This window comes from Pseudochaenichthys georgianus, chromosome 3 (assembly GCF_902827115.2).
Source record: "Pseudochaenichthys georgianus chromosome 3, fPseGeo1.2, whole genome shotgun sequence".
Lineage (NCBI taxonomy): Eukaryota > Metazoa > Chordata > Actinopteri > Perciformes > Channichthyidae > Pseudochaenichthys > Pseudochaenichthys georgianus.
In genome coordinates this window covers 27415490-27480305 of record NC_047505.1, presented here as the reverse complement: position 1 = coordinate 27480305, position 64816 = coordinate 27415490, and the positions used below count along the sequence as shown (strand labels likewise).

Below are 64816 nucleotides of genomic sequence, written 5' to 3'. Positions count from 1 at the left end.
CAAAACAGAAGCCTAACACAAGTGTGTCGGCCTAAAGGGAGGTGAGATTTAGCTGTGAGAGGACACTAAAGCACTTCTTCAATGTATTTACAAGGTCCTGAGGTGAACACATGCAACACACAAATGTCGGCGTACTTTGCAGACTGTGTTTGCTAAGGTGTCTGTGTATTTCTGTGTATATTTGTGGAGGTGTCTGTGTTGAGGGGACTGTGGTGGTCTGTACATGGGTGCTTTCATTACGGACCTTTCCAGTTCATGAACGAGCCACCCTCTGGTTCCCACACTCGCATATTGGTTGTTTTCCTTCTGTTGATTATTCATTTCCATCAAGCCCTACCATGTGATGTTAATACATTCATTGCAGCTTGTCATGCATTTCCCAAAACAGGCTGACCTCATGTGGGATGAAGCAGGTGGGCCTCCCCCTTCTGCCCCAGGTGAGCTGGCATGTCGATGAAGTCTAGACGGGAATGAGTGAGTAATGGTGATGCTAACAGCAAGGCACACAGTTAATTATATTATTTCCCCTCACTGGTTTGGAAACTGTGTATGCATTATGAAGGCGGTAATCACATGTTTGTGTGTTTCTGGCGCTAGTGTTCGAGAGTTTCGACAAATTATTGCTGCTTTGGTTGGGCAGTTTTACCATCAGGCCTCAAGGGTTTGGCAGACAGAACAGAAAGTGTAGAGAATGACATAAACACACGGCAGAGAGAGATAGTGACACTTTGAATACATTTTTTTGTTTTACTTAGAGTCTTGTTAACTTCTTTCTGCTACCCTGCGGGGTCGTCGCAGTGAAAGTGTTTTTCACGTTGGTGATGTCATCAGGAAGTTTTAGGAGGCAGGCAGGAGAACTGTGAATGCTCTATGCTGTGTGCATGTCAGCTTACAACAATCGAGAGAAAACAGCCTATTGTCTAATAAAGTGCATAGTGAAACAGAACATAATGGAAACTAATGCTTACTAATTTGGACTGGTTGTTTAGGAACACAGCGAAACATACCACAAGTAAAACAGCGAGGAAATGGATCCAAATTGGCGCAGCATTTTTGGCATAAAAGGTATTTACTGCAAGAGGGAATTAATGCATTTACTTACCAACAAAAACAGCTTTGTTTCTCCTGTATATGATTTGCTTGACTGTGTCTTGGCTTTTTGAATCTGCATTGGCCTGTTTCACATCTCCTGAAGGCCAGCAAACCTTTTGAAAGCCCTCCTCTGTCTCCATTCCTCCAGGAGTTGTTGAGGAAGTTTGTTCAGTGAGAGGGTGACAGTGTGCAAACGCACGTCACAGACACACCTCAACAGTGTGAGTAACAAGACTGACCCAGGTCAGTTAGATTGACTTCCTTTGGAGCTTACTGTAAGTCCTTTGGAAATATGCCCTTTCTGTGTGAATATCCTCACCTTTCCACTGGCTGTCTGATCATGACTTCATTAATGTGGTGCATTCTGTCCTCTGTTTGATATGACAATCACTCTTAGCTGGAATGACAACAGGAAACGGCACAGGCATTTTCACATGGTTCCCAAATTCGATGCAAACCCGTGAAGTGCATTTTGCAACACTAACAACGTGGCAACCTTTTCATTCCAGCAGGTACACAAAATGCAAACATGTTTGCTCTATTTTTGCTATTGGTTTTATTAAAACCACTGGGACAGTCTGGGAAATTAACACCACAGGAAAAGTTTATCCTTTTTGCATTCACCATGCAGTCTGCAGGCTGAAGGAGCAAACAGAGTCCACTTTTACTATTTCTCTCTCTCCCTACCTGTCTGAAAAAACACACACAACACTGAAGAAATAGAAACACACATGTGTTACCCTGTTAAGGTCATGTTTTTGTACACCTGATGTCATGGTGTGAAAACAACTTCCTAAATGCAGATCAAAGTTTTCTAAGATGAAATATTTAGTCTGATCTTCTGCCACACCATCTCCAGGGTGTGTAAATGTCTTGTTGGACTCAACATATAATTCAGTTGATAACTCCCCGCACTCATCAAGTCAAACCCTTGCTGTCACTCTCTAACTGCTCCACCCAATTTGGTTTCCATGGTGACTGTATTGTAGCACCGTGTTGTGGAATCTGGGGAAGTGCTTCGTCAGAAAGTTTGTCTCCTCACAGCCCGGCTGCTCCTTGCGACCTCCAGCATTTGTCGTAAGCAGACCGGCGGATCATCTTCACATCCTGTGCTGAAAATTCTGACTGATTCACGGTTTGATGACGAGGAGCAGTGAGATTGCTGGCAACCTCAAATTAGGTTGCTGGCCGTTTGGAGTCCCAACTTCTGCATAACTGCAAGTTGTAGATATTTAAATGTGCCCTGTCATATTAAAACGGAGATTGGAGGCAAACAGCAGGAGAACAGCCATAAATGGGTGTGGGACACAGTCAGTCATGATCCTATTCCATCTCACCTATACCTCTCATCAACCAGCCACCTACCTCTCTTCTAAAGCTTCTCAACTGTCTTTCTTTCCACCTCTATATCAATTCACACCTCCCCCCACCCCAATTATTTCATCCAGCTGTGGCCATCTGGCTCCCACTCTCCAGACTGCCTGTCCACAGTTTGGTGAAGCCGGCGTGGAGAACCACACATTCAAAACAAGCGCTCCCAAGGCTCGACAGATGTTGAAGCTTGGCACACATTACAAAATCTTTTTTTAGATTTAGAAATCCTATAAGACTCCACAGAACAGCTGTTACCCAAACTTTATAATTGTGCATTGTCTGACAATTATAGGAATGCAATGCTAAATCAGTTAAGCATTTTAATTTGTGAATTTTAGAGGTGTATTTCGTTACCTCTTGACGGAGCCAGGCTATCTGTTTCCTGTTTTCAATTCTCAAGCAAAACTAAGCTAAACAGCTGCTGGTACGAGCTTCATATTTAATGTCCAGACATGAGAAGTTAAGCAATTGTTTTCATCCAACTCTTGGCAAGATAGCAAATGTGTTTTAAAATGACACATTCTTTATTACCATTAATGCATACTGTTGCCCCCCCCACATTATTACTGTACAGCAGACTAATCAATATTCAGAAACAGTTTGTTTATGTAAAGATTTTATTTTTGTTGAAGATACATTATTGTTGCTTAGTAATGTATTCATTTAATGCAACTTTGACAGCAATATATACAGATGTTGTGTTGATTGAAATAAATGGAAAATGACAACATAACTTATATAGGAAACCCAAACATGCATGATGATGTTTTAGAAAACGCTTCCCGGTTCCAGATGATCAGATCAGGTTTTCATGCTGCTAAACTCCCAAAAACAAATCACCCACACGTAGGGTCAACCAAAAATCACTTTGAAGGATTGGTGTTATGTATGGAAGAGGGGGACAGATAGAGAAGAAGAGGTAAATCACTCTGATATAAACCAGGCAGCTTTCCAGAAACTTGGACAGAGACAGCTCATAAATCTTAAAGTGAGCCCAAACAGCTCAGGAAATTAAGTCATACGCAAAATTCTAGCAAGAACTCAATGTTTCTTTTGTCCACAAATATTTATACGTTCTTTTACACCATGGTCCTCCCTGATATTGCATGAGGGAACAAATCAGAAGTATGATTCTGCAGCTTTAAAGTGTCCTGTGTTTTGACCCTCTGCAGTTTGGGGCTGTTTCACAACTGGAAAGTATGTGTTGGTTTTTTCCACACGGGAGAAATTGGTGACTCAGTTTTGCTTTGAAAACAAGGACAGTTATTTTGCTGTTTTCTTCCTCTGTTTCCCCAAAACCATCTGTTTTTTCATTCAGCTCTCACTTACGATACACAATGACAGGAATAATTTGCTTCACAGTCTCACACAGTAGCTGCCCGCCTAAGAACCATGAGTAACTTTAGTGGAACCAGCAGCTCCACCAGTAACATGACCGAGGCAACATGCTGTGGTCCGGATTATTATTTCCCCCCTTAAGTGCATTTTTTTATGAAAACATGTTGTGTCCTTGCAGGATAATTAACTGCACACAAATTAACCCACACATTGGTGGGTACACAACAACTAAACATGTGATGTCATATTTAAATCACAGATCTTTCTTTTCCATAAAACCCCAAGGTTTCCACACAATACAATGTGTTTGGTTTAGTTACAGGTAAAAGTTTGTAACATTTGGATTTATCCATACAAACAGTAAATATAACATCTTAAAGGAGAATGTTTCACAAACTTTAAGTTGTTAATACAATTGTGATGCACCCTCAATTACCTTGTATTTAATGTACTTTTGTTTTGGACATTGCACAGATTCTCAGTGTGCAAATAGTTAGCTATAGCTATTTTCATCTGTAGTCTCTGCACAGGAAACAGAGAAAGACTATAAGGTTACTGACCCTAACTAACCCCTGTAAACAAAATGAACAGTATACAAAAAACAAATACAAGACAATAGGCTTCATATCAACTTTAAAACAACAGCAGCAACAACATAAATTTGTAATCGGCACATTAAAAAAACATTAAAGCATCAACAGGATCAACAACCAAAAGATTTCACAACATAAAGACACATCAAGTGTTTGAGTTAATGCGTGATAGTGATCAGTCTTCAAATGCATGACGTCATTTAAGCAGAGATTTTGTCTGTTTTTTCTTTTATCTTGTCGAAGTTCAGAAATTACTTTGGTGAGGCCTTCGCTGCACAACACCTCATCCTGCAGGGAGCCAGTCAGGAGTTTATTTCAGAGTGCACATTGCTGTTATTATAAATTACTCACAATGAAACTGACAACAACATTTATTTAGTTTTAGAATGTTGAATACGAGGCAGTCTGAGTATGATTTAAGAAAAAGCATAGATGACATGCGTGTGTTTGATTATGCAGTGGAAGGTGAATAGGATTTAAGTAAAAACGTTCTGAGGTGTTCAGTAATACTGATTACAATAGAACATCATCTTAAAAGCAGGTAACTGTAGACATTAAAGGTCAATGTAGTGGTATCCTAAACTGTTTCAAGTGATTTAAATATGCAAATTGGTGATTTTGCAACATTGACAGAAACCTTAAATTGAACTCAGACATGATGCAGAACATTTCAAAGAGTGCCGGAGTCTGATTTAATCTCTGAAAAGATATTTTAATTTTAAATGCTTATTCATCTTTATACCCTAATGTTATTTTTGCCTGCTGGTTTTTTGTCTTGAGGGTCAGTATTGCTCAGACTCGGGCGGGTCGTCCGGAGCTCCGGTTAAAGCCCTCCCCTCTTGCGGGCTGCAGCGGTGTGCCCGGGTATAAAAGCAGCGCGCTTCCTCTGCTCGGCCTGGTGCACCAGCTGTGAGCAGGCAGCTAGGAGCAGAGAGTAAAACAAATCAGATCTCTCCAAGTTAAACTTTAGTTCTGCACGCGCTTCTTTTGCAAAACTTGCTTCGTTAACTTGCTTCGTTTTTTTCCTTCTTAACCTTGAAGTTCTTACTTTTCCACAAAATGACCGGTGGCCCGCTGACAGGGTTGCTGGTTGCGCTGTGCGTCAGCAGCGCAGTCCACGGATTGCAAAAAAAGAGCAAAAGACAATCCGGCCAATATCAGGTGTATCCAGAGTTCCGGGAAGAAGCCGCCGTTACTACAGGTTGGTACAAGGACTTCCATCATAAATATCAAACATTTTTTAGTTTAATATCCTAAATGTAAATTTAAAAAAGTGTTTCTTTCACTTTTGTCATTCTTTGTGATTTAATTAATCCAATTTAATGTTGGCTGTTTTTTTGTTTACGATTAGCCATCATGCACATATTTAATGGAAGGTTTGGGGTTTTGAATGCTTAATAATCTTTGACATAATCGATGTATTTGATTTTCTAGTCGGCTGTGAGGAGAATGGTCGCTCATACAGACTGGACGAGCAGTGGGACAAACCCTACCTCGGCAGTACACTGGTGTGCACCTGCAATGGAGCAGGAGGCATCAAGTGTAAATCTAAACCTGAAGGTCAGTGAGAAACCGACCCATACAGAAATGTCTTAACACTTTCCACATCTGGAAAAAGTGATAGAACTATTAACAAAGCACTTATATACTAATGAAGGACTGGCTTACCGAAAGCCAGCTGAGTAGCACTTGAAATGTTTTTTCTCTATGAAACCTGATGTACTTATATGATTCTGTTTTTTTCAAGTTTGTATTTTGTTGTTCGAACGCACTTCTTGTAAGTCGCTTTGGATAAAAGCGTCAGCTAAATGCAATGTAATGTAATGTAAAAAAAGATTGACAAGAGTTATTGGCTCCTTGCCACTTGTTTCAGAATGTTGTGTCAATATCAACACCTGACTAAAACACCAGAACTGACTTAGTAAAAAACACTTGGGATCACTCAGCGCTATCAACACACTCTTAACATTATTCCTCTGTTGTTCTCTCAGTGGAGGAGTCCTGTTATGATAAGTACAATGTCCAGTCATACCGGGTGGGTGAAACCTACGAGAGGTCAAAGGATGCGATGATATGGGACTGTACCTGTATCGGTTCTGGACGTGGAAAGATCAGCTGTACCATTGCAAGTGAGTAACCAGAATAATGAAATACCTGGACTTCAAAAAACAATTGTAAAATATTGTTCTAAATCAATTAAATATTGTAATTCAAATCAATTTAAGTGTGTTGTATTTAATTCAAATAAAAAACGTTTTAGATTAATCAAGGTATTTTCTTGACAAAACAAGAGGTAGGTATTTCCTGCTCCTTACATGTATTAGAAAGACATTACATCATGATTTTTTTATTAAATGTTTTACGCAAATTGTATTGATGACTGCATATCAAATTTGAATGATGGATATGTGAATACTGAAAGGCCAACACTCTTGAATCCATCCAAAAAACTCTCAAAACTCACTTATTCACTCTAGCTTTCAATACCCCCCTCACACTATACTCGCACTTGGATTAGGACTACTGCTTTTGTTGGTACTGTTTCTGTTTCTGATTGTATGTAAAGTGTCTTTGAGCATTAGGAAAGGCGCTATACAAATCCAATGTATTATTATAGTGCAATCATTTCAAACAAATGCAGCTAAGTATTTATTTTTCTCCACAGATCGATGCCATGAAGGTGGGAGCTCTTATAAAATCGGGGACACTTGGAAGAGGCCTCACGAGACGGCTGACTACATGCTGGAGTGTGTGTGTCTTGGAAATGGAAAAGGAGAGTGGACCTGCAAACCTGTGGGTGAGTACTTTGACCTGATTCATTTAAACGTGTGGGGTGACCAGGACGTGAACACCAAAAAAGAACTCTGAAATACAGATAACCCTAACACTAACATGCAAGCTGCCATCACACAATGACACACAATCTTACTGACAGGGTCATTTCTCAGAAGCATGACTGAGTTTGATTGTATTGTCAATATTTGACAACAGTCAAGGCAAACAAGGTGAGCAAGAGAGCATGCCCCTCCTCTTTTGCCCATTTTACGCCACAGCTATTGATTTTCACTTGGTTTGTTTTTCCCATGTGGTTTAGCAGCTGTGATTTCAAGTGATTTCTTACAGTGTCTTGTAAACTACTGCAGATGCAATACATATTCTGTTTTTTGTGCAGCCGAGCGTTGCTACGACAACAACGTGGCATTATCATACGTCGTGGGGGAGACCTGGGAGAAGCCGTACCAAGGCTGGATGATGCTCGACTGCACCTGTCTAGGAGAGGGAAATGGACGCATCACATGCACCTCAAGGAGTAAGAAGAGTGTAGACACACACATGGACACACTTTTACATTCTTCAGTATTGGCTGTTGACCATTGTTGTCCTCTCACCAGACCGTTGCAACGACCAGGAACCCAAGATGTCCTACCGTATCGGAGACTCGTGGACAAAAGCGGACGCAGGTGGACACACCCTGCAGTGTCAGTGCTTAGGAAATGGTCGCGGAGAGTGGAAGTGTGAGAGACACAACGCAGTCCGAAGTGAGACTCAAAAACTCTTTGCTCAAGGTTACATTTGCTAAAAGTTTTTAAAAACTTTTCTGTGATCTTTTCTGACATTCATCCTTCTTTCATTCTGTTTGTTGGCATACAGCCTCAGGTGCTGTCGTGTTGACCCCCGAACATTCGTTGACTCTGCAGCAGCCTGAGCCCTCCATTGAGGGGACGTGCCGCACCGACTCTGGAGCCGCCTACTTCGATGGACAGCGCTGGTTCAGAAGCCAGGGCAGCACGCAGATGCTCTGCACCTGTCTGGGCAACGGAGTGAGCTGCCAGGAGTGGGGTGAGTGAAAGCAGGGGTCTCTGTGAAGAAAGAAGAATAATGATAACAAACTGTGGGATCCTTTATGTTTCTTGTTGGGTTTCTTTGACATGAAATGCCTTTTAGAGCGCCAGATTCAAGTCACAACACCCACCATAATCACCATTATTAGATGCATATGGTTTGTCTCCGCTGTAATTGCCTCATTCTTGACTTTCCCCTTCCGGTCTGTGCAGAGTCCAGGAAGCAGGAATACGGTGGCAACTCTGACGGCCAGCCATGTGTGTTCCCGTTTGTCTTCATGGGAAGGACCTTCTATTCCTGCACCTCAGACGGACGCACGGATGGACAGCTCTGGTGCTCGACAACCTCAGACTATGAGAAAGACCAGCAGTACTCTTTCTGTACTGAGAAGAATGGTGAGAATTAGGAACAGGGATTTCAACCTGGGCTTGACCATTGTTTTGGTTTTGTGAGATATACTGGGCTGACGTTGACCTTTTATAAAACAGCCATTGCCTTTCAATATCATCCATATTCCCTCTCAATATCTTGCCTTGAAAAAGTCTGTAGAAACTGCCATAGAATTGTATTTATCATCAATCAAAATCAATGTTTTTGTTCATTTCTGTTTGGACATAATTCCTTTTACACTTGATATTCCCACTTGGGAATTTGTGAATATTTATATATTTTGCTATAACAACAATATTGCAAGAATTGACAAATCTATCACAGTCCCCAAAATATAAAGAAGACATAACATGGCATTATGGATATATTGTAAGGTGAGATTTCCCTGTCTCTATTCCAGCCGTTGTGGGAACCCGAGGTGGAAACTCCCATGGTGCCTTGTGCCACTTCCCCTTCCTCTATAGCGGCCGCAACTACACCGACTGCACCTCTGACGGGAGACGTGATAGCATGAGGTGGTGTGGCACCACCCACGACTATGACACAGAGCAGCGCTTTGGATTCTGCCCCATGGCCGGTGAGTGTGTGTGTATGTGTTTTTAGAGACAGTATCAGAACAATAGCTTTGAAATGTCTCCAGTTTACTTTCCCAACATAAAAGGAAAATAAAAGGTGTTTAGGAATAGTTTTAGGAAATACACTTATTCACTTTCTTGCCGAGAATTATTGATGCCTCCTTTAATATATGTTGGTAAATATGGACCTATACAGCCAGTACATGAAAACACTGAAAACAGGGGGAAACGGCTAGCTTAGCTCTGTTTAAAGGTTCTATAGAACAAGAAAGTGAAAGATACAATTTGTATAAATGCTAACATGCTATGGAGATATTTCCTTTGTAGAGAATGCAATTACACTAGATGTTTTGGGGGGGCTTATAGTTATGGAAGAGTAATTACTTTTGACTTATTACATAAAGAGGGCTGATACTGGCCTAACTGAACCAAAAGTAATTACTCCCCCCCACGGTACTGTTTGTTTTTTATTCATTCTTATTTCCTGTCTTTCTTTGTGTAGCCCATGAGGAATTATGTACCACCAACGATGGAGCCATGCACCGTGTAGGCGACAAGTGGGACAAACGCCATGATGTCATGGGTCACATGATGGAGTGCACATGCCTGGGAAATGGCCGCGGGGAGTGGAGCTGTGTCGCTCACTCACAGCTGAGAGGTCAGAGAGCTAACTCCCATTTGGACTTGAAACAAAACTGTTGTCCTAAAGCTTAAGTTTAAAGTTGGGTTTCCTCCTTTATCTACGTATCCAGATCAGTGTATTGTTGATGGCCTGAACTATGATATAAACCAGGATTTCTCCAAGCGCCACGACGAGGGCTACATGATGAACTGCACCTGCTATGGACAGGGACGTGGTCGCTGGAAGTGTGATGCTCTCGGTGCGTTTATGTCTCAATAGCTCAGCTGATGATGATTTACTTTTATAGAAAAATGACCACCCAATCCTACTTTGTCTCATCCTATCTCTGCTGTCTTCCACTATTTTGAACTAATAGATCAGTGCCAGGAGCCACAAACCAGGACCTTTCACCAGATTGGAGACACATGGGAGAAATCCATCCATGGCATCAACTACCGCTGTTATTGCTATGGCAACGGGGTTGGAGAGTTGAGATGTGAACCCCAGCAGACCTACCAAGGTAAGAAAATGAATCCTCCGTACACCATTGCTTTAAAGTCACTTTCCTCTTCAACTGATCTGTTTCTGCAGAGTCCACATGGTTGGAATATGCTGGTTCAAGTTTTTATATATATCCCAGAACAACAAACATGATGGAAAAATCGCCAGAAGACTTTAAACAGTGTCCTTTTGATGGATCTTGTATACTTAGACATGATACAATTACATATCAAGAGTTTTAATGGCTTTCACTTAAATATCTCTGATGTCCATTATGGATTTACTATCATAAGTCCACTTAAAGATCATAGGAAAAAGAAACGGCAATCAGATTTCAACTTCAGCTCCATTTTAAATTCTATATTTTTGGACGATCCATTTGTTATAGTTGTGATAACCCTGGTTCGTCTGAGTCTTAATTATGGGGTGAGCGACCTAAATACTAAACCCTGGCCATCTACCAGATAACATGTATTATGAAATTGGATTATTTATTCAATTAATTTTTCCCTTATCTAATTTGGAAGTATTATTGACTTTAAAAGTGAATTAATTAGCCTCTCAGTTCTTTCCAGCAGATTGTCAGACAGCTGTTTGATATTTATTTGTGTTATCTCTACTTATTCAACCCTCCTACGTTGCCCTCATAAAGTTCAGGTTTGTGGAGAGAAGCGGGGGTTTGGTGTTTTTTCTCTACTTTGAAGTTACCAAATGGAGAAGTGCTTGCCAATCACATCACCCCTATCTCTCCCTTTTAGTCTTTGTAGTAGGAGAAGTTTTCCTCCCCCCGCCTGGTGTTGTTCTGCTGACCTGCTGAGGAGAAAGCGATGCTGGGCTGGGAAATAGGGGGGCGGGGGGGGGGGGGGGGGGGTGTTAAACAAATCCTGCCTCCAATATCTCCCTATAAAGTTGCTTAATGTGGTACTTTGTACTGAAGCACATTGTGTATCCTGAAAGAAGCATTGACCTCAAAGTTGCGACATTTATCTCACCATGATCAAAGCTGTGTGCTTCAGATAGTGAAGCTTTATGTTAGCTAGGTAAACTGTGATGAATATAGTGATCCAGTGTTAGGTGGGACTGTAATGTCAGTGGGTTTTTGAGCTGGTCTAGCAGTGTCTGGTGGTTTGGTTCTGTCTCAAAACGATGAATCCATATGACAGAGTCTCACCAAAGAGTAGCCAACTTTCACCCCCACTCGCTACAGGTCACACTGTTGCATTGTGTGCGAGTTCTTTTTTCTCTTTGCTAATAGCAGCTTTGTTCTCGGTCTCTCCAACGCTCTCCTGATGTCTTCCCCTGAATCTTCTCCTACTAATGCTGCTCTAACTCCTCAGATGGCCACAGACCTGTGCAGGTGATCATCACAGAGGCAGGAAAACAGCCAGACTCCCATCCCATTCAGTGGAACCCACCTTCTTCTGTGGAAATTACCCAGTACATCCTCAAATGGAGAATTGTGAGTCCCCCTTTTTATATATTGACTTAGTAAAAGAAAGTATGTTTTTTTTAAAAGAGAGGGTTGTTATAAATATTCACACAGGTAGTATTAGTAAAGGTGAGCAAACAGTCAATTGCTTTTGGTAATGTTGACTATACAATACAATACAACTTTATTTATAAAGCACTTTAAACCTCCAGACCAAAGTGCTGTACAGGCAAATAGATAAAACACAGCTCAGCTCACACACTATAAAACAAGTACAAGTAAAACAAAAAACAATTTAAATGCAAAAAAAGCAACACTCTTTATCATCTAAAAGATGTTGAAACGCCAAATGTTAAAACGCTAAGGAGAAGAGGTGGGACTAAACTTTTGAACATGGACAGACTAGGAGATTAGAGGTTACATGAACTCCCCTTTACAGTGTGCATGCACCAACACACAGACTCCAAGGAAAACATCTCCCTTCCTGGAATTTTGTTTTCTTACACATTTTTTCTGTCTTTGAAGACCTCGAAAACTAACAAGCTGGCTGAAATGTTTATGAATCTTAAATTGAATTCAAACTGATTTCCTCTGAAGGGGGTTGTGTATTTTAGAAATAAATGTTACTTAACGCCCTCGTCTGGCTCTCCTTCTGAGAAAGCTTTCCGACCGCTAAAGCAGGAAATGGCAGTTAACGAGTCCGAGCCAGAGTCCAGTCCAAAATATACAGACTACCATATAAAGTCCTAATTTTCAGACTTATTCCAGTAAATTCTCTGCACATAATGTTTTCTATTCAGCTTTATCATATCTGTTCTTTCATTTTAACGATTTACGCATGCCTAAAGTCTAGACATTGAAATAACCAGTTGTGAAAACATCTCACTACAGGCGTCATCTAGTAGCTGTTTTTGCATAGCATATTTCATGCCAGGCCAATTTATGCTTCAAGTAAATGAAAACCTGACCTTCATCACCTTTTATTTTTGTACCTCTTATGGCAGAAAAATACCCGTTCACCCTGGAGAGAGGTCAACGTCCCAGGCCACCTTCAATCGTACACCATCAGCGGGCTGCGTCCAGGCATCACTTACGAGGGTCAGCTGATCAGCATCCTGCGCTACGGACGCCGCGAGGTCACACGCTTTGATTTCACCACCACCCACGGTTCCTGTGAGTAAACTCAAGCAGTTAGTGACCTCTCAAGGACACAGATATAAATACATTTTCACAGGAACATTATATCCCTTTTTCTCTCAAGTGGAAACATCGGAGGGAGAGACAACCGCACCTCCTGCAGTGATGGACACTTCTGAGTCTGTGACAGAAATCACCTCCAACAGCTTCGTTGTGTCCTGGACATCTGCGTCTTCCACCATCTCTGGCTTCCGGGTGGAGTACGAGCTCAGTGAGGACGGGGCCAAGCCCAAAGTCCTTGGTGAGATCATTTGAGCATCACTGAAACCTTCATTACGTCTCATGCAAATGAGAATGGATTGATTAATTGGCATGTTCTTCAGTTGAGGTTCTTATATATCTATGGAAACCCTCTTTCAGATTATCTGTCATTTTGTATCACTGATTCATATAATAACTAACTTTGTATTGGTGTCTCCAGATGTTCCTCGCACGGCCTCCTCTCTCACCATTAGTGACCTCCTGCCAGGACGCAGATACAACGTCAACGTCTACGAGCTCCCGAATCAGGGACAGCCAAACCTCATCCTGACGACCTCCCAGACTACAGGTGGGAGAATCCATCTCCTTCTATTTGTCATGAAAACAAATGTCAGCACTATGCCAATTTTGGACATTTTCAAACATGGTGCAATTTTCATCTGCTTTCCCCTCTGCAGCTCCTGACTCCCCGGCTCAGCATGTGGTCGATGAGGTGAGAGAGTCCTCCATCCGAATCAGCTGGACGAGGCCTCAGGCTCCTATCACTGGTAAAGAGCATGTCTCTGTTAGTCTGTTTACAAGTGATTCAAATTGGTAGTTTTTGATGTAGAGATCAATGTTATTGTCTCTGTGCCTGCCAGGTTACCGTGTGGTGTACACTCCATCTCTGGAAGGCAGCAGCACTGAGCTGAACTTACCCGACTCCGAGACCTCCGTGACCCTGGCTGACCTTCTCCCCGGTCACCTCTACAATATCAGCATCTACGCCGTGGAGGAGGACCGGGAGAGTGAGCCTGTTTTCGTACAGGTCAACACCGCTGGATCCCCTCTCCCAGGTGCACATTTTTAAACAGACACATATCTTTCAGTTGATAAAAAAAATTGATATCCATAAAAATGCCTCATAACTTAAGCCAATGGAAAGATGTTTTCCTATTAAAACATTCACAGTACGTTTTGTATTTTATTTAAAATCTCAGTTATTCTTTTCTTATCTAACGTTATCTTCTGGCTGTCATATGGCAGATTAGGACTATACACAGAGAGCTAAAGATTCCTTATAGGGCCGGAGAGCTTAAGGCAGCGCTCTCCACTGTTTTGGAAATACTAAGCTTGACTAAACATTGCTATGTCACACTATGCTTTATAGCTTCAGCATAGTAATATCTTCTTATCCTTATCACGGTCTGTTATGACTTTTTTGATCTTACCTTGTCGTGGCCCCTGAATGACCTTTCATTAGTTCACGGTGGGCTCAGAAACAGACACATGAAAAGCAAACATGCATGTGCAGCTGACACAGAGACACACACACACTTTATAAATCCTCAGTTCATCTGAAATATATACATTAATCTTTTAGATATTTTTACTGTACTTTATTTTTCCCATACAGTACATATAAAGCTTAAGGTGATTGCGTTGAGGCGTTCTCCTAACACAATGAGTACAACATGATTAAAACATTGCTACATCAATAGTGGTGAATAACTCCAAAGGATACTTTAATAAAGCCTGATTCTGATTTGACCTTTTTGTCTATCAATCTACCTCTCTCACAGAGGAGGTCCCGGCTCCCACAGACCTGACGTTCTACGAGGTTTCAGACATGAAGATCAGCATCACCTGGACCGGTCCACCCAGCGAGGTGACCGGTTACAGGGTCCACTTCACCCCCGTTGCTCCCGATGGCTCTGAGACGAGGGTCCTGCAGTTGCCTCCTTCACCCAACGCATATGCCGAAATAACCCATCTCCAGCCAGGAACAGTGTACCGCTTCTACATCTACGCCATGAATGGTGGATCGGAGAGCCAGCCTCTTGTGGCAGAAAAGTCTACCAGTAAGTATTGTCATGAACAAAGGAGCTTGAGTTAGACGCAGAGGGATTACAATAAAAGATGAGAGACTTTCTTTCATACACATGTTTTTTTTTTTCTCCCCTCTCAAGAACCTGATTCGCCCACCGATGTGCGTTTTACTGACATCAGGCCCGATAGTACCGTGGTGATCTGGGAGGCTCCCCGTGCCATCGTCAGTGGTTACCGCCTCTACCTGAGCATTGAAGGATCCAGCCCCGTAGAGAAGAGGATCCCTGGCAGGGTCACCCAGTTCCCTTTGAGGAACTTACGCCCAGACACCCAGTACACTGCCACCCTGCACTCTGACCTGGACAATGACCTCAGCGAGGGCATCACTACATATTTTACCACCGGTCAGTATGAAAACAATCAAAACATCTGCAAATACATTTTTGTAATGAAATTAATTGTATTTCTGTCTTTTTCCTCCCAGCTCCCCAGATGGGAAATAACCCTGCTTTCAGCACTGAGATCACTGATACCTCTATCATCGTGACCTGGATACCTGTCCGCAGGTTTAGTTACAAGGTAGACACCTTTTCATCATGTCCAAAGAACTTACTTCATCATTACACTTAGAGATAACCTGGTCATAATCAGACTTAATGTGTGTGAAGTGAAAGGGGATACTCGAGTGACATGAGTTTTGTCAGTATTTTGTTTGCAGCTGGTCATACTTCTCCTAGAGGGCCAAACATTAACACTCAAAATGAAGATTTAGTGTCTTTTGCAGTGGTATATTTACTGGGTTTGCCTCTGCCTCCTTCTCTCCAGCTGTCTGTGCTCCCCAGTGTGGAAGGCGAGTCTCCCAGAGAAGAGACCTCTGAAACTGGAAGTGTTTATATTCCCGGGCTGATCCCTGGAACTCAGTACATCTACAGCGTGCAGCCCATCTTCAACGGACGCAACCGTGGAAACCCTATTACCCGCACCGTTGTGACTTGTGAGTATCCAATTCTGAGAATTTGCAAATGTGCTGTAGTTGTAATATTGTACATGTATGCATCTCCATGTGAATTAATTCCCACACACACACAATTTACAGTGCAATGATTCCTCCTACCAGACTCTACAACAAACGGTTCATGAGTTTGGCCATGATATGTGAATTTGTTTAGAACTCATGCACATTTGGTTACTGGCCACTGGCATTGCCACATCCCCTTTTGGCCAGTTGGCATGAACTCAGATCATCACACACATACACAATGTCTGCCTCCTAGGGCAAAAACCTTGGCCAAAGAGTGGAGAATGTTCTGTCGACCGACACGAAGAAGTTACTGCTGCAATGAAACAGCTTTCACATACTTGTGTCATAATCTGCTTCCCTTTGCTTGCAGCCCTGTCTTCCCCCACTGACCTCAGAGTACAGTCCAACTCAATCACAGGAGATCTCGTCGTCTACTGGGTCGCTTCCAAAACCCCAGGTAAATATTGACTGTGCTCCCTATGCACTGTCAGCACATTGCATATTGCCAAGTCTAGACCCTGACCTTTGGATGGTATTTCTTTCCACGAGGACAAATGATTCTTCCCAATATTCCCTTTGGGATAATTCATTTCAGGAACATCTTGAAATAATGTTTACCATATCCATTTTTTCAGGCATCACAGGATACAGAGTGACGAGCACACCTACCGACGGCCAGCGAGGAAACACCCTGGAAGAGTTACTCCGAGCTGATCAAACCTCATTTATGCTGGAGAGTCTGAATCCGGGTTCTGAGTACAACATCAGTGTCTTCAGTACCAAGGGCCATTTGGAAAGTGTGCCTATCTCCACAATTGTCACACCAGGTAGGAGCCAACAGGAAAGCCTTGAAAACATGTAGATAGTCCTCCAAAACACAACTTTGTCCACAGTAAAGACTGTGTGTGTGTCTGTGTGAGAGAAAATACAGATTTGTATTTGGGTGAAAGGGCTGAGTTGCGATCAAACAGCAGCTAACTCCACCTGTCATTACAGTTATATTTTCAGTATTCTCATCCTTAGAATGCATTCTTCTTCATCCTCACTCACTTTAGTTTGAGAGATGCGTAATAGGCTAAAGGGTCCATAGAGAAGCAGAGTTGGGCCATCATTCATTATATTTTTAAGAGCAACTCCTATGTAAAACACATCCTTTAATGCAGCTTTAATTATCATAACTTATAAGTAACATCTCATTGGTATAATGCATGGGGGGCATGTTTATTATTTGGAATGAACTTTGTTTTCTGGAGCATGCAGAGAATAGTATTATTAATCATCACTAAAATGCTTTTATTATAAGTCCACTGTTAATGTTTATGAACTTCAGTCATTTGTATTTATATTTGTTTTGCATGGCTACAACTCTGGATCTCTGACTGCTTTATTTGGGAATGAAATTAACGTGTTTGGTATAACTAATGTAATATCTCTAATTATGCTTGCACTTTGCAACTGGCCTAACCCTTTCAGACATCCCCACACTGAGACACATTGACTTTGTCGACATTACTGACACCACCATTGGCCTGCGTTGGATCCCTCAGAACTATCCAACCACTTTTTACAAGATAACCGTAGAGACCTCAGGCGAGAGCTTGCCAATTTTTCAAGATATGGCGCAAGCATCTGCTGCTTATTACACGGTTCGTGGTCTGGAGCCGGGTGTGGACTATGACATCAGTATCGTCACTGTTACAGAGGAGGGGGAAAGCGAACCAACCACATATACAAAGCAAACGCATGCTGGTGATGTATCTCTTTTACTCCATCCATGGGAAGGGCTGGGTTTTTTATGAGAAAACTGATGAAGCCACATTAACAAACCTTTCAATAACTCACATGACTAACTCAAATACTACAGTACATATCAGAAATGTATGACTTTCATAATATTTTCTTTCCAACATCCTAAATCAGATTTTATTAAAGCAACCACTTTTTTTCCCCTGTGTTGGCTTTAACTTTAACCTATCCTTTTGCAGCCATTCCAGCTCCCACCAACCTGCAATTTACAGGGGTTGGTCCTGACAACATTAGGGTGACATGGACAGTTCCCCATGCTGCCACAGCCAGCGACATCTCTCGGTTCATCATCCGTTACCACCCTGTAGCCACAGACGATGACATCAAGGAGGTTAATGTTGGCGGAGCCACCAACACCTTCCTTCTGGAGAGTAAGACTATCTGTTTAAACACATCTGACAGAAAGCTGTGTTTAAAGCCCAAATTAAGTTGGCTTCTTTGTAATGCTCCACGTCAATCCATTCTAACGGTGTACCCATCTCCATTCCCATATAGACCTGCTGCCCAACACTGAGTACAGTATCAGTGTTGTATGTGTGTACGGGGAGCGAGTGAGTGAACCAGCCACAGGAACTCAGAGGACAAGTGAGTATGCCAGTGGCTTCTAACGTGGGTGAATGATATGGGCATTTTCATTAGAGTTTAATCCCCACAAAAAGTTTCAGGCATATAAAAAAAAAAAAAGAGAACGGAAGCAATAAACATAAAAATCAGAAAATGATTGCATAATTTTTTCTTTTAATAAACAATAAAAAAAATAAAAGGCAATAAAAAACAAACCTATAATAGATAAACATGGTGTAATTTTAGCTGCGGTTCCAATGTTTGTGGGTAAACAACCCACTGATGTCGCTGTAGATCTTTTGCTTTGGTATTTTTTTAATGCAATTCATTGCTTGTTATTTAAAATGTCTCTCCGCTACCTTTCAGCTCTGGACTCCCCTACTGGCTTGGACTTCTCAAACATTGGCACCAACTCCTTCACCGTTCACTGGCTGGCTCCGACCGCTAGTATCACAGGTTACCGCATCCGCTATTCAAAAACGAGTGGTGGGCGGCCGAAAGACGAGAAGCTTCCCCCGACCAGGAACTTTTTTACTTTGACTGCATTGACACCAGAGACAGAGTATCTGGTATATGTGTATGCTGTCACCCACGATCAGGAAAGTCAGCCTCTGACTGGCACACAGGCCACCAGTGAGTTTATTTTCTGATTTCTACTAACACCTTTTATTTTTCTCGAATCTTGATCAGAACTATTCATATGTGAATTTATAGAATGTATTTATTATAAGCCTTCTTCCTTTTCTTATCCTCTCCAGTCTCAGATGCTCCAACAGAGCTGGAGGTAACATCATCCACCCCGTCCACCATCACTATCCGCTGGGAGGCCCCCTCTGTCTCTGTGAAGAACTACAAGATCAGCTATGAAGGCACAAGTCTGCACAACACTTTTAATTATTTCCTTGTTTCCTCTTAACCTCAACTGTAGTCGGAATCTAACACGTGACCCTTCTTCAATCTCTACCTAGGTGGCGAGGCTCCCCAAGAGTTTATAATCCCCGGCACTCAGACTACTGCCACCATCACCCGTCTGTCACCAGGCACTGACTACACCATCACGGTCTTTGCTGTTACAGGAAGGGGGGACAGCCCCTCCTCCAGCACCCCGGTCTCCATCATGCACAAGACTGGTACAGCAACATGAAAAAAAAAACAGTTCCTGGGGGGAAAAGAAAATGTTAATGGGTTAAACTAAATCTAAAGCTTGTTATATGTCCACCTGTCTCATAGATACCGAGCCCCCCACTGACATGAGACTGACAGAAGTGACTGACCACGCCCTCACAGTGCGCTGGTCTCCTGCTCAGGGACCAATCAAAGGCTACAGAGTCACTAGTGTCCCCAAGAATGGCCTAGGACCCTCTTATTCCGAGGTGGTGGCCCCTGGTAAGACAGGCCGGAAAAAGAAAACATTTTATAACTTCCTTTTTTTTCCAACACTGTATCATCGTCTCATTGGCTCATTTTATTCATGTCTATTACAGATCAAACTCAGATGACGTTCTCCGGTCTCATGCCCACTGTGGAGTATGTTGTGAGTGTCTATGCGCTGGGCAATGATGGACAACCCTCCTCCCCTGTGGTGGATAATGTTATGACTGGTAAGTTGGACTCAATTCAGTAAGAGCTGATCAAGTGGAAAGTGGAAATTAATTCCCACGTCTTACATTTCTCCTGCAGCCATGGACCGTCCCAAGGACTTGACCTTCTCTGAGATAGACTCCAACTCCATGCGCATCACTTGGGACAGTCCAGACGGCACGGTGACATCATACCGTGTCCTGTACTCCAGCTCAGAGGAGAGCGAGAGGGAGCTGCGTCCAGCACCCAGAGGTGACCAGGACACCGTGTTGCTGAGAAACCTTCTCCCCGGGACAGAGTACACCGTCAAAGTCATCGCCCTACATGGCCGCACCCCCAGCACACCATTGGTGGGAACCCAGGCCACAGGTAGAAATACACCAAAAACATCCACATAATCTTGACCTAATTCATTTGTTCCTTGACTTAACTTTTGTATGTATTTGTGTTGTCTTAGTGATCCCTGCTCCAACCAACCTAGTGATAACAGAGATCGGTCTCTCCACCTTCACTGTATCATGGCGTGCGCCCAATGCACGCCTCTTAGGCTACCGTGTGGTCGTCAACCCAAAGAACATCAATGGCCCCACCAAAGAGATGAACGTTGCGCCCGACACCACGCGTGTTGTTGTACCAGGCCTCATGGTAACAAGAGTTCTTATCTCAGTATTTACATGGGTTTATAGTCAGTTAGTGAGTAAATATAAACTGTATGGCTGTGTATCGTAGGTGGCCACCACATACCAGATACATGTCTACGCCCTGAAGAACTCTGTCACCAGCAGACCGCTGGAGGGCGAGGCCACCACACAGGAAGGTAACTGGCTGCACTGTAAAAATGAACACGTCAGGGTACACACACCTTCTTAATCATCAAATTCTTTCAACGACTTATCAGAACTAATTCTTCTAAATTCCCATCAAAGTGTCATTTGAGACATATATTTGGGTAAATTATTGTTACCAATAGACAATGGCATCCTTATGACATTTCCCAGGACAGCAAAACAGTATATTGTGTAAGTTGAGCAATACAATTATTTACAAGTTTGAAAGCTAAGTGAAATTCCCTTACACTTTTATTCTTGCACAAAATAAACACATCCAAGCACTATTAATGTTTTTTTCCACAAATACTCATGAATTTAAGGACCTATGAAAAGCATTACCCATCATCAGTCGTTACCCACTGCTTTTTCCCCTCAATGCAGATGTCAGTCCTCCTCGACGTGTGCGTATCTCTGATGTGAAGGATACTTCTTTCACACTGACATGGCGCTCCAAGGGGGAAACCATCACTGGTTACCTTGTTGAAGCATCGCCCAAAAGTGGCACCCACCCCACCATCAGAAAGACCATCCCAGGAGATTCGACCGATTACACTCTGACAGGTACACTACATCTGACTGCTAAACACAACGTAAAAGCTGGAAACAGTTTACACATTTGACATGTTTGGAAGTGTGATTTCACTGTTTCATGTTGTTCTTTTTTTTTTTTTTTAAAGGTCTCCAGCCCGGCACCGACTACTCTGTTAACCTGTATACTCTGAATGGCAACACACGGAGTGAACCAACTAATGTAATCTTTAAAACAGGTACTACACAAATCTGTGTGATGATCTCTCTGCTTCATTGGGAATACATTTCTTCATAATTTGAATTTATAATCTGATTTTTCCACATCCAGAAATGTTTACAGTTTAATGTGAATACAAGCAATGTTAAGGAGAGAGAGAATCCGAGAATCCATCCATCCATCCATCTTCTCCCGCTTATCCGTGGTCGGGTCGCGGGGGTAGCAGTTCCAGCAGAGAGCCGCAAACTTTATTTTCCCTGGCCACATCAACCAGCTCTGACTGGGGGATCCCAAGGTGCTCCCAGGCCAGCGAAGAGATATAATCCCTCCACCTGGTCCTAGGTCTACCCCTTGGGCTCTTCCCAGCTGGACGTGCCTGGAACACCTCCCTAGGGAGGCGCCCAGGTGGCATCCTAACTAGGTGCCCGAACCACCTCAACTGGCTCCTTTCGACGCGAAGGAGGAGCGGCTCAACTCCGAGTCCCTCCCTGATGACCGAACTTCTCACCTTATCCCTAAGGGAGACACCAGCCACCCTGCGGAGAAAACCCATCTCGGCCGCTTGTATCCGCGATCTCGTTCTTTCGGTCATGACCCATCCTTCATGACCATAGGTGAGGGTAGGAACGAAAATGGCCCGGTAGACAGAGAGCTTTGCCTTCTGGCTCAGCTCCCTTTTCGTCACAACGGTGCGGTAAAGCGACTGCAGTACCGCTCCCGCTGCTCCGATTCTCCGGCCCATCTCACGCTCCATTGTTCCCTCACTCGAGAACAAGACCCCGAGATACTTGAACTCCTTCACTTGGGGTAAGGACTCATTCCCTACTTGGAGTGGACAGTCCATCGGTTTCCTGCTGAGAACCATGGCCTCAGATTTGGAGGTGCTGATCCTCATCCCAGCCGCTTCACACTCGGTTGCGAACCGATCCAGTGAGTGCTGAAGGTCGCAGACCGATGAAGCCATCAGAACCACATCATCTGCAAAAAGCAGTGGTGCAATCCTTAGTCCACCGAACTGCAGACCCCCTCCCCCACGACTACGCCTCGAAATCCGATCCATGTATATTACAAACAGGATTGGTGACAAAGCGCAGCCCTGGCGGAGGCCAACCCTCACCGGAAATGGGTCCGACTTACTGCCGAGGACCCGGACACAGCTCTCGCTTTGGGAGTACAGAGATTGGATGGCCCTGAGTAGAGACCCCCTCACCCCATACTCCCGCAGCACCTCCCACAGTAACTCCCTGGGAACCCGGTCATACGCCTTCTCCAAGTCTACAAAACACATGTAGACCGGATAAGCGTACTCCCAGGCCCCCTCCAGGATCCTTGCGAGAGTAAAAAGCTGATCCGTCGTTCCACGACCAGGACGGAATCCGCATTGTTCCTCCTCAATCTGAGGTTCGACAATCGGCCTGACCCTCCTTTCGAGTACCTTGGAGTAAACTTTCCCGGGGAGGCTGAGTAGTGTGATGCCTCTGTAATTGGCACACACCCTCTGATCCCCCTTTTTAAAAAGGGGAACCACCACCAACCCGGTCTGCCACTCCTTCGGTACTGTTTCCGAATTCCACGCATGTCATGGCTGACACGTCTCGTCAACATTGCGTGGAAGGAGAGAGAGGAAGATGGAAAAAACGAAAGGCACACAATGCTTTAGTTAATGCAGGCACACTAGAGAGCGAGTGAGTTTACCAAGTCTTAAGCTCGGCTGTTGAGTTGCATTGTGGGTAATTAAGGAAAAAGGAAAACTTTGTTACAGAATAATGAAGACAAGGTTGTTGGAGTGCACCATTAAATTGGTAGAGTACTATTTTTAGTCATTTCTTAATCACATCAACAAGTAATCACATGATCTAACATTTTTATATAATTTCCTTCATAGCTGAACCGGTGGTCCAGGCTCCCACGGCCCTGCAGTTCACGTCTTTGACCCCCACCTCCATCTCCTTCACCTGGCTGCCTCCTGCCACACAGATCACAGGATACTACGTCACCTACGAGGTGTCAGGAGGAGCACCACGAGAGCTCATCCCAAGACCCCACCCGGGGCAGAACTACGCCACCATTTCTGGTATGCCATGTCAACTGAACAAACCAAAAAAGGTTTTAGATTGATAACAATTCAGAGAAGGATGAAACCTACTTATTCCACTTTGATACATTTGTTCTCTTTCCTCAGGCCTGAGACCATCCACAGAGTACATCATTAAGATCATTGCCATCCAGAACACACAGAGGAGCACACCTCTGGCGGGCAAAACCAGGACTCGTGAGTATTAAGACTTCTGTCTGTACAGTGACGAATGTATTGAATTTAAATCATGTCATAAGCGCCAATATAAACACATTATGGTCAAACATCCTATCAAATGTAAGGGTTTGAATGGCAGCTTTAATCTGCTTAGCTCAATCAAAATGTTTCGCAGCAACCGCTCAGAGGCCTTGAGATAAACTGTGCCGTCAATCAGCTTTAGGGTTGTAAAACAATAATACTTTTTATTTTATTTTGAATGCTTCAGAAAATGCCATTCAAAATATCATGTGTGTCCATAATACTGCATTAAGACATGCTGCCAGTGAGTAGTAACCCAGCAATGCTGCATATCTGTCGCCTCCTATTGGCTGAGATATGTTACTGCAGCTCTGCTTTACCTCCCCCTCATCTAACCTGCTTGCTTCCCTAACCCCGTCTCTCCTGCACAGAACCAGAGTCCTTGCTTTCCCTGCCTCTACCCCACCGCCCAGGAGGTTATGATGACAGGCTGGATGTGCCTGAACCTGAGTTTGACAACACAGTCCAGGTAGTGGGCAACAATGGCCAGGATGGGAATAGTGGTCAGAGCCAGACTGTGGAGTACACAGAGTACAACAACAACAACAACAACGGAGACAACAGAAATAATGGTAACGGTGGCTACCCACTGTCCCCCTATGGCCAAGCTCGTGAGCCCCTGGTCTTTGTGCCCCTTCCTGATGCAGAGGGCCGCAGACTGCCCATACTAAAGCTCAACGTGCCCATCGGCACCACGTTTGGAAACGAGACCGGAGTTCCACAGGAAGCCCAAACTCAGACCACTCTTTCCTGGAAGCCTTACAAGCAGAGCAACGCCTACATAGTGTCCTGCCATCCCCTCACTCATCTTAACGAGAAGATGTTCCAGGTAAGAGACAAGGGGAGTGGTCTCCAGTCCAGGCCCTCATGCAATCTGAGCAATATTTACTAATCATATTAGAGGAATTCTGTAATTGTATGTAGACAAACCTCATCCCTCTTTATTGTCCAGGTCCGCCTGCCAGGCACAGCCACCACTGCGACCCTGATAGGATTGTCCCCCGAAGCCAACTACAATGTGATCGTGGAGGCTCTGATGGGGGCGCTCAAACACAAGATACTGGAGCAGGTCGTCACTGCTGGAAACACAAGTAAGCATCCTACTCAGTTCAGTTTGATGACCAGTGAACTGAGGGTGGAGAATTTAGTTAGATAAAGATACGGCTTGCAAGTAAATTACTTGAATCACACACTCAGTTCCCGCACAACTGACAAAGAGCTCTACTGAAGTGAGAAATAAATGGAAATGATTCAGTGCAAAAAGAATAGTTTGCAAACAAAACAACAATAAATCCTACAGGAACTGCTGTGACTAAACTTATGCCAATAATCAAGGGTCTATCTTTACCTCAGTGATAGAAAACCAGGCCTTATTCTTATTAAACACAGGCTTTAATTCACAAGTTCCGCTGTCCCCTGGATATGAACTGTTCTCTTGCTGAAATACAATTTGTATTTACTACATAAATCAATTTTACAAAACCTTTTTTTAAAGATTTTACATTTTGTCTTTTTAGAAATATGACTATCATCTTTAAAAGTAACCAGATAAAGACCATCATGGCCCAAAATAGGTTAACATAAAGAGGGGTTGCGGTTACTCTGGCTGATCAATATTTAAATAACTAGTGGCTTACAAACACATTTTTCTTATATTTATCTCATATCTATCCTCTCCCATCTTTTATCAGTCACAGAGGGAGTGCCCTCCGATAAGGACTCCTGTTATGATGCCTTTACTTCAACCTACCATGATGTAGGCAGTGAATGGGAGCGGATGTCAGAGACAGGCTTCAAGCTGTGGTGCACCTGCCTGGGAATGGGGAGCGGCCACTTCAGATGTGATTCATCAAGTAAGTTTTCAGGATATTTGTTTTTCCTGGTAGGTACATTTTGCATAGCTGCATTAGAATATATTTCACTTGTGTTGTCAAACTATCATCTTGTTCGTCATTAGAGTGGTGCAATGACAATAACAACAACTATCGCATTGGAGAGAAGTGGGAACGCCGCAACGAAAACGGTCAATTGACAAGCTGCACTTGCTTGGGAAATGGCAAAGGAGAGTACAAGTGTGAACCACGTAAGGCCTCTTAATACCCAAAGATATATATTTTACAACCGTCTCAAAAAGATGTAAATATGAACGTGAATGTACCCTCACACAGATGAGTCGGTGTGCTACGATGATGGCAAAGCTTACCAGTTGGGAAACCAGTGGCAGAAGGAGTACCACGGGGCCATCTGCACCTGCACATGCTTTGGAGGACAGCAGGTACGACACATCAGCCTCCCATGCTTTTGGTCTGATGTTCTGCTATATGTATATTGACTTGTGTTTTATTCAGCGAGTCAATTTAAGTATGTTTAAAGGAGGCTTGTGTTTGTTTGGTCTAATCAGGGCTGGAGATGTGATAACTGCCGCAGACCAGGTGGTGATGTGGAAGCCAGTCCGCTGCAGCCTGTTAGAATGGGCAACACAGTACGCGTGAGTGGAAATCTTATTAAATCATTTAAGTGTTGTATTAATCAAGATGTAGCACATGGCATTTTGTAGCACACCATTTTTTGTCCGAAACTAAATTAAAAAAAACATTTTATTTCAAAGACCATCAAATTAATTATCCAGATTTTCTTTTTCAAAGCTTTTGTCTCATGTCTTTAATAAATAGAAACTCAATAAATGACCTCACCTGAAACTAATGAAGAGCGAAAAAAGATTTGATGAAATTACAGAATTATTTGTACCTTGACTGTACCTCTTCATCTCTTCCTGCAGCACATCCATTGCCCCATTGAGTGCCTCCAACCGGCCTTGCTGGCAGACGCACACGTTCCTCTAAATCCTCTGGAGTAAAGGACCGGACATCTGATTGGATCCCCAACCTCCCATTCTCTGCACTGTCTCACATTTTAGAAGCCATGCTGTCGGCGACTAAACTAACTGCCCAATGAGTAGCCAAAGACTGCCCTGCTTCCTGATCAGAGTGATCCGCCTCTAAAACCGTTCTCTTCACTGTTGAGTCTCTAAAGTCACTCGCTATTGGAAAATAAAGACTCGCCATTTTCTTTTTGTATTCCATTCCCCTCCATACTTCTGTCAGATTTATATACTTTTCAAATTGACATGTTTTACATTTCAATATTCAGAAACACTTCCTAATCAAAGAGCAGAAATAGTCTGAAAGTAAGCACTGTGTTAAAGAATGTCAATGTAGTTATTAACAATGTTTAAATTGTCCATGAAAATGTGCTTTTTGTAGCCCTTCTGTTACTGAGGGCTCGCACTGTGTGTGATTGACACATTCTGATTCCTAATGTCTTTTTACTAATGTTTCCTTTTAATATCAACGTGTGAGAACTCTTCTATTTTTGTACTTTGTTGTCCGTGCCTACCTTTTGACAAAAATAAGTCCCTTATTTTAATAAAGCTGGAGAGATCCTGAAACCTGAAAGTGTTCATCATTTTTTGTATTATATATATAAACAGGTTTTTGATTTAGCATTATTTACAAAAGTGCTTGCTAAAGACTTCACCCCTCCAATGTCCGCTATTGAATACAAAGGCCAACATTGCGCAGTATGAAGACCAACTAAATCAGCCAAGGGTTTTCGAGATATGTAGTAATTAGAGCAGATCAGATTCAGGGGTTAAAAAATAAATTCCCTCAATATAATTTGCCATAATTGTAACATCTTAAAGTGTCCCTGTTATGCACATTTTTAGGTTCATGTTTGTATTTTGTGCCTCCACTGGGAAATGGTCTTTATTTTTCTCATACTGCCTGGGCTGCAGCACCACTTTTCCCCCATCTGTCTGAAACCAGAGTCCACTCTGCTCTGATTGGTTAGCTGGCCAGCTCTGTTGTGATTGGTCAACCGATAGAGAAATCTCCAAAAATCATAATGGGGCCCGTTCAAACTAGCTGAAAAGTCAGGTGATCCCCAACATCATTAACCATTATTGCCTGTACAAAATATCACAGAAAGATACTTGTTTAGATATTTTAATCTGAACTAATGTGGTGGTGCTAGCATGGCTAAAAACACACAACATACTCATGAATTGCCATTAACGGTTTATTACACAGTGAAACATTATTGACCTAGAACCTGTACACTGCATCTATGTTAGAAACAAAAGTAAGGAATGTTTTTAATTTGTTACAAAACAGTGCATTGTGACTAAGGAATGCTTTTAAGTATCAGCAGTGTTAGGACAATATGTTGGCTCCAATGATGCAAACCGTTAGTTGAGTTTGGAGAGCACACTAAGAAGTGCTGAGGCGCTCAGTGGTGGAAGAGCCGCAGGTTGGTGTGCACCAGAGTGATGCCCTGCTCGTTGCAGGCATCAATCACAACCTGATCAGCAGCAGAGCCCGCTGGAGCTGCGATGAACCCAACACCACTCTACACAGACAGGGAAGTAACGTTAGTAAAGTTATATTTTCAAAGTTGAAAGTGTTCCCATAAGGTAAGACTTAAACAGGTGTCTGCAGGCCATTCCCATGCAATACAACTCATGCCTATGTGAAAGATGTTATATTTACCCGTTTGGCACGATCTATGTTATCTCTGAAGGGGAAGAAGGCGTCAGAGCTGACAGCCACAGCCTGCAGGGAGCTGATCCAGTTCTTCTTCTCAGTCTCTGACAGAGGCTCAGGCACCTCTTCAAACTTCGACTTCCAAACGTCCAAGTCTGGGCCCTGTCAACACACAATACGGGACCTTTCAGTTACTCTCAATGTCTCAAACATTACATGTGGACTGTGTGTGCTTGACGGCCACTGTGGAAGCAGTTTAAACAAAATGTATTCAAGTCAGATGTAATGCAGCCATAGCTAAGTTGCTATAGCTCTGTTTTGAGCTAAATCAAACCTGATAAGAATGACCAGTCACTGAGAAATGTGTATACTTAAAGGTAGGGTAGGTAATTCACTGTTATATTCCATGGAATGCTCTTAACATCCCGATAGCAATGAATACATTAAATGCTTTGACAATAAATATATACAAATATTTCGTCTGTGGAAGCCGTGGCTCTGTAAAAAGCAAGTCCAATGATCTGCCGCGGGCCGAGGCAGATCAGTAGACAGAGCTGGCAGTAAGAAATGATTGCAGGTATTGCTGGAATTATCTTCCTACCACAACAGTACAACTCAACTACTGCTTTATCCTCAAAGTGTTTGTTGCCTGTTGTGACCCACTACCTCTCCAATGGTGTCGCTGACATACTGGTCGATTGCGTTGGCAATCTCCACTCGCATTCACACACCGCTGCGGAACTTCATGTTCAGGACCTGAGGGTGGTGTCTCAGCCACCAGTTATCAGCTTTGTCCCCTGCCAGACGGGTGCAGTGGATACGGGACTGCTGCCCTGCTCCCAATACCAACAACCTGTAGAACAGTAGAGGATAAAGTGTAGCTCTCATCCGGATTCCTCTCTCTCCTCCCTTTATCTGCCTGTTCTTACCTGTCCGTCTTTAGCGTAGCAGACAGAGTTGGACTGAGTGTACTTGACAGCGATGGTGGCCACAGCCAGGTCCCGCACAGCTCCCTCTGAGAGCTTCAGAAAGGTAAACACTTTGATGAGATTGTGTAAACAATAAAATTGTTATTTAAAAAAAGGACACTACAGTGACTCACCGAGCCCTTGGAAACAACGTTGCTGAAGAACTCCTTATCGATCATCGCTCCATTCCTCTTCTGTTTGAGATAGAGACCAAACAGCACTCTGACCTCCGCCTCATCCGGCGCATACTCTGGATCCATCTGGGATTAAGGCACACATTGTTAAAAAGGAACATTTACCTTAACCCTCATTCTAATATCATTATTGAAACATGATGATGATGATAAAAAACTCTCACCTGAAGCACACAGTAGTTGCCATTCTTCTTCTTGCAGAGGATCTTAAGTGCCTCCTCATCATAACCAGGAGCGATGATACCATCAGACACCTGAGAGCACATTTATGAATCATCAAAGCAATGTTGCAGCAATAAAACAGATTATTTGTCTTTTCTTTCTTACATATTATTTTACCTCTCTTGATATGATCTTGGCAGTGGGAACATCGCAAACATCGGACACAGCGATGAAGTCTCCAAAAGAAGACATTCTGTCGGAGCCCCTGGCCCGGGCGTAGGCCGTGGCGAGGGGGGAGAGGTCCTTCAGCATGTCGTGCACCATGCACACCTTGGCCTCCTCCTCACTCAGAGGAACTCCCACGGCAGCGCCTTCAGAAAAAACACGAAGAGTCATTTAATATAAGGAACTACATTTCAGCTCCATATTTATACCCTGGGGAATGAATCTGCGTGTCTTTTCTCACCAGCAGGGCTGACATGTTTGAAGGAGGCGGCAGCAGCCATGCCGAGGGCGCTCTTCAGCTCTCTGACCAGCTGCCAGGCGTTCAGAGCGTCACACAGGTTGATGAAGCCGGGGGAACCGTTGACCACTAAGAGGGGGGGAAATTAATGATGTCAAGGCTAGGTTCTTTTTTGTCAGAACTTTTTTTGACAAGGTTATTTTTACTTGTTTGATCAGGACAGTGCATGTTATATTATATCAGTATAAAATACATGTAAAATGCTGGAGCTAGAAATATGTTAATTTACATCAGTAGTTTCCAGTATTTTAGGGGTCAGCGATGTTGAGAGGACACTACTTCCAAAATCACTCCCTGCTTTATATGTCATCTACACTTATTAGTTTCTTGCAAAAAGTGGCACGAAATGAGCTATAGACAACAACTGTTTTTATTTGAGGCTGTTAACATGTTGGTTTCTGCTGTAGAGTTGGGCTTTTTTTGTATGGAGACTCTTTTAAAAAGGCAGGCCTCAAGTGGCCATTCAATGAACTGCAGTTGTTGGTACTTCTAGATTCACTGCCCCACACAGGTTGGCCATTGTTAAAAGGTCTTAGTATAGTGTCCCATAAAAAAAACAGTTTAAGTTTGCCATTAAAAGTAATTGTATTGTAGCAAAGTGTAGTATCGTATCTTCTCATCTGACTCAAAGTAAGCAAAAAAGTGTATTTTCCAAAATGTTAAACTCCTACTTTAAAGCCAAACTTATAAACAATGACTGCTTCAGGTCAGATGAGACAGCTGTGATGGGATGGGGGGGGTCTTTACCTTTGAGGGGGAGGGCTGGGCGCAGGGTTGTAGAGCTGGGCCGGGGCTTGGTGGGGGTTCATGCCGTAGCGAAGAGGCAGCTGTGAAACACCACGGCTGTACTGTCCACGAAAGTAGTCAGATATGGCCTCGTCATACTGAGCTGTGTGTGTGAAGGCCTGAAGAGCAGAGAACAAACACACTGATGATGAACCAAATATATGAAAACACATCATCTTTTGTTTTGTACCAAATGCAGTTATTTCGTAAAGGCATCGAGATACAATGTATCCAAAGAATTGAAGGTCAAAATTCCTATATATTTTTTAAGACCATTTCTGCGCTGTTTATATCGGTATCCCAAAGCAAAGCAGTAAATAATTTGTGACCTTAACAAACTGATCTGTTTTTGTGTTTAGCCATAAGTTCCAGTTGGTCCTGATGTTAAATCTGTAAACAATATTTCAACACTTAAAACAGAAATCCTTCACTGGACTGGACTTTGACTGAACCTCAACATAATCAACCTAAATGAATACAGGGGAAAAACAAATACCTTATCTGAAATCAGTTATTTGACTTTTGCCTCAGAAACCTCAATGTTTAATCAGCATATTATGTCATCACTTTGAAACCTGCTCAATCATTATTGAGCCAAAAGCAGGATTCAACACAAGTCTGAACAGTAGGGATGTGCATCTCCATCACTGAGGCCGATGCGATGCGCATCTCGATACGTTGCCACGATACGATACATTAACAATACATTTGAAACACCAGGCGATACGATACGATTCACACCCCTGTTGCGATACAGTTCGATACGATTTGATTCAACATTATGCGCTACGATGCCGATTCAACACGATGCAAAATAATGATACTTCAATATGGTACGACAGAGGATTTTTGTTTTATTTCCCTATATGCAGCAATCATACATTAACAAAAAAGTGCTTTACATATTTGGTTCTCTCTACTAGTTACTGCGCATCCCATCACGGGCTGTTTCTTTTTTACCTTAAACACCTCTCCAGAGTACAGTACAATTGTATAACACATCACAGTTGAACAATTTAAGGATGCATTGCCCATGATTAACAATGCAAATAACAGCTACCATGGTGCAATGCCCATACAGCTGCCAGCCTGATGTGCTTAACACTCATCCAGAGGTGAAATGTTGGAAACCGGTTCCGGTTCGGAAACCGTTTCCAACATTTCGATTCCAACGGCATCATTTAGAAATGTGAATTTCGGTTCCGCTTTAAGATGCCTGAGGAAATGTTTCTCGCGCTCTCCGTAGCCTACTGCATGACTGCAGCGGGGCGGGAAATGTAGCGTTGTACCTACACTTCCTACAGTGTAACCTGAGACCAGGGCCAGCCCATCGCACTGGCGTTATAGATGTTCGCCTAGGGCGCCAGATCTGTGGAGGCGCTGCGCTGACAGCTCTGGGAGGGAAACAAAATGTTTTGACCGTTGGTGCTCATCCTAGTTTTCGGCCTTGATGTAACAACATTCATAATTAAGTAAATGTAACACCCTTTTCATCCCGGTTACACGTTTCATTCGCCCTGTACAATGGGCGCTGCCAGTGATTAAAATGGGGGATGTTGGCTTATCTGGCGCCCGCAGCTCACAGCCAAAGTGCGAGTGAGCGAGGGAGAAAGGGAGGGGCTCTGTTGTTATTAGCATCTGGTGCTAGCTGCTCTAACGGAAGAAGAAGATGTTTCTCCAATGCTGTGGAGAAGAGTCCTCTCCAGTCAGACTGAGGCTGATAACTTCAGCTCAGTGAGGGTAAAGGAATCTTTGAGTGTTTAGATAGTTCACTTTAGTCTAAGTTATCTCAGTGGGTCTCAAACGTTTTGATCACAATTTATGTAAACACATATTTCCAAGGCACTCTTTTATAATTATTGGGATAACAACAGGTTTGAAATCATTCCAATGTATACTATAGGACAGTAAACCAGACATATCGTTTTAAACTGGAGAGATACAAACATATGCATAATAAATAGTAAAATAAGATATGAATGAACAACAAAAATAAAATGCCTTACATGTATTTTGTTATTGGCTATGGTAGGTTACTGGTTATGCTCACACCTACTTATGTGATTATTAAAATGTAACCGATCTTTTTCATATGGGTGTTTAGAGTTGTACCCCCTAGATCTAGTCTCTAGTAATTCTGCGTGTGCACCAGATTGAAGCATTTTACTTCAAAATGTTCAAACATTTCTTCCCGGTATGCCTGAGAAGGCAGATATGCTTGTTTTTCTCAACAAGAACTGTTCTTTAAAAGTTGCACTGTTGTAGCTTCAGTGGTTCTCAGGTTACAGTTACATAGCAGTGAATATAAACTGACTGATTAATGTGAATATTACTTTAAACTAACCTGTGTAAAAGTTTCTCGAATAAATGTAATTTTTTTGGTGGAAGAAGCAATTTATAATTTGTTTACCCTGCCCCTCAAAGAATCGGAATTGAGAACCGTTAAGAACCGGAATCGAAAAGTAGAATCAGAATCGTGGAAATTCAAACGATACCCAACCCTAGTCACAGGCTGCTGTAAACTAAACACCACTCTCTCCGACAGAACACCTCACTGAGTGACTTAACTCATGTCTAACTTTCAGGTTTCTCTTTTCAGCCGCAGACCCCATGTCGCCTCTTTATGTGCGTCTCTAAGTTCCTCGTACTACTTGTGTACTTTAAAGCGGCTCGGCATCGTTAACAATTTGCGAGCGATTTTTCAAGTTGACCGTTCTTTCTTGAAAAATCCGAGTGTTTGCCAAACGTTGGATTTGTAGGTATTTTTCGGGTGCGCTGTGTTTCTCTTTCTCTTCGACCTCCATGTGTGTTGATAACTGAGACTCTCGGCCTCCGTAGTGCGAAGCAAAGATCGTCTCTGCTGAGTGCTGACAGGATATTATATGAATGAATAGTTTTTTTACCGATGCAAAGACGCTACAATCGATGCATCGCGAGTTCAACCCAAACTGTAGCCGATGTGCACTCTTTCAACCGGTGCACTCGCATCTTGAACGTTTATGCCAGTGCACCGATGCAAATCTTAACATCCCTACTGAGCAGTGATGAGCGGGATGAACAGATGTTTTACGTAGAAGTAGTTAAAGGATCAAGAAAGGCTGATAGTGAGACATTAAACAGTTTAAATAAAAAAGAGCTCTCGTCAAATATTGAAGTTTGATTGGAAACGAGGTTTATAAAATGTGCTCCAGAAGTGTATTACAATTGTGTCATTGTATTAAACATAATACAGATAATCTACCCCGAAATATCCTAGTTCGTATATATCCAAATTAAATGTTGGGAAAATAACTAAAGTGGCGTTACTTTTAGGGCCAGAGTCCTGCGGGTTTCCAGGGTTGTATCTTTGTCTCCTGAGCTCTCCATCTCCTTGGCAACCAGCAGGTAGTCAGCAGGATCACACACGATAGCGACGCGAGCGTGATTCTTTGCCGCCGCTCTTAACAGAGTTACTCCACCTGGGAAGGAAGAAACACTTGTTTATGCACAAGCTAAATAACTATGTTTTTAATGGAAAGTGATGCACTTATATTCAGGTAATTGACTACATGCACACAGTCTACTCTGCACACTCACCGATATCGATCTGCTCCACGGCATCGTCCACTGTCACACTCGGGTTAGAGACCGTCTTCACAAAGGGGTAGAGGTTGCACACCACCACTCTTTAAAAGAACAACACAGAATGAATGTCATACTCCTAATTAAACATCTATGAATTAAAGAAATAATAAAAAATTGAACTACATTGTAATCCTAGCTTTAAAAGTCTGTTTATGCTCAAGGCCTCCAGAAAGAATTCATTGAGAGCTTTACTTTTAAATACGGGGGGTATTTGAAAATAAAATGTACATACATTTTTTTTAAATTTGTTGTCTGTGTTTCTATGCTACATATTTTCTTTATTGTACTTGTGTGACTGTTGTTTAAGCAACACTGATCAAGGATCATCTTTCATCCTAATCAGATGATTGACTCAACTTCCCCCTCATTTATCAACTGGTCAAGATAAGAAGTAGATATATATGTGTGTTTATCAGATTTCTAATCAAATGTATACTACACCTCTATCATCCTATCACTCTACACTCGTCGATCAGAGCGGAGCGGAGCGCATTTTCGCGAGTGGAGCACTTTTTCTCATCCGCCTCACGGAGCGTGGAAAGTGAGGGGCAGGGCTGCCTCTCTTCCGTCGGCGTGGATAGGAGGTTACCTGTGCACCTGTGCTGTTGTGGGGAGGTTTTTTCCCGGGAAGTCGCGGGAGAGACGGAGCGGCTGCACGTTGTTGTTTGGGCCCCCCTTTTTCCACCTGCCCAGTTGTGCTGTGGCAGGGACCTGCTTCCACTTGTCTGTGCTGCTGTCCTGGCGAGATTTTACCCCGGGGGGCGTAACGGAGAGACCGGAGCGGCTTCGCGTTCGGGGCAGCGGCCTGCTTTACACCTGCTGTAGCGGAGGCCTGTATCCACCTGCTCCACCTGTCGTGCTCTACGGTGCCGAGGACGTTTTACCACGGGGATATCGCGGAGAGACCGAAGCGCCTCTACGCCTCGAGCTGGTCCTGCTTCGCCTATCCTGCTGTAGGCCTACTGAGGAGGTTCTGCACCGGGGATATCGCGAGGAGAACGGAGCGCCTCCACATTTCGGGCCTGCTTGCACGCCTATCTGGATGCTCTGCTGGTCTGGGAAAATGGCCCATATCGGGATTCTGCTGTGCCTGTTAACTGTTTTGGACTATGAGAAGATCTCTAGTCATTCTGAGAAGACTACTGGATTCAGGTCTGTTCTGCCACCTGCAGTGGGCATCCCCTGCAAAGGTTCGGATATGTTGCTCAAACAATTACCGGTTGCCTTGTCACAGTCAATCTGCTCGACAAAATATGTTTGTCTTTTTTATTTTCCTGCGATGATGGTTCTTCAGGACTGCTTCTTAAGCTCTAATCACACTCTCGCAGACTTTTCCGGTGTTTCTAAATTAGATGACAATGTATGTGTGTCATTTAAGAGGAAAATATGCCTGTTTTCTTTGTTGTTATTACTGTCAGGAAATGTACAACCTAACCCTGGTCCGCCCAGTAGTAATAGTCAGATCGCTACTCCTGCTGATTTTAAAGCTAGGTCTGGGTTGGGTTTCATCCACTTGAATGTGCGCAGTCTGTTAGGTAAACTAGATTTTGTCCGTATCTGGGCAAAATCGACTGACGCTGACGTCATTGTCTTATCTGAAACATGGCTAAATAAGTCTATTTTGGCCTCTGACATTGCCTTAAATGGTTTTAATGTGTATCGTACCGACCGGCCTAAAAAAGGTGGTGGCGTTGCAATTTATGTTAAGAATAAGTTCAATGTATCCACATTAGTTTCCAAATCGATCAGTAAGCAATTTGAATGTTTAGCCTTAAATATAGAAGTGGCAAAGGGTCAACGGGTCATGGTGGTGGGCCGCTACAGACCCATCTCAGCTCTCAAAGACTCCTTGTCTTCACTAGCAAATCTTTTATCACAACTAGACTACAAGGAAATAGTCCTACTTGGAGATTTTAACTGGGACTGGTTAACTGCAGTGTCAGAGGATTTTAAAAACCTTTGTATCTCATTGAATGTTACTCAGATTGTGGACAGTCCTACTCGCCCAAATATTAAGTCCCCTAATAAATCCTCCCTAATTGATCTCATTTTAACTAATGTTCCCCATAAATATTCATCTGTGTGAGTATTTGCAAATGATCTGAGCGATCACTGTGTTGTAGCCACAATTAGGGACACTAAGGTCCAAAAGGTTAAACCTCGCATTATCATCAAGAGAGACATAACACATTTTGTGGAGCAGGGTTTTGTGCATGATCTGTTTGGGTTTGATTGGGGTAAAATCGATCTGTGTGCTGATGTAGAAACCGCATGGTCTTATTTTTATCTTGGTTTTATGGAGATCATTGATAGACATGCACCCCTGCGTACATTTAGAGTAAAGGGACGAGACAATCCTTGGTTTTCTGCTGAGCTGTCTAGTCTCCTTCATGAGAGAAACGTGGGCTGCAGTCGAATAGTCCAAAGATCAGCTCCTAAATTCTAACCCTATCTCCTATTCCTTGACCTCTGAGTGAAACGTCACGGGGTTAAGGGATAGTGGATAGGAGAATTCAAAATGACTTAGGAGAAGAGACTGCGGTGCTTTAGAGAATCCGAATGCACTTTCACTATCCGATGTGTTTATGATGCGCCAGCGGACGTCCTGAATGTGCGTCTGCTGCTGTGGGGAAACCATGGAAACTACAGTTTTCTATACAGCGGACTACAACATGGATGTTTAATAAGAACGAGGGACTGCTGTGAACTCATCTAGAGACTCTGCACCGTGCTCTGATGCTGCTGCTTTGCTTTATGAACGGGGACAACAGAGAAACAGATTCTTCATGACCAAAGTTGGAATTGAAATAAAAAAGGAAAGTGAAACTTATGCTCGTCGCCCTCTCCCTCCGGTCCACATGAATAGCCTACTAATGATCCCAAAGATTGTATGAACTATGAAAAGATCTTAAAATAAATACAGATGTATTTATTATAAACGTTAGTCCTTAACATCTATCACTGTGTATATCACCATTCAAACATCTTTTAAAAGTTGAACAAACCCCACACAGCTCAGTAAAGACTGCGAGATGTTGACTTAATTTGATCATTTCAGTAAAAACTAACGTTCATATTTCTCTTTTTGAGTATAATACTGATGAACCTTTAGAACAAAGCACTTTGGCAACTTACCACCTATGTTTTAAAATGCTTAATAAGCACCGTAACTTTCATGATATCATTTCTCGGTCATAATCGGTTGTTTCCGTGAACGGCCGACTGTTGAGTGACGGCAAATGCTGCGGCTGCAAGGCATTGTGGGGCAGCATGTTCGCTTAGGGAGGTCCATTGGTTCCTAAGCTAAAGGAGGTTATAAAGGAAGTTTGAAACCTCCTTTCCTATCATTCTCATCATTCTAGAGAATTCGAACGGCACTTATCATGGCTGCCACTGACGGACTTCCGGGTCATTTCACTCCTTTAGGAAGGTTCCTAAGCTAAATGGACTATTCGACTTCAGCCAAGGCCTGGGCAAAGGCTAGGAAATCAGGCTCAGAGATAGAATGGCTGCGTTTTAGGCAGCTAAGGAATAGCTCCACTTCAAATGTCAAAAGTGCAAAGTCGAAGTACTATTTGTCAGTTACCACAGAAAACCTAAATAATCCTAGGAAATTTTGGAAAGCAATAAAATCGATATCAACCGGTGAGATCCGTAATGAGCTACCTCCGTGACTTACCACAGCATCTGGCACTATATCGGACAGGGCCACTATGCTAAATTGCTTTAATGAGCATTTTGTGTCCTGTGGTTCTCTGTTTGATTCTGTGACTAACTCTGCTTCTGTAAACACCACAGTCTGTGATTCTGAACAACGTGGTCTGGAAAACCCTTTCAGTTTTACTCCTTTTACTGTCAATGTTGTTCATGAAGCTTTAACCAAGTTAGATCCTAGGAAACCGGCTGGCCCGGACAACTTAGAACCTTTCTTTTTAAAGACAGCTGCAGACTTTATTGCTCCACCTCTTACTTCTCTTTTTAACCTCTCCCTCAGCACAAATGCAATTCCAAAAGTATGGAAGTCTGCTTATGTCTTGCCTTTACTGAAAGGAGGGGAGGCAACTATTTTAAATAACTATAGGCCAATCTCTAAATAGTCAGTTCTGGCTAAGGTTCTTGAACGCCTAGTGAGTGAACAGGTAAAGGAGTTTTTTAATGTACAAATGATATCCTGTCTAAACATCAGTCAGGATTCAGAAAGAAACACAGCACCATCACTGCCACAATGAAAGTGGTGAATGACATTACTAGTATTTTAGATAATAAGCAGAGTTGTGCAGCTCTGTTTATTGACCTTTCCAAAGCATTTGACACCGTTGATCATCTCATCTTAAAGCAGAGGCTACTCAGTATTGGCCTATCCAGCCTTGCAGTGGGGTGGTTTGTGAACTACCTCTCTGAAAGGTCCCAATGTGTTCATTTTGATGGACTGTCTTCTGAATGGTTAAACATTTCTAATGGTGTACCACAAGGTTCTGTTTTAGGACCACTTTTATTCTCCATATATATTAACAGTGTAGGTGATAATGTGGAGGAAGCTACTTTACATTTTTATGCGGATGATACTGTGATGTATTGTGCAGGTCCCTCCATTAAGGAGGCTGTTGTTAAATTACAGGCTGTTTTTAACACTATTCAGACTCAGTTCTCTGAATTAAAGCTTCTTTTAATTGTGGATAAAACCAAGGTAATGCTCTTTTCAAAAGCAAAAAAGACACCAGAGCCTGTTTTAGATATTGTAACTACGCAAGGAACAAAACTTGAAGTTGTTGCCTGTTACAAATACCTTGGTATCTGGCTTGATGATTGTCTCTCTTTTAAACTTCATGTCAATAACCTGCTAAAAAAACTGAGGGTTAGGCTAGGTTTCTTTTTCAGGAACAAGTCCTGTTTCTCGCTTGAGGCCAGGAAAAGGCTAGTCACTGTGACCTTTTTACCTGTGCTGGACTATGGGGATCTGGTCTATATGAATGCACCTGCCAATTGCCTGGTCAAGTTAGATGCTGCGTATCACAGTGCACTGAGATTTGTGACAAACTGTAAAGCATTAACCCATCACTGTACCCTGTATGCAAGGGCTGGTTTGCTTTCACTAACTGTACGGAGGCTCAGTCACTGGTACATTTTTATATACAAAGCCATGTTAGGGAAACTTCCATCTTATATCTGCTCCCTGATCTCTCGGAGAATTGTAAGTGGCTACTGCCTGAGATCGAATGCTGTGGTTTTATTAAATGTGCCAACTGCTAGGACTGTCTTAGGGAAGACAGCTTTTAGATGCGCAGCTCCTCTGTCTTGGAATAGTCTGCAAATTAAATGGAAACTGAACAATCTGGTGCCACTAAATGTTTTTAAAGCTCGGTTGGATGCTAGTCAATCAGAAGCTATTGGTACCTGTTTGTGTGGATAATTATGTAAATGATGCTGTATGATGTCCTTTTGTTGTTCTGTTTATGCTTTTATGTTTCATGTGGAACTACTTGAACAGGTCTCCCTTGGAAAAGAGATCAATGATCTCAATGGGATTTTATCTGTATAAATAAAGGTTTGAAATGAAATGAAATGGATGAATTCCCCAAATACCAAATCTGTAAAGTCTGATTTAATCACATTTCAGTGGTAATCACATGAGAGTCACAGGACTAGCTTGAAAGCAGGAGCAGCACGTTTCTAGTAACCCGGAGGCTAAATGAACTACACATGCTTCCTAATGAGACAACACAAGTCTTTATTCTAATTATATTAGTTTATGATCTGCCACAGGCCGTGCATGCTCTTTGGTTAAACTGAGCTTTGTAGAAAATGTTTCTAAATCCTACCTTTTCTCCCCAAATATATCCATTATGCTATTTTAAACCTGAGACTATAATAAAATATCTAATGTCAGTGATAGGTGTGAGTTTATGATTTAGACTTTGTTGCTGGACTTCTCTCACCTGACCAGGCTGTAGCCGAGCTTCTCCATGTCTGCGGTGTCAGAGGGGGTTTTCCTGGCCAGGATGCCCCATGCACAGCGGGGTGCAGGGTCTTCACTCTGCCCCCCAGCATCTCTGGATGTCCAGTCAGCTCAGACACATCCCTGACACACAGCAGAGGCACACACAGGTTACAGAGGGACAGAACTGATATATGTGAATTTGGGGAAAACACACTAGTGTATTATTTTAAGGACTACTCGAGTACCCACCTGACAGCCAGGCCAGCCTCTCGCAGGGCTTTGGCTGTGCCCCCTGAGGCGACCAGAGACAGTCCAACATCCACCAGCCTTTTGGCAAAGTCCACCAGTCCAGTTTTGTCTGACACACTCAAAAGTGCTGTAAGGACAGATAAAGAGGATACTTACCAAACATAACTTAAAGGCAAGCATTATGACGGACACAAAAGAGGAAAACAAGTAGGTTATAACGATATAAAGCAGGCCACGTTGGCTAGTGTTAGCCAGAGTGCTAGCAGCCTGCATGTCGCAGATAAAAACTTCTTAATTTGTTCAGTTTTAAACAGAAAGTCTTACCAAGCTCTGAGGAGTCCATGTTAGATTCACGTTGCCAGTCTGCAGTGTGTGTGTGGTATAGAGAGGGTTCAGCTCAGTCTCCACTCTGTGTAACAAGAATAACTACAAAATAAGTTTTGTGTAGGATGAGACAAATCTACACGGTTTTCATTGCCTCATCATGTGCTTCAAAACTGCGAAGGACGGCCCCGCCCATTACAAACAAGCGCACCCAAAATGGCTACACTGCGCAGAAAATGCGCATTTTCAACCGAAAGTACAACAATTACGATAAGTAATGTAATGTATTTATAGTATGTCAAAGGGTAAATATATATGGGTCATTCCAGAATTGGAGGAAATGTCCCACATGTAAAAAATCTAATAATCCATGCCCAAAAAGCTAAACATGCACTTGTTGTGTTACTTATACTTCAAATCAAATCAAATCAAGTTTTATTTATATAGCACATTTATAAACGATTTTTGTTCGAGCCAAAGTGCTGTACATATAATAAAAATAGCCTACAGTAGAGACACTTTACAGCTAATACAATAGCACAGATTGTTCAGAATATCAGTATGAGAAAAACGACACCCTCTATCCTTAGACCCTCACATCGTACAAGGAAAAACTTCCAGAGAAAACCCACAGTTTAAGGGGAAAAAATGGGAGGCTTATGAATTATGAATATGTCTTTCACAGATATTTGTTTTTCACACTTTACAAAAATAATTGGTCACTTATATTTGAGGAAGCTTTAAAAAAGTCTAAAGCGAGTGAGATCAGACGCGGTGTCTTCTTTTGTCTTGCCACCAGAGGGCAGTCATGGACCTTGCTCATGCACATGTATGGAGGAAAGCAGTCATTATTTTATGTTTTATTATGCAACGCTGCTGTGCCTGGACTTGTGAGTCACTGCACACCGTCTATTCTTCTTTAAAAATTGCCTATGTAACCTAGCCTAACCTGAACTAGTACGTTAAGATTATTTTATGTTTTACTTGTGTGATCTTCTTAGTATTTTTCTCTTATTTATTGAGCATTGTTGGACGGAGCCTTAAACCTGATTGTGGAGAAGCATTTGTTGACATGGAAAACCATGTCAACAAATGCTTCTCTGTAACTATTGTATGATAAATAAAGAATGTTCTATTTATTTATTAAATCATTTAACAGTGATGGTATGAAAACCAATATAAATACAACAAATCTTCAGAAGCCTATGTTCATTGTTTATTTGCACATCTATTGATTGATAAGCAATACAAAAACGAAGCTTATGTGTGATTTATTTTTGGTTGATGCTGGTTAATTTTTTTTGCTGATCAGCGCAACTGAAGGTTACATTGTCACCAAGCAGGGCCACGAACATCATCACTTATGTCGGCTGTAATTGGTAAAACACCTGTAACATACATTTCCTGCAACAATAAACTTTATTGGCAAAACACGGTGCATTTTTGCTGCTTTGGAACAGCGTTTTAAGTCGGACAGATGTGAATTTATTGGGCCACGTCACTCACTCCTTTTCTCGGCCATTAGTTAAGTGACAGGACAGGGCCCGGGAAACCTGCACCAATACGTGTGATTACGTTAAAAGATCGCACAATCTGTTCATATTTACGTAATGAGGCCGCCATTTTGCTGATTGATTAAACTACAGGGTGTAAATATGTTTAAGGGCTCTTTGATTTATGATCCAACAAAGCAAAAAAGATCTTCATTTATTTGTCTAACTATGAAAATGGGAGTTTCTGGTAAACGCTGTGTGTTTGACATTCTCAGGGGCGAGCTGAGTGATTCAATAGACAGTGAAACATTTTTAATAGAAGACACAGGCTTCACTATGCATTATCGGGTAAAAAGGAAAGAGGCAGGAAGGCCGTCAGCACTTTAGTTGGGCTGGCTCTTGAGAAAACTGACAGCATTATCAGCAGTAACTGTAATTTACGCAGGGAATTTTTAATCAACATGGCTGGTGTTTTCCGATTAAATTAGGAGAGAAACGTAATCAATGACCTCCATATATTGCTGCACTGCCTTATCAATTAGCTGTGATTTTTTTACTGTGTCAGAAGGGCTTGTGTCATAAAACAGGCCAGATGGCATTTGTCATGCAGCTGACAAGTCACACAACTAAATGAGCACCTATTGATTCCCATGATTTTTCATCAGCCAAATTAAGAACTGCACTTGATGGAGGTTCAGAATGCAAGCTTGTTATGTATTCTACTCACGCTATTAAATCAATTCTAAAAAAGTTAAACGAAAACTCTTTCAAAGTCATTTAAGTTAAACATGTAACTGGAAGTTTCCAGTTACATGTTTAACTTAAATGACTTTGAAAGAGGGAAGTGCTGATTTTATGAATTGAACGTGTTTTCTTTGTTGCTGCTACATCTCAGGCCTTTCACAGGCATGGTTAAAGCTCTGAAGTCACTTAAATTCCTGTGTAGATATATTAAACTGCAAATAGCTCCAGAGCATTTATAAATGTTTCTTAATTTACCATTGTTTCTGATGCACTACCTGAGGTTCCTATCTTCATTTGTTTCAAGCCTGTGAATTTCATTTTCAGGCAAATGCACTGCCACTGAAAATATGTTTAAAATCACATGCAAAAAAAGGGAGTTTCTGGTAAATGTGTTTGACATCTCAGGGGTGAGCTGAGTGATTCGATAGACAGTGAAACATTTAATAAAAAGACACAGGCTTTGGCAAAATGATATTTTTTGCATGCTTTACTCTGATGGCTGTTACCAATTATTGGACCCTCATGGTTTTCCTAGAATGTATCCCCTTATATCATAGAATCTTAGGGGTCACAAATGTTACCACCATATCACATACAAATGTGTGACGTTGTCTCAATAAATATATGCTAAGACTAATTTGTGTGATTTGGGGATACACAAATATATTTGCATTAACCTTCCCATAAACTGCACAAAAACCTTTCTGAAAACTAATATTGCACATGATAAAACAGAGATTTGTTATCAGTGTTTGTCAGAAAACACAAGCTTCTGCCTGTTAAGTCTTCATTAAAAGTCCCATCAGTGTGTAAAGGCACTTCCAATCACTGCACAGTTTTTGTTTTTTCCACAAGAGGGGTGTGTGTGTGTGTGTGTGTGTGTGTGTGTGTGTGTGTGTGTGTGTGTGTGTGTGTGTGTGTGTGTCCAGCTAGTTAAGAGTGTATTTAATCACTATATAAACATGTGACTGTGGTCTGAAAAGGGGCTAAATGACACCATACTGCATGTCCTCCAATCTGCTCTTTAATCACCACCCTTACAAGGGTGGCCATTAAAACGCCCCGCCGCAGTTACACACACTCATCATGCTGTTGCTCTTGGAAATTAAAATGGGCCTGTGTGACATCACCATCAGGCTTTTGATTGCTTTACTTCCTCTTCATTAACTTAATTATTTGGCTATCAGTAAACTCCTTCGAGTAATTAATATCTGAGAGCCTTGGTAATAAATAAGACAGTGAACTGGGAATGACTTTTGCTACCAGAGGCAACAAATAGGAAGCAGTTGAAAGAGATGTGAACAGAAGAGATAACCTTTCCTCTAGTATGTTGCATGTCAATAAGAACATGGACACATGTTCTGCAGGTGAGATTTAAGGAGACCTTTATGGTATTTCTTTGAGATTTGATACCTAAATTAATAATGTATTTAGTTTTCTTCATAATAACAAATACAATATTGAAAACAAATGTTAGGTTGTCTTATGCCCCTTTAAATCAAGAAGGCCCGCTACCCCTTTGAAGCTTTGGCCTTTATGAACCCCAGCGGATTAATCCTAATGTCATTGTTGATCATCTTTTTCTTACTTTAGCAGAAGTTGACACTTATATTATACCTGCTAAACAATTGAAATTACATGACATGTGACTTGTTAGACGCTTTTATCCAAAGCGACTTACATACTCAATACTGTGGGCAATCCGCACAGGAGCAATTTGGGGTGAAGTGTCTCAGGGACACATCGACATGCTGGCTGCAGTGGGGTTTGAACCTGTGACCCCCTGATCCGAACACCAGCGTGCAACCCACTGTACCACACACCTCCGAAATGTTAGAATTCAGCTCAAAACGCATCTGTGTAGAATGTATTTTCTTCAACATCTTACATGAGACGCATTTAAAAAGCGTCATCGAACTTTGCCCTTGGGGAGAGTTGCCATTGACCTATGTCTTTACTGCATGTTTCAGCTGTTCACATTATTAAGATATTGATATCACTTTACTGTTTTTAATTCCCTTGTATTTACATTTGACTGGACATACATGGGAACATTGATCAATAATAAATTCCTTTTCATTTTTTTATTTCACAGTTACACCACAAACACGTTTCAGATACACGGATGATTCATATTTTCAACCATTCAAATAAATTACTTTTACATGTCAGTGACAAGAACAAATTCAGAAACACCATCAAGGACAGAAAAACCCATCAATATTTACACATAAAATGCACAAAACTAAATGTAATACAGAAGATAGTCAGCCAAGTATTTGTCCCCAAAAACATCTGGAGCAGCGGATGTTTCTGATCTTGAGTTGTTTCCTCAGTGACACAGTATGTTTAACTTCTTTTTTTTGTCTTCATGATGCAGTGGAGGCTGCACATTCTCCCGCTGTCTGAACGCACCTAAGTTCAATTTGCATCCTTCATTCATGTAGTCATGTGTGTTCACTGGGCTGAGCTCCAGCTTTCAGTGGATGGAGCAAATTGACAAATTGACAAGGTGATGGCCTAGAAACAGCTACTTGGAAGGAAGGAAATGAGCACCTTTTTTTCCGGCATGCTACAGTATGACATGTACAGTACTCAAAGATGATTTTATTCAGTTATACAGTATATTTGTGTCATTTGTGTGTATTTGGAAATTGTCTCTTGCAGAAACAGAGATATGTCCCAGTGTAATGTCTCTTCAGTGAAACCTGTTTCCTTCATGTCTGTTCACAGTCCCGCCCCGATCTTCCTGTCGCCTCCTACTGACACCCCCTCCAGCTCTTCATCAGAGAAAGGGCTGTGGGGATTGTAGCTAACATCAGTGGTGCGCTGCAAGAAGTCTGTTGATCGTGGCTTCCCAACAGGAAAACCATGCTGGCTCTCCTCCTCTTCTTCTTCTTCTTCCTCCTCCTCCTCATCCTCCTCCTCTTCCTCCTCTTCTACATCCTCCATATCAAGATCCATCCCTCTCTCGTCCTGATCCAAAGCTCGCCTGCTCTCATTTGATTTGTCCATGGCTGTTTTTTTCCCATTGCGTAGTCTCTGTGCGTCGGACGGAGCAGCCTGCTCCTTCGCCTTACGGCTGCGTTTCCACTTCATCCTGCGATTTTGGAACCAGATCTTGACCTGGGGAGGGACAACAGAGTAAAAAAAATGTTTTGCAATCTTATTTGCAGCTCTAGAACAACAATTACTTCTTTTTTTAAAACTGCCAGTTTATTTTGATTTGTATAATATCTTCTCTCTGTTTTTGAGTCTTGAGAGGGACCCTTCCTGTTCACGTTTTGTCCATAGCTGCACTGATGTAAAGCTTTCTGAGAAAATCAAGTAAAGAAAAATATATGGAGCATATTTGTACCTTTTATTTTCCCACTGAAACTAAAGAGCAAAGACTAATTCTCTACTGTGGAACTTCCACAATGCATAAGAAACTCCCCTCTGTATCTTTGATCTCCCTTAATTTGTGTCATCCAACAATAAAATAAGTGCTTAAAATATAATATTATTTAAATCTTACATATAAAATGCAGAGGAAACAAAATACCCTAATGTATTTGTTCAGCTCTTTGTGAAGATAAACTCACTTTGGACATCATAAAGTGGAGACATTCAGTCATGCACATCTGCATGACTATTTGTCCTTTTTTTCAAATCAACTCCTCTTTTTTAAATCTGTACATACTGTAAGGTGACACTTTTGCAGAATGTCATTTCAACATCTGTCAATGTATCCCTTTTGCTATGATAGAGGTATATTTAATTTGACATTTCACAAATACACTTAACTACAGTATACAGATGCCTACACTTTGTGCAATGTTGAATTGCTTTTTATTTGCTTTGAGGGAACTCATGGCTTGTTTTTAAGGTGTCAGTGATGTTGTTTTTCAGGATGACATTCATGGTTTAAAAAAAATGTGCCTGCCTTTAATTATTGAAGTGATTTAAGATCCAGTTATCCTGATGGAGTGTGCTGCTGCTGTCCTGTAGCAGACTGTCTGATGTTCAGTAAAACACGTTCAGTTCACTCCTCATTTCTGTTTCTTAGGATTGTAAATCACCTTTAAAACTAACCTGGTTTCTGGTGAAGTTTAGTCTGGTGTTTCGTACCTGTGTTTCAGTCAGCATGAGTGAGGTGGCCACTTCAAAGCGTTTGGGCCTGGACAGGTATTTGTTGAGCTTGAACTGGTTCTCCAGCTCCAGCAGCTGCTGACTGGTGAAAGCGGTGCGGGGTCTCCGGCACTTCCCCAGGAGACCTGCCTGAGGGCCGGCTGGAGGAGGAAGAGCAAAGGCATCAGTGTGGGGCATGTGAGTGGGACACATTTAATAAGGATTTCCACTTTTCTTTCTTATTTGACATCAGATTCCTGGTTATTTCAGTGTATGTTTAACACACAATGTCTAAATACGATTGTGTTGACAAATCAAATCAAACTTATTTTGAAATATCTGCCCTTTAGAAGCTTCAAGTCTTAAATATGTTGCAAGCAACTGCTGTCTGTCTTTTTTATTTAATACCAAGGACATAGGAAGTTCAATATATTTTGTGGGTGGGAGCAGCACACATATGCCGCACTCTCTCGCCATCATTAACTATAATAGCTTTACTCCGGTTTATTGTTGACGGGGGGACACGGCAGAAGCAGGCGCAGAGGCTATAAAAACACAGGCATGCCATTAACTTAATGAAAATTCAATGAAGGCTTTTGGGATTTTATTGATGAACTACAGAACGTTTTAGGTGTTTGTTTATAGTTTCTTCGTCACACAAAGACAATTTTCATCGGGTTGGCGTTTATAGAGAAATAAATGGGCCAACATTTAAACGTGACATAAAGATAAGCAGTAAACACAGACCAGAGTAGAGCTATGTACAGGTGGGGCTGTTATTACCACTAAATATATGAAGATCTCGTTAATTGAGTAAAATAAAAATAAATAATACAGAGTACGACTAAGTACGACTAAGCTAAATTAATTTAGGACAGGCAATTATCAGTTTGAAAAAAGGAAGTCAAACGCTGAAACGGCATATGTTTTTTTATGATCTTAGACATTATAATATTTTCTTTATTTAAATCCTTTTGAATCTTAAAGAGAGATAATTTGCAGTAGACTTGATAATACGTGATAATTAAGGTCTACTTAATTGATTAATGTGACAACGAAAACACCATAAACAATAAATAGGCCAGCAAAAAAACAAAGGATTAATACATCATTATTAATTTGGCCCTTTAATTTAACTACTACAACAGTTGGGTTACGATCATATCAGGATGAATAATTTAAACGGAACATGAATCAAGCTTAGTCAACAATTTACTCATTTTCATTGACAGTATTTCTGTTAAATTCGTTTCAGCATCTTGGCGGTTCTTCAGAGGTGAAGCCATGTGATTAAAAACTGTAAAACCTGATAACGGAAAGCGGTGCATGATTGATTTGGGTCTGTCTGTGATTTAGAAAATGAAACAATATTTTCACAACCGGACTGTTATTTCCCTCAATTAGCTTATCCCTTGACTTTTTAAGTGTGGATATTTTTGACATTTTAAATTGATTATAGGCTATACTTACTGCTGTAATCTGGCAGCCTTGGCATCATGATCCCGGCGCGGATCCAGTGCTCCAGGGGTAGAGAGCCCGCCATGGCAGCCATCTTCAGGTGGTCCGGGTAGGTCTGTGTGAAACCGGTGTATGCGAACGCGGGGTGATGGCCACCCAATGCGGATAAAGGGTACATGGGGGCAGGATACATGCCGGGGATTGAAGCCAGTCCTGGATGCGGGAGATTAAGGAGACCCGGTTTGTGAAGTAGTCCTTGAAGCTGTGCGGCCCGCGGAGAAGGCGTGTCCGCGCGGCGGCAGGACACCGGGCTGCCTGCCGGGCTGTCGATGCTCAGACCGGGGGAGAGGTCTCGGATCACCCGGTGGGTCTCATCAGCGAGCAGGGCGTCAATTCGGAAGTTTTTGGATTTCTCCATCACAACTTCACTTAGGAGGAGAGCAGTCTTTAAAAAATGCCAACTACCCTAACCCTAACCCTGTGCCGTGCGTCACAAACTCATACGTTCTCTTTATATTCTCAAAAAAAGTTTAGGCAAGTCAAAACAAGTTACAGCCTAATTATCAAAAGTAAGCATTAAAGCATGATCTTATCTTATGACTAAATTAATGACATTTGCGTGTGCATTCCTCCATCTATGACGCTAAATTGCACCTGCACATGTCACTCTGCAACATTGCGTCCGTCCTGGTGTTTAACACTAACTTCAAGAAGAGGCATGCGTCTCCCTGCATGAGCTGTGCCTCTCCCCCCCACCCCCCCTGCAGGCCGGTGTGCGCTGGGATTGGCTGGAGGCTGGCTGCTGTGACGGGCCTCTAATCAGCTAATTACTCGCTCGTTTCCCCCAGAAAGCATTCAGAGTGAGGTAATGTCCAACCCTTGTCCCGCCTGCAAACACCTTCAACTGCATCAAAGCGCGGAGGTACATTAGAAGATTAGCAGATTGTATTTTCAGTATCTATTTTACTGCCAGATGCTCCTAGCTACCTTGCCATAAACAAAGAATTATAGTAAACTAATTATTAGTGCTGCAAACATCCTCCACACCTTGGCAACAAATATTGGCTGTTTTTCAGCATGCTGGATGTTTCTGCTTAACTCTGGTTGTGTGACGTTACAAAAATCAAGCATTGTGTCCATTCCAGTATTTAAAACATTTATATTAATGTCTTTCTTCATTCTCATACTCAGGCCATACCAATGCCATTAAGGTTTACGATGGAATTGCACACAAACCATATAAAAGTGTAATGACTTGGCAGAAAAGGCTATAAGTTAATTGGTCCTCTGATTAAGGTGAACTAATGCCATTTTAAGACCTGAAAAGCGGAAGGGGAAGTGGAGTCTCACTTATTCTTTTCAACATGGTTTTATGCCTGTCAGCTGAATGTGGTCTAATTCACTGTTATGTCACTGAAAAAATTCAACCATGTCAGAATCAGAATCAGAAACGGGTTTATTGCCAGGTCACACATACGAGGAATTTGACTTGATGTCATGGTGCATACATCAAATATAAAACAAAGAATCTCCATATAAAACAAGAAATCTAATATAAAACAAAAAATCTTTAAGGACACTGTAATAAAATATAGGTAAATAGCAATAAAATAAAGCAGTAATTTATAGCGAAATGGAATGCAATGAGTTATAAAATATAAAATATGAAATAAGAATATGTGCAGTAAGCAGTATTTGAACATTATGTAAATATAATAACAAACTTTTAATTGGGCTTAATCTGTTGGAAAATTTGAATTTTGATAGGCTTCTTAGAGACATTTAATGTAATTGTTTTGTATTCAGAATGTTGATGCAAACAGGAACATCATGATGCCCAGAATGATTCAAATTATTGCATTTAAAAGTGCTGGGGCTTCCCCCACCTAATAAAGCCTTTCATTGTTAATCATTTAGAGTTAGTACATTTTCTAGAATTTCCAAATGTTGTTTTGGAGCCTGAATACTAGATGGCTTATTTAGGCCTTTTCATTATTTACTGAGATTTGACGTAAAAGTAATCAAATAGTATAAAAACACTATAGCCTATACACCATGTGCACCGTTTAGAGCACATGACCTCATTGTCCTGTAGGCCCTACATCTTCATTTGCATGACTTCTCCTATACTTGAGTTGGATTAGTCAATGGAGATGAAGCAAGTCATTCAATTTGCAAATTGACATTGCTTGAAGGAAAATTGGCACAAATTCAGCATTTCAATGTAAAAATGTTACATTTGAATTGTGTTTTATTGGATTATTGTTCAGTCAAAACAAAACATTTGAAAGTGACCTTAGCTCTGAAACTGACGGTGAGCCATGTTTAATATACTGAGATTGTAGGGCCCGAATGATTAATCGTAAAATAATCATATTAATTAATAACACAAATGATTGTCAGGTGCAGCACTATTAGGAGAAGGAGTATTCGTTTCTGTTCAAGGAGTTTCATGAGTTTCCAAGTGGCTTCATCGGTGCTGCACCACTTCAAACAGCCTCACTAACAAACAGCAGTGCAGACGTCACAATGTTACAGTCTAATCAAACTGCAGCTCCAGCCTCCACAACAACACAGCTCTAAATAGTGTGTCTCCGCAAATTGAAATCCAGTCTGAAGGTATGAATAAAATACATTGCAGAATCTTTATAAGACCTCCACTCACGATATGTAATTGGCTGGTGCACGTGCGTCGTGCGCGTGTATTTGACCTCCAGGAAATTGGAGCGGTCTCTCTCTCCAGCCCCTTCTTATCCTCTTTGTCTCTCGCCCTTCGCTCTCTCACTCTCTCTCTGAGATTACCGCCTGTCTCCCGCGCTGATATAGAGGTAATTTGCTCCTGGGAAATCAGTGCTGCTTTCTGCCTGTTTCTCTCAACCTCTCCCCCTCGTGCTCCTTGCTTTTATGATTTGAAAGTAATTTAAATAGTCAGGCCACGGGTAAATCCGTCACTCGGGCCTGTTGACAGAGGCGGACAAATTAAATTGAATGGGTGCCTGAAACTGAGCAGTGTTGTGCACAACGTCGCTCTCCTTGACAAGAGCAAATGGTGCCGTGCCTATAAAAGCCACCATAGGCCCATTATCGCTGTATACCAAAACAGCAAAGAAAACAAACAACATGTCCCAAGACGTTTGGTTTACATCATAGTTCCGAATTAATATGTGGGCCCCTGCAGGAATTCTGGTTTAGCATAAAACAAACACAATTAATTATGGTCTTGAGATTTGATTGTAAACAGTGCCCCTCTTCAAGACAGTGCCAAATTACAATGGGCCTAATGCAGAACCTGATTGATACTGACCTTCAGTGTTGCAAATCCCTTATTTTCAATTAATCAAATTGCAACTCACCTGACATGCAGTTCAACCAGGGGTCATGGGGATCTTAACCTGGTAGGTATCCAGACTTGCCCTGGAGGAAATTTGCCAAGAGCCCAAATCAAACATTTCTCTCACCCTTTTGCAAAGTACAATTTGTTTCTAGTTGACTAACTTTGTTAGTGGACAACATTTAAGTTGAGAAGTATAGCAACCCTTCGAAATGTAAACTCATAAATTGAAGTTACCTGTCTCAAGTTTTTAAGCAAATGTATTGTTTTGTTTATCTTCTATGTATCACCTGAAGCTAAATAACAGAGATATTAATGCAATCCTATATTGATACATTTTTGAAAAACCTTTCAGAGGTCAGGGTCAGCCACAGTGCAGCTGACTGCAACTTCAGCAGTTTGCATGATGCTCACCCCTGACTCAAAGACAACATCTGATGGATTATGTGACTGTCTGAAAGTAACACTGACTCTGATCTGTTTGACCAAAACTCTCACTACTTCCTTTCCCTCCTTTCACAAATGTCTTCACAAACACATACCCTTTTGAACCCTTTGCAGAACTCTCAAAATGAGGCGCACACCCTTCACACCGTGAGAAGACAATGTGTTCAAAGAGACCGCCAGCCCTTGACGTTACACTACAAAGCCAGAGCTTATCGACAAGTTATGCGTCAGTAAACTAAGCGGCCAACAGGAGTTTACTGAAACATTAAAGAGCTTATCAGCAATTACAGGCATATTTTTCAATCATTACCACAGCTCTGAGACAGCCTTCTCTGTCCTAAAACTAATCCATGTGCCCTCTGTGTGTCAGCACATTGTTGACTCCCAATGGGTCACTGATCCTCGCTGGTTTATTTAACCTAAAGACCCTTCACACAATGGGACTAAAACAAAAGTTCAGGAGCTTCTACAGATTGTCAGTCTGATAACATGAATCATATGAAAACATGTCAACACCATGCACTGGACCATGAAAGCCACATTTACTGTAAAATGTGTTGATTTATCTCGATTCAACTGGCTTCATATAACCACATTCCTGTGTCTGCTCTTTGTTGTGACATGTGGCGTTCAGGGACACTGTCCATCAGTACTAGTTTTCCCACCAGGGCTGGAGCACAATGCCTGACTTCGGCTGTGATAAATGATTCGGGTGCACAATGGTCTTTCTGTGCAGTGAAAATCATCTCTCCGTACCCCTGGTAATTAGACTAATTCCCACAATGTTGGAGGCAGACGATAAATCTACTCGCTTTCCGTCGGACCTTGAGACTAAAATTAATGTTGTCTCATTAAGCAGATAAAGGTTATTTATTGGAGTTTTACTTCTCTTCTCAGCCTCCTTACCCTCTCCACATCATTTATTAACCAATATTGAGCTTTTCCATATGACATCCAGCCCACTGGATGTGAATCTCCTTCTGTCTGTCTTTGCTAGTTTGGCCTCTTCCCACTCCTCTTATCAGGTGTTTATCAGCACTTTCTGGAAAGTAAATGGAGTTGTTTGCTGAGCCCCTGATGTTTACAACCAAAGCAACAGTATTCTTCAATTATCGAGCTAGAAAAAACATGTGTGTTTAAGGAAAAATGAGTCAAAGTAGTTGAAAAAGCATGGCCAACAGCAAGCTGGACTACAAGCATTACCATTATAACAATCAGACTTATATTAAAGGTGGGGTAGGTAATTTTGGAGAAACCGGCTCGAGTGCGCTAGAATTTGAAAATACACAGCCGTAAAAAATCGGCCCCTTCCTTACAGAGCCCCTCCTCCAACACACACGAACACGCACATGACCAATGAGGGCACGAGATAAGTTTGTGCATAGATGGAAGGCTGACAGGCAGGTAGGCCATCCAGTTATTTTAGCCGGGCTGGCTAAAATGATTGGTCGTGCTTTTTACAGCACCACGGCTTCCACAGATGACTTTTTTTTATGGATTTTTTGTCAAAGCACTTAAGATATTCATTGCTATCGGGATGTTAAGAGCATTCCATGGAATATAACAAAAAGTGTATCTCGAGCCGGTTTCTCAAACTTACTTACCCCACCTTTAATTAAGGGAAGCCAAAAGATGTTATGCTGAATTAGAAACCTTAGAGTTTCTGTCCGTTACTCCAATATGTTGAAAAGAACCCTGAGCTTATTTTAAAAGAAGCTGCTGTTTCTTTGAGTCTAGTTTTACTTATGAATGAATCACAACACACAGCAAAAGTAGATTATAGGATATTTCAAAAGCTATAGCAGCAGGCGTAACCTTCTTGAAAAAAGCATGAAGCAACACAGAAATGAAGGATTTCATGCTCTTCCTGTTCTTGCTACATTGTGTTATTGCAGCATAATAACAGGGTTGTGATGTACAAGAAAGGCCTATGCAGGTCTAAAGCTGGCTTGCTGAGACTGTCCTCACGATAATCACTTGTTTCAGTGTGTGAAAAAAGCAAATAAATTATGACTTCCTGCTGCGAGAGGCGTCAGATCAGAAAAGGCTTCGAGGAGGTTGTTTTAAAAGGTCAGTTTAAAGATCAGTATTCAAAAATGTGTCAAAGTCTTCACTCCCTAAACATTAGATAGATATAGCCCGGAGGATTGTTAAGTAAAACAACATCAATCTGTGAATCCCTTATTCCAACATGTGCTGCTCAAGTAGCAACTGTACTACTGTTAAGAAGAGGATTTCAGTAAGTTGTTTGAAACATAATGTATCACTTTTCATGACAATATAAGACAAGACAATCAGTACAGTTAATTTGAAAAACAGCCTGTTAACTTTCATAGATGTATGGTTAAACCTGATTATAGATGAAAGTGTATAACATAAAACTTCTCATATAAGAATGATATGTCTACAAGAAGATTCAAATACACAACAACAAACAAATAAATAAATAATTATATGTTCCAGATATCTAAATAAATGCATCCGAATGAAAGGTATCTCTTCGGCCCGTTAATGCAATTACAGTTGATCTGATCTCAATAGCTCCCTGCATTCTTTGTATACGATTTAAGTGGATAAAAAGCAGCTTAATAAAGTGGAAACGTTTGATAAACCACAGAACAAATAAAACCGCAAAGGGTTCAGAGTCTGCTTCACATCTAAATTGGGGAATTCCAACCTTGCGACTCTCCAATCTCTTTCCCAGCTCTCCTGTTTATTTCTTCCACACTGGAAACAAAAGCTTCCTTTCAACAGAATCCAGTCCAGTGTCAGTTTTATGACCATTTAATGGGTCCTTCCATCTAACAGCCCTGTGTTTTACTATCACCCATACAAGGGCCCTATTGTGCATAGACATGGGAGATAAAAGATAAATACACCTTATCAGCCACAACAAGACATCATTACTTTCACCCTGCTATCTCACTGTGCCTCTCCACCATGCATTATCTGGCCACTTATGAGGATATTCAGAGCCATCAAGTGCTTTGAAGATCTCCGTGCGTTGACTGTTTGCTCTCTCTTTTCCCGCTTTCTGCAGAACTCCAACTGTACAGTGTGTTAAAAAACACATCGTCTTTCAGTCCACTGTTAGCCATATTTTGCTGTCTGAAATGACATTTAACACTGAATTTAATTGGTACTTTGGGGATGAGGTTTAATGCTCATGATAGCATGTCTTTAGCCATGCTTTCCGCTGTGAGGATATCACCCAACGCCATTAGCACTCTGGTAATGTCTTGTTATGGCTCAATTTACCTATTAACACTAAAGGTTACTGAGGGGATACTGCATTTACTTCACTTACAACATTCTCTGCATTATTTAGCTTATTATATTTGTTCATTTTTCTGACAAGTATATAGTCTACTTCATCTGCATTACTTGTACATTGGTCTTGCAACATTAGCTGCACTATTTTATTCTGTTTCATTTTCATTTGTTCAAAATGTGACTTATTGTTTTATGCATGTTGGATTGTTGGAGGAGCTCGAGACTTAGGTTTTTCATTGTCCTAACTACACTGTAGCTACTGTTTTTTAAAAGGGTTGAATAAAGTTATACTTTGTATGATGACAATAAAGATATATTCTATTCATATGACATTAAAGCCTTTGAATCTTTAAATCTTGAGGGGGAAAAGAATAGCCAAGTGGTGAAAAGCGAGAGCAGTGAATGGGCAGCTTAGAACAATCCAAATGGTCTACCACTTTCATTACATTTATAAACAGAATACCAAGTTTTATGTTGGTCCACAAAATGTTTTGACGTATAATCAACTGAATAACATTTCTGCTTTAAAGATTCCAGGCATGTTATAGCGGAAAGACTGTCGGGATAGCTGTCAGGTATAGACGAACACTTTTGTCCAGAATACTTAGCATATAGGTCTTCACTTTAAATACTCCAAACTACTTATGTTATCTTTACATCCCGATGTATTGATGCAGAATTTAACTGGTTCTTAGGATTTGATACTCTAAAAACAGTTATTTCTTATTCTCTCGAAACAGAATCTCTGTTTCACCTTCATCCACACAGAGCAGCAGAAATATACAGAGAAAAGAGACAGCTGCAGATTGTGAGTACAGGTTGGACCAGAGGATCTGAATCTAGATGTTTAGTTTGAAACATGTTGATTAAACAGATTTTAAGAGTTTAAAAGCTTTTTCTGTTACTTTAAGGAATTGTTATGCAGATTAGAAAAAATCAATTACACATCAGACTTATCTTAAGCACTTAGCAAATGTATCTGTATGTGGTAATGCTGGTAGTGCCACCTCCCATCAGTTAATTTCAGCTGGGACGCAGTCAATATTCAAACATTTAAATGAATTGATCAGTTGTTGGAGTTTGTCAATAGTCTAATGGAGCGCTGCTAAAATCTGTCAATCTAGGACACTGTGGCAGAGGTAAATCACATCATTGTGGTGTATTTTAATGGCTCTCAATTGATCAAAATGTCATCATAGGTGTGACAGAGTGCGGTTCAGCAACAGAGCTCTGATGAAGTGACAGAACACTCAAAATATCCTCACAGTACCAATAGACAGATCTCTGTTCATTTAGCTTCAATTTAGCACACTTTACAGATTAAAAGTTGAGAAATAAATTAGATCTGCATGAATTACACTTAGCCTTTTGACATTCAATAACTTTCTAGTGAGTCTCCAGTCATGCAAGAAACAGTTCTGTAGCTTATTCTATGGATTATCCTTGATTCACAGTACAGCTAAATATATAGCACGAGAGACTTTAAGGGAACGTTGGAAGTTTAAATACAATCGGCTCTGACTCATTCCCTTGTTTTCTTCACTCCTTCTTCATTATATTTGTTCTGTTTATGGCTACAGGGGTAGAGAGGTCAGGGAACTCATCCCTCTCTGTCAGTGTGCTAATTGGTTTGAATAAGCTGCCCCTCCTCCCGATAAACTAAATGTGTTCAATCTTTAAGGTAGCCTAAATCATTTTTAGTGAGCCTGTCACAAATAACTACGGATTCTCCATCTAGTTTTGATTAAAAATGTGCTTAGCAGGTGTCAACCTGTCCATTTTTGTGTCTAATATACAACAGAGAAAAAAAAGGGTTTTGGGGTCTATGGTTGTGTTTCAAACCCCATTATAATAATTAAACAAAGAAACATTAAAGACAGAAACAAACAAAATCTCAACCACAACAAAAATATCAGAGAAAACCTGAACAGGTGAATTTGATCAACCCACCTTATGTAAAAATGATAATTATTTTCCAGTTCCCCCACTAGACTGGGACATGTTGAACTCCCTCTTAGTTGGCACCCAACATAATGTAATGTAATTGCTACTCCTAGTATAGTAATACATACTAATGCAGATCATATCAGTTGAAATTGTCTACAGAGCAGCAGACCAAACAATTCTGAACAAATTATTTAATCTTAAGAGTCAAATATTTTATTATTAGGCTATCTTCAGATGGCCCCTTTAACTCTCTAAATGATTTGTATTACTTTTGTGTGAACAATAAATTACACAAACAAGTGAATTGTCTAAAAGTGTGAACCGTTTTCTCCATATTTAAAAGATGCCCACCACACACCCACTCTATGATTACCGGCCTTTCCACTATAACATATTTATAGTATGGCATCTAAAGCAACATTAATCTAAATCTGCACACCTTTTATTTGGCTCTGAATGCTTTCATTTTTTACATGAGGACTTTGTTTGTATTCTGGGCGTAATGTTTTATTAACATTTATTTTAAGAGGTTGAATAAAGAAACTGTAATTATTTTCCAATTTTCACTATACACAACTAGTCATACAGAGAAAACGTTAAAGCTGTCATCAGAAAGTCTCTTACTTTCAGGCCCTCAAGAGAGAAGAATAAGCCTCAAGAAATAGATCTAAAATGTTTTACTATTGTTATTTACAGGCTCCTATTCCCTGATAAGTTATGGATATTTCTTTACCCCATAAAAGCCTACATTTTAGTTTTTATACTCATTTTATGATTAGAGCAAACTAGTCTTTAATATAAGGTTGGTCTACTTTTTCTTAGTTTGTCTTTTGGTGTTTTAAAGCACTTGGCAGTAAAGTAAAGTAAAGCCCTTGAGTTGACTTCACTGTCCACGTGTACTAAAAAATGTCCTACAATTGCCATATTTACATAGCTAAATCTCATGTTTATGGACATTTGGTTTTGTTCAAATATCCTTACAAGATTAGTACTGTTTGTGATATTCTGTTTGCTCTTGGTGCACTGTGGTGTTGAATTCCAGGAAACGTTGCAGATGTGCCAAGCTGGGACGGCTCAGAGCGCGCTAACTGAGGAATTAGCACTTCCATAATTGGCCGTTCTGTCAGATGCTCTGACAGGCCGGGATGATGAAGCGGACGCTAAGTGATTTGTCTCCTGCCCTGTCTCACACTGTGCCTGACACAGAACTTCAGTTACATATTAAAACATCCACATCATGCTTCTCAGACATCTTAACTGTATTTCCCTTAAGGATTGTAATCCCAGCAAAAGAATACAGCTATATAACTACCAGGGTAACTAGACAGAGTGGTGTCTTGTTGTGTTGGGGAACGAGAAGCAAATGAAGAACATGTTAAAGGGAACAGTCGACACAAACATTCATACAGAGACAGCACACACTGTTAGTCCATTTAGTTTAATTCAAACCATGATGCCACCCTAGAGGGCATCAAACAATGAATTCTACATTAATGAAGAGGATTAAAAAGCTCCTTAACACACGCTAAAATGCCGCTCACCTTGCTGCAGTGAAGCAGAGTAATACACCCGGGTGTTTCAGTCAGTTGGTTTCAGTACACCGTGACAACACTACTGGGTGTGTTGAGAGGTGAAACAGAGCACACTTTTGACCACACCTAAGTGAGTTATTTTTATTTTCATTTGAACTTTTCATCCAGAGAAGGAAGTGAAACATTGTGTGGCACTTCATCTTTTGGGTAAACTAAATATTTGAGAGTAGCTGTGTTAAATTGGCTTTAAGTCATCTTATATAATGAAGTGATCTGTGAGTGAAGCTCAGGGTCAACAGGTGTTGTACCTTGTAGTATGATAGATGCTCAGTGTTTCGCTGATAGATGTCTGAAAGGAAAATGTCACCAAAGGTTGGCCTGAGTTTCCGTTAGGTGAGTTTGTATTTTGGGGATTATTGCCTCTTAGAAATCCCAGATTTGTAGGTTTGTTTTTGTATAGTGAATGCTGGGATTTCTGATTAAGATATAGAACCCTAAGTATAACAAATAGTTCACCTTTATTCTCCCTGCACCATTACAAATATTTCACAATGGAGGCCTCCTCTAATGTTTTAAAAACTCACCGAATGTGCCTTTAATGTCCTTCACTGTCCTTCTGTTTCGTACACGCCCCCCCCCCCCGAGGCTGTGCACTTGCCCTGACAATGCAGCATCATGGAAATAAATTGTTCCATTAGGTGCATTGTGTTCTGTCATCAGGCCAACACACTGGGTTATTAATGGACACAGCATTCGCTTTGATTAAGACTGAAGATTTATGAAAAATACGCACTGACGGAGTACCAACCAACATTTCCTTGCTGAGGAGTGTAACAGGTCGCAGGAAGTCTGCTTATGAGAGGGACCAGATTGGAAGGTTATCTATCCATAGTTTGATAGATACAGGACAATTTCCTCTTTTAGATTCACAGTTATTTACAGTGGCAAAAACTGCCAGAAAACACACGTTAAAAGGTGAAATACCTTTAGATGTATTCAATAATTCATGAATGTTACTTATATTTAGTTATCTTTGTCTCTTTCACATCACTGTGTCCTGAGTTAATATAGGTCACCATTTAGAAGGCTTAAAAGTCTACAGCATTACTAATGGCTCTCTCAGGTTGTATATAATGCACAGCTGTGTTTTGAGTTGAATGCCAGTGACAGCATGCTAACATACTCACGATGACAATGCCTTGCGATGATGTTAAGCAGGTGTAATGCTTTTCATTTTCAACACCATAGTTTAAACAAAGCACAGCTGCAGGTGTAAAAGGTCATATGTTTTGCAGGTATTTGGTACATTTTATGTCAATCTAATCAATTATTGTTGAGATATTTCAACATTGGTCCTGCACGTATAAAAGTATACCACTTTTGCTGTTGCTTTGATTGGTCAGACGCTTCTGACTAATCAAACATCTAACAAGCGAACGTTTATCTTACAAATAAGACTATAGGCAATATAACTTGATGTTACTGTTAGTGTCTGAATGGAGCATACCAGAACATTTAGCTAAGCTTGAGCAATTTCTGTATCTGCATCTTCACACATTTTGTGAGTATCAAACAGGCCTTAGTCATTACCTCCCCACAGCACAGGTGTGTATGTATGTGTGAGTGTGAGTGTGTGTGTGTGTGTGTGTGTGTGTGTGTGTGTGTGTGTGTGTGTGTGTGTGTGTGTGTGTGTGTGTGTGTGTGTGTGTGTGTACAAGTGTGAGTGATCCCATTTATCAGGCCAGTTAACCCCTGGCAGCAAGTAGTAATACGGAGCAGGAGACCAGAGGGGGATGCAGGCACTCGCTCTAATTAAATCCCCCCTCCACCTTCCCACCCACACCTACAAAGACCGCCTCCCCTCCTCCGGCAGGAGAGACTTTGACCTTCCAACCCAGCATCCCCCTCTGCCGCCTGCATCTCCCACCTCAGCACTGCATACTGAAACGAGACACATGGAAACTGTTTTCTGTCTTTACAACTTCAACCCTTCTGCAGTGCGTTTTCAGGTTAGCGCAAACAAATAGTATTTAATGTTTGGTTGGTTACAAAAAAACAAGCTAAATGACAAACCTGGTAGGTATAGTCAACAAACCAATGGATGACGTCATGGTGACTATAGTCACTTCTTATACAATCCTTTTAATGTGTGTATGTTAAGATTAAATTATTCATAAATAAATAAAAATGATGAGCAGAATTCATAGAGTACAGCGGTGTGTCCGTTCTTTTTTTCTTTACAAACTGTGTCAATAAGGCAGTATACAGTATGTATCCATTTAAAAAAAAAAGGAACATTGTGTTTTATACTCTTTCCACAATGATAAATTCAAGTTTTTTGCTGTTATTACGTTATTTGCTTTCCCAGGGGTGTTGAGTTAATCGACATATGATGATGATGGTTTTCTCCTTTCAACTATCTATGCCTTCACTGAGCTGTTTACTTTTTCTAATCCAGCCTGTTTTCAGTGCGAGAGGCGATGTTAGTGCTGACTCAAAATAAATGTCTCCTTCCTTCACTTGTAAAGTAAAGTCAGTGAATAAAGTAGTATTAATGTGAATAAGTGTTTGCACTGGTGTGAAGGCTCACAGCTGGCTTTTGTTGGGCATGCTGGGTTCAAAAGCGGGTTAAGAGCAGGGTAATCTGTCCGGCTGACAGCATCAAAGCGGCTGGCATCATTAATACCGGCCGGCTGAGGCGTAGTCCCAGCGGCTCCATGCACTGTTTGTGAAGGTTACACATCAACTTGCATGCCTGTAGAGACAGGCACCTGTATTTGTGCACTGGCATACTTAAATACAAATTAGAAAAATAAAGTTCAACTTTTGTGTTTTTAATGCTTTTGCTTTTCTGGTCCTGTTTTAAATGTGGTAATGTTTAAATTGCAGCTATCAAAGTTCATTGCTGTAAAAATGTTTAACAATGTCACAGAACAGTGATAAATGTCAAATTATTTTTTTTCTGTCAGTCAGAGGCCATCATAAAATAGCAGATGATTAGTTTGTTTATTACTAGCACGTTTTTAAGGTTCTAGTATCTTACATGATCTATTTGCAAGGACAATCTCTGTGGAGGAAATCAGTCTAATTACATTAGATGTTTACGGTATAAATGTCTGCTCAGGACTTAAATTACATTACACTCTTTTAAATACAAAACCTCTAAAGCTTAAATGTAATGCAGAAATATTTAGCCTTGTTTCAAAGTAACTAGGTGTTTTTCCTCAATACATTTACTACACACCGTAGCTTACCCTGATGATTAAATGGAAGTTAATGCAATATAAATGATTTCTGTCTGTTTCAGGTTAAATATGTAATGGCAATAACATTTTCTAGTGAATGGAATTAAGGAGATGTCTCACAGTTTGTCAAAAAAAAACGGACTATTAAAATTAAGAATATTTACAACGTGTAGATCCTTGTTATTGATTATACATTCTTAAACTTAATTTGAGATATATTAGAGTATTTCATAATGACTATTCCATAATGATTATTATGTCTACAGTATGTGTTTCCTTTTACTAAGAATACTGAGTTGTTGTTGTTGTTGTTGTTCGTATTTTAAAAACTTAAATGAGACAAGCTGATAGACAGTGTTGAAAAAAGGGAAATAATAAATGTATTTATTATTCTACTAGATAATATGATAATAATCTACAGTGAAATGCATCCATAATAATATGCGTTGCACACATTGCTTTCTCTCAGCTCGTAATATCACACTCTATTAGCTGTTGACTGTAGAAGGCCAACAGCAGGTATATTGTTTGATCCCTATCAGCTAATGATAATACAGCAGCAGCTAGAGTGGCAGAGGGAGTGGTGCACACCACTGTATGTGTAATAGCAAAATAACAAACTGAGACTGTTTTGGTCGACATCAAGTCATTCAGGCCTCAGTTATTGTTGTACCCAACGTCTCCCTCTTGCTTTCCAATTAACAAACAACACAGCTACGTCAGGATCGGGCTCTGGGGTTTGTTAAAACATTATGGGAAATGTGAGAAACAAAGAACCATTTCGGTGGCAAACATGGAAAAATAAAACAACATAAATCAACAAATTAAGTTAATCTACGTGACGTAGAAGTGCAGGAGAAGAAAGTTATTTTTATGTTTTGTTGTCTAAGAAAAAGATAAAACTCAAAATGAATCTGGAAGGTTTGTAGTCAATCCCATCCTGCAGTTTTGTACGTTTTTGATAATTCTTTTTTTTTTTTTTAAAACAGAAGCTAGCACACAAATTAAATTTTGTGTGGGAAATAATAAATGCAATCATATACACTTCTGATTGCTAAATCCATGTTAGCAATCAGAAGTGTTCCTTCTAACAGCTAACATGGATTGCTGTATTTCTATTGTATTTGCAAATCAAAGGAGGTAGCAGAGTGTGTGTCTGCATGCATGCATACATATAGAGGGTCACGTCAACATCTCATTTATGTAATGGCTCCACATTTATTGCACCCTGACATGACTGACAGGTGGAAATGACATCACTAACATTTAAATGGTTGTCCTTCTCTCTGCAGAGTAATACATCCTAAGTGATGCATATTCCACCAACAAGTTATTTCTACACTCATCTACACCATCTTTATTCCACCTTTCTCAAACACTCACACTCACACGCTTTAATCCCCCTCTCGCTTTCTGTGTTTCATTTTATTGTCACCACAACCTCACAGTGTCACTGAGCTATCCAATTGGCATAATTGAGCCGGGTCAGATGATAAAGAGACCTATAACAATCAATGCAGGTGAAATAAAAAACAGCTCTCAGTTATTACTTTTGTCCTTCGTCAATCAATGCCCCTCCCCTGCACACATCAGCTTACAGTTTTTCTCGATTGCTAACACACTAAAATTCTACATGAAGCACAATTATTTTAACTGACACTCAAAGAGCAAAACATCGGCTCAAATCTCCAAAACTCTAAACACGTTTTCAGCTTTTCACACAATTTGCAAATCAACATGGCACTTTTTGCAAACCACTGCACACGTTTCTCCACGTAAGACACAGGAATTTGACATAAAGTCACGTGTTCAGGTTTAAAACACTGATATTCAAAATGCCTCACACATGGACCAATGATCAAGAAACACGTTCCACCTGACCAAACACCTGGTAGCATAATTGTTGGCTCATCAATCAGGATGTTAGCACTATAAAAAGACCACAGGTGAGTACTTTCTTACAGCAACAATGGAAGCCAACATGGAAGCAAGAGCAAGAGGAAGAGGAGAGGAGGAGGAAGAGTACTCTCTAATGAAATGAAATGTTATCAACCATGGTTTGACGATGAGAGAGG

At 41.3% G+C, this 64816-nt stretch overlaps 3 protein-coding genes across 7 annotated transcripts; 1 reads left to right on the top strand and 2 right to left on the bottom strand.

Moving 5' to 3' along the window:
- The first annotated feature begins 5305 nt into the window (after positions 1-5305).
- On the top strand, positions 5306-27304 carry fn1b (fibronectin 1b). 3 transcript variants are annotated; one of them, XM_034108415.2, is made up of 46 exons: positions 5306-5598; positions 5832-5957; positions 6389-6526; positions 7063-7194; positions 7570-7707; positions 7790-7936; positions 8049-8237; positions 8453-8635; positions 9031-9207; positions 9708-9863; positions 9958-10086; positions 10204-10347; positions 11666-11787; positions 12762-12930; positions 13019-13195; positions 13376-13504; positions 13614-13703; positions 13797-13991; positions 14718-14996; positions 15105-15368; positions 15449-15543; positions 15790-15958; positions 16356-16442; positions 16621-16812; positions 17459-17734; positions 17971-18162; positions 18287-18376; positions 18722-18988; positions 19114-19230; positions 19324-19485; positions 19586-19741; positions 19840-19956; positions 20036-20305; positions 20394-20581; positions 20666-20753; positions 21148-21327; positions 21444-21533; positions 23400-23588; positions 23697-23786; positions 24221-24678; positions 24802-24940; positions 25541-25702; positions 25807-25932; positions 26018-26124; positions 26251-26337; positions 26629-27304. In XM_034108415.2, the coding sequence occupies exons 1-46, from the start codon at positions 5457-5459 to the stop codon at positions 26704-26706; spliced, it is 7398 nt and encodes a 2465-aa protein (XP_033964306.1). In that variant the 5' UTR covers positions 5306-5456; the 3' UTR covers positions 26707-27304. The 3 variants fall into 3 exon arrangements, with proteins under 3 accessions (XP_033964306.1, XP_033964296.1, XP_033964288.1); XM_034108405.2 differs by lacking the exon at positions 17459-17734 and having other exon boundaries at positions 19114-19224; XM_034108397.2 differs by lacking the exon at positions 17459-17734.
- A 611-nt stretch (positions 27305-27915) lies between these two features.
- Positions 27916-41342, bottom strand: atic (5-aminoimidazole-4-carboxamide ribonucleotide formyltransferase/IMP cyclohydrolase). Its single transcript, XM_034076036.2, is given in 17 exon segments — positions 27916-28259; positions 28400-28555; positions 29060-29233; positions 29235-29246; positions 29323-29415; positions 29496-29621; positions 29720-29809; positions 29895-30088; positions 30184-30309; positions 30988-31015; positions 31017-31145; positions 34333-34484; positions 34603-34691; positions 40587-40656; positions 40659-40729; positions 40838-40964; positions 41162-41342. Coding segments are annotated over 17 exon segments (1776 nt in total). The 5' UTR covers positions 41181-41342; the 3' UTR covers positions 27916-28139.
- Positions 41343-46125: 4783 nt separating this feature from the next.
- Positions 46126-49384, bottom strand: mnx2b (motor neuron and pancreas homeobox 2b). 3 transcript variants are annotated; one of them, XM_034102983.1, is made up of 4 exons: positions 48979-49384; positions 47509-47669; positions 46342-46524; positions 46126-46302 (listed from the first exon to the last, which is right to left on the bottom strand). In XM_034102983.1, exons 1-4 carry the CDS (start codon positions 49382-49384, stop codon positions 46126-46128), a joined length of 927 nt encoding a protein of 308 aa, XP_033958874.1. The 3 variants fall into 3 exon arrangements, with proteins under 3 accessions (XP_033958874.1, XP_033958867.1, XP_033958859.1); XM_034102976.1 differs by having other exon boundaries at positions 46126-46524; positions 48970-49384; XM_034102968.1 differs by having other exon boundaries at positions 46126-46524.
- Between the last annotated feature and the right edge of the window lie 15432 nt (positions 49385-64816).

Bases quoted from the DNA above. Each gene is read 5' to 3' on its own strand.
- fn1b (XM_034108415.2), top strand. From the start codon at position 5,457: ATGACCGGTGGCCCGCTGACAGGGTTGCTGGTTGCGCTGTGCGTCAGC. The intron at 10,087-10,203 runs GTGCGTTTATGT...TTGAACTAATAG, and splicing joins CTGGAAGTGTGATGCTCTCG to ATCAGTGCCAGGAGCCACAA. The intron at 16,813-17,458 runs GTAGGAGCCAAC...TAACCCTTTCAG, and splicing joins CTCCACAATTGTCACACCAG to ACATCCCCACACTGAGACAC.
- mnx2b (XM_034102976.1), bottom strand. From the start codon at position 49,384: ATGGAGAAATCCAAAAACTTCCGAATTGACGCCCTGCTCGCTGATGAG. The intron at 47,670-48,969 runs GCCTATAATCAA...TTCCTCCTCCAG, and splicing joins AGATTACAGCAGTAAGTATA to CCGGCCCTCAGGCAGGTCTC. The intron at 46,525-47,508 runs GTACGAAACACC...GTCCCTCCCCAG, and splicing joins TCATGCTGACTGAAACACAG to GTCAAGATCTGGTTCCAAAA.